This window comes from Antechinus flavipes, chromosome 1, assembly GCF_016432865.1.
Source record: "Antechinus flavipes isolate AdamAnt ecotype Samford, QLD, Australia chromosome 1, AdamAnt_v2, whole genome shotgun sequence".
NCBI lineage: Eukaryota > Metazoa > Chordata > Mammalia > Dasyuromorphia > Dasyuridae > Antechinus > Antechinus flavipes.
In genome coordinates this window covers 137,669,672-137,730,619 of record NC_067398.1, presented here as the reverse complement: position 1 = coordinate 137,730,619, position 60,948 = coordinate 137,669,672, and the positions used below count along the sequence as shown (strand labels likewise).

General features: G+C 37.5%; 2 protein-coding genes across 2 annotated transcripts; one reads left to right on the top strand and one right to left on the bottom strand.

The window, feature by feature from the left end:
* The first annotated feature begins 339 nt into the window (after positions 1-339).
* Positions 340-28,333, top strand: LOC127544500 (cell division cycle protein 20 homolog B-like). The gene is made up of 9 exons (XM_051971166.1): positions 340-683; positions 15,640-15,864; positions 17,971-17,999; positions 18,251-18,649; positions 19,286-19,380; positions 21,171-21,396; positions 23,753-23,878; positions 24,377-24,494; positions 27,919-28,333. The coding sequence occupies exons 1-9, from the start codon at positions 425-427 to the stop codon at positions 28,017-28,019; spliced, it is 1,578 nt and encodes a 525-aa protein (XP_051827126.1). The 5' UTR covers positions 340-424; the 3' UTR covers positions 28,020-28,333.
* Positions 28,334-35,048: 6,715 nt separating this feature from the next.
* LOC127557393 (granzyme A-like) lies at positions 35,049-44,567 on the bottom strand. Its single transcript, XM_051990728.1, has 5 exons — positions 44,476-44,567; positions 41,836-41,977; positions 40,010-40,151; positions 37,964-38,239; positions 35,049-36,563 (listed from the first exon to the last, which is right to left on the bottom strand). The coding sequence occupies exons 1-5, from the start codon at positions 44,543-44,545 to the stop codon at positions 36,402-36,404; spliced, it is 792 nt and encodes a 263-aa protein (XP_051846688.1). The 5' UTR covers positions 44,546-44,567; the 3' UTR covers positions 35,049-36,401.
* Positions 44,568-60,948: the final 16,381 nt, after the last annotated feature.

The following is a 60,948-nucleotide window of genomic DNA, read 5'->3' as shown; positions in this document are numbered from 1 at the left end:
TTCCAGAAGTTCATGGCAATGCAGTAATTTCTACATTTCCACATTTTTATTATCATTTGTTACTACTGTTATGTAAAGAACATGTATTTTCAGTACAACAGGTATTCTCAATAAATATAAAATAATAACCCAACACATGTTGGGTTTAATGACCATGAAAAGTTGCTCCTTGAATACTTTGTGTCCCTTGCAAGGGAACAGAATCCTTTCAGGATGTATGGTAAAAGAGTTTGGGAGAATTGTGGCTAAAGAAAAACTTGTTGAGCTTCATACAATTTAAACTTAGGTCTATGAGGTGTTTTTGAATTCTGGTCATTTAGGACCAATTAATTTATTTTGTTTCAGACATACTGAGCCTTCTTTTAGAAAACATTCTATTTTTTTACTTATTTTTGGCAATCATAGGTCACAACTCCTTGTGGTTATGTTGTTTAATAAACAGGCGCTGAATCCAATTGATACTCCATATTCTAACTTTAAAAATAACATCATGAAGAGACAGACCACTGAAATGCCTGTTGCCAGTAGCCCAATTACCACGAGAGGGCAGCAAGTCTCCACTGGAAATTGTGCTGCTCACCTTTTTGGGGAGGACCATTCTCTTGATGAGACGGATGCTTCTGGATCAGAGCTGGAGAGAACACAGGAGGAAGAAACGATGATTCTTAGTAAGAATAAAGTATTAGGGATGATTTAAACATTATTTAAAAGAAGGGGTATCTTGTTACTTTCGACCTTGTGTGACCTTGGATAAGGCTCTTGATTTAGATGGGTCCAAATTTCCTTATCTGTAAAATGGGAAATAGTGAACCAGAGGACCTATATAGACCTCCTAATTTTATTAAGCCATGTCTTGTGGCTCTAAATTTAATGATGTTTTGTTTTTTTTTAATTAAATTTACTTTTTTGTTACATTTTAAGTCTCTCTCCCTCCACATTTATGCTATTTCTGTTCTACCCAGATGTGTTTATTTTGTCTTTACCTATCTGGATTTCTCTTTTTCTTCCAAAATAAAAATAATAAAAAACAATTACTTATATATAATTATATATTATCACATATACTATAAATATAAATTCAATTACATATAATTATATAACAAAATATGTAGTTAATTTCAAATAAGTAAATAAACAATAAAAATAATAAATAAAAACTTCAGCCTAGTATGCAAGTAGAATATAATTTGTTTTGAAAACTTCTCTTAGACTTAGTTTGATATCTAATTTCTTATAATTTACTATTTTATAAATTATTTTAAAAGAGATGCTTTCAATTTGTTTTGAAATTAGTTTTATTTTATTGTATTATAAACCTCTAATAAGAGGTTAATTTGCTGGTCCTAGGTGGCTGAAGAAAATTACTGATGTTGGAATAATAAAGTATCTGTAATTTCTAGTTTATTTATAATTTCTTGGGATAGGGAAAGGGAAGAAAGTAACTGGAAGGTTCTATACACCATGACTGAGTTAGAATTCAAGTTGTTCCTGTCTATCATGAGCCCCACAGGAGGGAAGATAGTTCAGGAGCAGGAAGTACTTAGCTAGGGGACCCTGGGCCACCATCCTATCCTCAAAAAGATTAGAACCAGTCAAGAGAGTGGGAAGGAACAAATTTTTTTTGGAGATGTACATTGCAATCTAGGGAAGAAGATAAAAAGGAGAAGGAGAGAAAGAGAGAGTGAGAGGAAGGAAAAGGGCAGGAAGAGATAGAGACAGAGAGAAGAGAGGCAGAATAAGAGAAAGAGAGAGAGAAAAAGAAAGAGACAGAGAAAAGACGCAGAGACAGAGACACACAGATACACAGAGATACACACAGAGACAACTCTGCTGTTAGGAATCTAGATCATCCTCACACTTCCAGCAGATACTAGTCTCTGGCATCCCACATGGCAAGGGCCTGGCAGCATGACATGGACAATTTGTTCTGATAATTACAGTAATGATGGCATGGCTGTAGAAGAAGATGGGTGCCGGGAGAGGGGTATGACCACAGTGGTATTCTTGGGATGTTAGCCCAGGCAAGGAAGAGAAGGAGAGGCTGCAGGAGTGGAAGACCAATGTTTTCAGAAAATATACCTTTACTGAAAGTAGGCTTCCTGGGTCAAAGCCAAGGTTGCCCAGAGTTTGTTATGGATCTCAGCTTAAAAGACAAAAATTAAAAGTTTTAAAAATTAATAAAATTACATATCATAATGATTTTTATTTCATTTTTATATTTTTAAATAATAGCTTTTTATTTTCAAAACATATGCAAAGGTAGTTTTCAGCATTTACCCTTGCAAAACGTTTTATTCCAAATTAGGATGTCCATATTTTCCATTACAATATTTGTCTTAGGATAAAGTTCCCAGAAGGCTGCCTTAAAGAAGGATACAGACATAAAGGATTGAGCAATAGTTTTACTATATACCTAGCCACTGTATTGTAGCTTCCAGGAATATGTAGGGGAACAATATTCTATCCTCATCAAACTTCATCTTAAGTACTATATTCAGTTTTGAGAACCATGACTTAACAAAGATAATGATAAATAGGAAAGTATCCAGAGGAGGACAACCAGAATGACTGCATGATAAATGAAGATGGGCTAAAGCAAGTAGCTATTAAGTTTAACACAGGATAAGGGAGAGTAGAGTAGGAGTGGGAAGACAATGAGGCATCTTTAGGTTTGATGTCAGAAAAACTTCCCAACAATCTGAGCTATCCAATTGCAGAATGAACTGCTTTGAGGGGTTGCAGGTTTTTTTCTCCCTGGAGCTCCTCAATCCTTAAGAGTAAGACTATCAGATGGTCTCTTAGTAGAGGATATAATATGAAATGGGAACTTGGGTTATGATTTGCATAAGTAATTACTGCCAAACAGCTATTATGAATTTGGAAAAAATGTCAAGTGACCCCAGAGATTCCAGAATCCCAGTGATAATATAATATAAACAAATCCCATGTAATAATGGAGGTTAAGGCCCAATGATAAGCTTATTCATACTTCTTGTGTTTATAGGCATTTAAGGAACATTTTTATTAGATTTGATAACAAGTCAGGATTTAGAGTTGTATAATTCTTTGAGTGTAATGAAATATTTAGGAAGAGAAATAATATTTTACCAATTTTGAAAGAAAAAAGAAAATAAACAATAACTGCATTTAAAACACTTGATTTATATACTACTCTAACTTGGAAAGCATTATTTCATATATATTATTCTAGATTTGAATGATTACTGACCTCCTCAGGATGGACATATTCTCCATCTAGGTAGATTATAGCTCATCCATATTCTGAATTATCCCTAATCTATCTTTCCATAAATCCCCCAATAGGAAAGCTAGTCAATGTATTAGAGTTAAGAATTCTTTACTCTTTTTTTAATGTCCTAGATACCTTTCACAATATGGTAAAGCCATGTTCCCCCTCTTAATTACACTGAAATGCAGCTAACAAAATATTTTTAAAAAACAGGCCCATGTTCCCCTGGTTTAGAACTTCTCTCTTTACTTTTTTCATTGTTAGATGGCTGCCCTGGGTAGGTTTTTGGAGCTCTTGCCCCCCTCACTTTTCTGGTTTGCCAATAAAAATCAAATCTTGTTTTCAGGATCCCCCAGTGATCAATCTTGGAAGACCTGTGGGGTAGCACACTTGGGAAGAAAGGCTGCTGCTTCAAGGTTCTGGGAAGTGCCAACCATCGAGCAAAGAAACTGGCAGAAGAATGTTGACTTGAAAAGACAGGTAGCCCTGTGGATATTGAGGCTCATTGGATTAAGGCCCTGGGAGGAGGGAAGAAGAAATAGATGCTGCTATTTGATCTTGGGGAATTAATGGAGATGTGTCTAAGTTCTGTGATGTGCACACTACAGAGGATTGGCTCCAATTTCTGAGAATTGTGATTGCTACTTTCAAAGCATTTTACAAATGTGAGGTATAAATAATGAAAATAAGACGTGCTGTGGGCAGGATATAGTCTCATTCAGTTCTTGCCACCAGACTTGACACTTTGGGGACCTCTTACAGGGAGCTGTTAATACATTGCATCGAAGCATCAAAACTTGATCATAATCTTAATGTGAATAAAATGACCACCCTTGATGTTTCATTTTCAAAACAGAGACTAAGTAGGGTAAATGATAATTTTAAAGTTAGACAAAAGCCTGAAATTAGAAATTTAGAGGTACGTTCCATTCTTACTTTAGGATAAGCATTCTTGTAAATCATCTGAATGAATGAATGAAATCATCTGAAAATAGATGTGAATAGTTTGAAATCACTCAAGAAAATATCAGTATCCTAAATCAATTCCTATGTTGCAAGTTTCATCCATCTCAGGTTTTGGGTTTTTTTTTTATTTTTATTTTTTTGGTGATCAAAATAACATAGGATGTTTAGTAATGGAAGGAACCTCAAAAGATAATTTAGTGCAATGTCCTTACTTTGGAGATGAAGAAACTGAGGTGGAAGCTCACATAAATTTGTGAGTGATGGAGCTATGACTAAGCAGGTACTTAGGAGGTACTCCTTCATGTCTCTTTTTGCCTTTCAAATTTCTCTTTCCCCAAGGCTCACCATTTGTGGTTCCCCTGTCTGAAAGCATTCTTCCTTTTCAAAATTCTTAATAGTTTGTTATTTAGATTTTTACCATCTCTGGTTTTGTATTATAATTATCTGTGTAAAAGTTGTATCCCCACCTCTATAACCCAGTGGAAGATTTAAAAAGAAATCTTTGCTTCCCCAATGCCTGGGACATGGGTGCTTAATGAATATTTATTTGCCAGCTTTTCTAACACTCAGTTCAATGCTTGCATTACACCATGCTGCCTAAGGGGGCACTGCTGGCTTATCTTAATATTCTTAGTCATATTTTCTGCAAAAGAATAGACCATTGACAGCTCCACTGCTCTGGGCTTCCTCATTAACTCCACTATAAGAGAACAAAGATAATGGTAACAACAAAGGAAATAATGGTTGGGCTCCAACATTGGTGGGGTGTGGGTGCTTCTTGGTACCATAGCACTAACAGCCCTTACTCATCCCCCTCTGCTCTTCTTCCAACACCATTGATGGAGCCTCTGCGGGCTAGCTCCATTCAAAAGGCATTAAATGCCTACTATGAGCAAAGCATGGGATGCAAGTTAAAAACAATCTCGTCCCAGGAAACTTCCGTTCTACTGGATAAAAGGACGTGAAGTTGCTGATGGAGTTTGTGCTAAACTGTATGGTGTGTGTGTGTGTGTGTGTGTGTGTGTGTGTGTGTGTGTGTGTGAACTGAACTTGGACATGTGGAGCAGGAAGGAATGATAAAGATCCAGAAAAATGTCTCTTCTAGATTTTTGTGAACACGTGTGTGGTCTTTCTCTGGTCCTAAAAGGTTGTTTCCTGGTGTCTCCTACTAGATTTTCCACATAAGAGTCTGTACTTACTTTGGAGTCTGAAAATTCTAGCAATCTGATTAGCTCTCTGCCAAATTGCTCTCTTAAATGGATTCATTTAAGCCATGAATAAAATGTCTAGGAGGGATGTAGAAGGAAGAAATGCATTTTATTCCGCAGTAGTTTAGACACTTTTGTGGTTCTCACGGGAGTCAGAAGAAACAGGATTGTGAAATAAATAGCTGGTTAGAGCAACCCTGAACAGCTGGCCAAGAGTTATCTTCATGAACCTTAGGGATTTATAGATACATTGGGAAAACTTTGAATGCCCAAGAAAAAGCATACATGAATGTTTGCCACGACACAGCCCAGTAAATAACATAGAGATTCAGCATGATGGACATCACAAAGCATCTTTCTGCCCCAGGTCTTCTCTGATGTAAGCAACTAAAAAGAAGTGGTTTCAGGGTCAGAAAAGACACTAGCAGACCAGAAGTGAAAAGTACAAAAATGTCTGTATATCCCACTATTACCAGGGAGACAAAAATTTGTTTTTCAGTCCATTCAATCATATCTGATTTTCTGTGACCTGATAGCCCATACTACCCAAGGGTTTTCTTGCTGGAATGGTTTGCTAGTTCCTTCTACAGTGGATTAAAGCAAACTGAGATTAAGTGACTTCTCTAATGTCAGTAGTAAATGTATGAGACAGTATTTGAACTCAGGCCTTCTTCACTTCAAGCTCAACCACCTAGTTGTCCCAAAATATCTAGCTACATTAAAAATTAAGTTTGGTTCAGGTCTCTTACCCCTGAAAATAATTTTACAAGCCTCATTCCCCATTCATAGACTCTCAGAAATAAAAAGGATTTCTTTGGCAATTAAGAACCTTCCATCTACTATTCCAGTCTTTTCTTCATATGTAATATGTAATAGGGGTCCTAACAGCTAGTTCCATGCAATGGTATGCTTTTAAATGTTTAACAACAAGCTTCCCTTCCCATCCCCCCAAAAGCACGCAGGACACACTTTTCAACTGAATCTGCATTATTAATATTTTCTTCATCACTTTTTTAAACTGAAACAATCAACAGAACAACAAAGCAAGCCTTCATTTGTAGCCTTTGCTGATTTCTGAGGTGTAAATACTCACATTAAAAATTTAACAAACTGCTCAAGTGAGCTGGTTTGAGCTGGATCCAGTACATTTCTAGTTCTATGATGTGTGTGCTGGAGAGGTAAAGGAAAAGAGAGAGAGGTGAAGGAAAAGAGGGAGAGGTGAAGGAAAAGAGGAGGTGAGGGAAAAGAGGAAGAAGTGAAGGAAAAAAGGGAGAGGTGAGGGAAAAGAGGGGGAGGTGAAGGAAAAGAGAAAGAGGTAAAAGAAAAGAGGGGAAGGTGAAAGAAAAGAGAGAGAGGTGAAGGAAAAGAGGGAGATGTAAAGAAAAGAGGGGGAGGTAAAGTTAAAGTAAAAGAGGGAGAAATGAAGAAAAAAATTGAAGTTTCTTCACCAGGACCTAAGAACTTTCAATCAACCCAAAGCCTGGTCACCTCAGCATTGAGGCCCATAAGTGGCCCGTGGTCCTTGGATGGCTTTGCTCTGCTCCATCTCTATTCTAGTCCCACTGGCCTGCTGGACCTTTCTTGGCTCCTGGCATCATGTCTTATGATAGCTTGGATTGGCTGGATCCAGCGCAAACCAGCTCACTTGAGCAGTTTGTTAAGACCTGATACAAGGAGCCAAGAAAGGTCTAGCAGGCCAGTGAGGCTAGAATAGAGATGGAGCAGACAAAGCCATCCAACTCCATGGTCTCACACATGTCTAGAATACCCCTCCCATTCTCCCTTCTGCCTCCTGGAATGCTTGCCTCCGGGCACTTTTCAGGTACCATCACGGGCGATTCATTACACAGATATAAACTTTCTTTAAATTACTTTAACTGTACTTGTTTGATTACATGTTGAGCTCTGAGAGCAGAACATGTTTCCTTATACCCTTTGTATTTCTAATCCTGGTCCTTGTGCAGAAAATGAGCTTCCCCAGTGCTACAGGAGTTGAAATATGATATTCACCACTTTGGAGCAGGTCTCTCATCACTTTGTGCTTGGACTGTTAGAGCCTGAGTTCGCATCAGCCTCAGAGGCATACTGGCTGTGAGACTCTGAACAAATCCCTTAACTCTGTTTGCCTCAGTTTCCTCATCTGTAAAATGATCTGGAGAAGGAAATGGCTACTCAAATGGGAATACAGAGACTTGGATGTGACTGAAGTGACTGAAGAGCAACAACAAAACGCTAGAGACTGCTGGTTGGTCTCCCTGCTTCCAGCCTTTCCCTGCCTCAGTCCATTTTCCACTGGGCTTTCAAAATCATCTTTCAAAAGTACAAATTCAATAAACTCCAATGACTCTTTATTACTTCTAGGATCAAATTAAAAACAAAACCTTTTGTTTGGCTTTTACACCCCCTTAGTAACCTACCCCTTCCTATCTATCCAATCTTATATCTAAGTCTCTGTCTTCCTCACTGCTTCCTCTGAAATCCAGTGATTTCTCTTTGCTATTCCGGGTCTCCTGGCTCCTCCAGCCTCTGCATTCTTACTCTAAGAATGTTCTCTCTCCTCAATGTTCTCCAGGCTCCAGGCTCCTTAACATCTCAGTAAAAGCCCCACCTCCTGAAAGAAGCCTTTTCATGCTAGTTAGTACCTTCCCTCCCTGGATAACCTCTCATTTATCCCGTCCAAAACTTGTTCTGCCCGCAGTTTATTGTCAATCTGCTACTCCGTTAGATTGCAACCTCCTTGAGGTCAGGCATTATCTTTTGCCCTTCTTTGTATCCTTGGAGTTTTGCCCAGTGCCTGGCATTTCATAAATGCTTCATAAATGCTTATTGATTGATTTTCAACATGATATTTGCCTATGAAGCTGTGTCGGCTTCTAAATCAAAGGCAGTTTTTCCTATCTGAATTTGAATTTTTTTTAGAGAGATAACCATAGTAGCCCTTACTTTTTATTCAGTTTGAAACTTGTCTAGCCTTCCTTTGCTTCTGTTTACTTTTAGAAGTGTTCCACCCTGTTGCTTTCCTGCCCAAAGGGGCTCTGGAACATCAGTGGGGAGATGCAGACCTGTGAGAGACCCAACTGCTTTTGGAAAGGTATGTATTGGAAAGAGATGTAAAAATGCAAAAAACAAAAGAAAAATGCGGGGAAGACCTAAAGAAGCTTCTTTCTGTCAAATTGTGGGAATTCTTTTCTTTTGAGGAAAAAATGGAAAGTCAGAGGACCTAAATGCAATATCTCAGTTTCCTCATAATGGACTGGATAATTTCAAGTTCCTTCTAGATCCAGATCTGTAATCTTAGTCCTTTTTCCTTCGTTTTTCTTTTTCTTTTGTCTTTTTTACTTAACATTATCCTCACTCCTGACTAGTACGTCTAGAGGAGAGGAATCTATTGAAGTGAAGGTACCATGAACACAGAAAATTGCATTCTCTTTTTTTTTTTTGAGAAAAAAGTTTTATTTTCATATTCATAGCAATTAACTTAGTACAGAATAGATGTTTAGTGAATTTTTGTTACATGAATGAATAATGTACTATATGTTATCATCATATACATAAACATACAAATACATAGCCAGGAACTTTCTTAATATCTGGATCACTGATCCACCTATCAACTACTTTGTTCTGAAATTTCTTATTCTCTACTGATAACTATCTTCCAGAATTTCTGAGGTCTAAAATATCTTTCTTAAGTGTACAAGAGAATAAGGTTTTGCGAGTGCAGATGCATGGAGCAGGGGGGCTCTCCCTAAACATGCTTGATATGGCATAAGGATGACAAAGGGGCTGAGTCATAATTAGAAACTTTAAGCCTTATGCAAAATTTCAGTGGAAGTCAGTCTCTCTCTTTAGCTGTAAAATAAAGAAGTCTAAGACTTTTTTCAGATCTAGGGCTAGTTGTTAGTAGTTAAAACTATAGGAAAAGAAAAAAGCACTTTTTTTCACAAGACCCAGAGGTCATTCTAGTAATTCTATTGCATTCTAGTAATGATCTCTCAACTGACAGAGTAGCTAAGTCTCAGCAACTTCTCAGAGTTCTGCCCTAGAGATTACTCACAGAAAGGCAGCATTGCTGCTTCCCAGGGGCTGAGCCTTGAGACCTCTGGAGCATCCTTGTGACTTTTAGTTTGTCTTTTGAGCCCAGAGCTTACTTGCAGTTGGGAAATCTGGAAGCTATAGCCATGTCAGATTGGTCCTTCACACCACATGAGGTTCCACCAGAGATTTCATAGAAGGGACTCATGTCTGGGAGAGATGGTCAGTGAGCAACCTTGTCTTTGGATGGAAACACATTGGGAGAACTAGCTATTCCTTTCCTGAATGTCTAGGAAAGATGCCAGATAGATTTCCTTCTGGAATAAGTGTCTAGGTTGTTTTGGAAGGGTCACCATTAAATATGCTCAGAATTGATTGAAGTCAAAAGCTCTGAATTCTAAATTGTAATTCTACTCTGTGGCCTTCTTCTAGAGACTTTTATGCAATCATTCATTCTCCCTTCCTCAGTTTTTCCAGATACCAGATGGGAACAAGAAGGATAACCATCTATACATGAGAATGGAGACATAAGCTTCAGACATTCTATATATTCTTTTGGATGGATGTATAAATGTAAAGTCAGGAAAATGGGGAAAGCCAGGGCTGGACTTTTGAGATCTCTGCTTTTAGCATGACTCTATGGTTAAGAACAAACATACTGGACTTTGGGGAAATGAGTGGGTGAAAAGAAGAGAGAAAATGTCTCCTCTACCTTCTCTTTTGATGTGACCAGCAACAAGTTTGTGTTTTAGTAAGATTTTAAATACTTGATTTTGGTCCAAAAATTATGTAGCAGGTTGAGGCAAGGAGGGCCCTATCCTGTGTCTGCATTTTGATATTTTAGGGGATTTTTGGCACAAAGATACATCTGGCCTGAGGATATCTAAGTCTGCAGCTGCGGCCCACATTTGATTACCTCATAAAGATCCTATTAACCCTACCCTGGTCCCTTGGCTTCAGAGTCTGCAATCTACACAGCAAAAAGCCAACATTTTTGGGAAAAAAAAAGATGGTTTCTTTGCTTCCAAATAAGTAAAAAAAAATCTTGCTGGAATTCTCTTCCATGGTTTTAATACAGGAGTTCTTAACCTGGGGATTACACCCCTAAGTTTCTTGGGGTTCTTGCACTTGGATGGGAAAAATCACAGCTTTATTTTCACTGACCTCTAACCTAATCTAAGTTACCATAACTTCAATTATTTAGAAATATTATTTTGAAGAGTCCTTAGGTTTCACCAGTCTGTCAAAAGGATTTATGACACATATATACACAGAGAGAGTTAAGAACCCTGATTCTAATCACTCAGTCCCACTCTTTAGAAACCTGGACTAAGTTTGAGTGTTCCAGTTTAACAAAAGGAATTTGCATGATTTGTAGTGGATTTGACTGAGAGCAGAGAAGGCTTCTAGGAATGCTGATAATTAATTTCCTTTGGTCTTCTCGGTAATGGTCCATGAACAGAACAGTAGGTTTCTGGCTGTCCCACGGTATTCGGTACATGACTACACATTTCTCAGGCTGACAGAGATGGCTTCTTACATGTGGTAAGGTAGTTTCTTGCTACACCTTTCAGGGTCTCATTTGTGGTATCATCTTAGCTGTGTCTTTAGCCACTCTACCACAGGACCCCTGTGTTTATTACGTTGCTCATCCTGTGCAGAAGGTAGAGAATCGGAAGCCACTGTCCTGTGGGTTTTGCCTTTGGGAGGGAAGGGCCTTTTGATCAGAACTTGATGCTGACAACATTTTAAAGACTATATCTTGGAGACAGAAAGAAGTATACTTTCTTTTCAGCAGTTCATGGAACCTATACAAAAACTGACCATATATTAGGACATAAAAACCTCAAACTCAAATGCAGTAAGGCAGAAATAGTAAATGTATCCTTTTCAGACCACGATGCAATGAAAATTACATTCAACAAAAAGCCAGGGGAAAGTAGACCAAAAAATAATTGGAAACCAAATAATCTCATACTAAAGAAAGATTGGGTGAAACAGCAAATCATATACATAATTAATAACTTCACCCAAGAAAACGATAATAATGAGACATCATACCAAAATGTGTGGGATGCAGCCAAAGCGGTAATAAGGGGAAATTTCATATCTCTAGAGGCCTATTTGCATAAAATAGAGAAAGAGAAGGTCAATGAATTGGGCTTGCAACTAAAAATGCTAGAAAAGAAACAAATTAAAAACAGTCAAACACTAAACTTGAAATTCTAAAAATAAAAGGAGAAATCAATAAAATTGAAAGTAAAAAAACTATTGAATTAATTAATAAAACTAAGAGTTGGTTCTATGAAAAAACCAACAAAATAGACAAACCCTTAGTAAATCTGATTAAAAAAAGGAAAGAGGAAAATCAAATTGTTAGTCTTAAAAATGAAAAGAGAGAACTTGCCACTAACGAAGAGGAAATTAGAGCAATAATTAGGAGTTACTTTGCCCAACTTTATGCCAATAAATTCGACAATTTAAATGAAATAGAAGAATACTTCCAAAAATATAGCTTGCCCAAACTAACAGAGGAAGAAGTAAATATCTTAAACAGTCCCATTTCAGAAAAAGAAATAGAACAAACTATCAACCAACTCCCTAAGAAAAAATCCCCACTACCAGATGGATTTACATGTGAATTCTACCAAACATTTAAAGAACAATTAACTCCAATGCTAAATAAACTATTTGAAAAAATAGGGGTTGAAGGAGTCCTACCAAACTCCTTTTATGACACAGACATGGTACTGATACCTAAACCAGGTAGGTTGAAAATAGAGAAAAAAAATTATAGACCAATCTCCCTAATGAATATTGATGCTAAAATCTTAAATAAAATATTAGCAAAAAGATTACAGAAAATCATCCCCAGGATAATACACTATGACAAGTAGGATTTATACCAGGAATGCAGGGCTGGTTCAATATTAGGAAAACTATTAGCATAATTGACTATATCAATAACTAAACAAACAAAAACCATATGATCATCTCAATAGATGCAGAAAAAGCATTTGATAAAATCCAACATCCATTCCTAATAAAAACACTTGAGAGCATAGGAATAAATGGACTTTTCCTTAAAATAGTCAGGAGCATATATTTAAAACCTTCAGTAAGTATCATATGCAATGGGGAAAAACTGGAACCTTTCCCAGTAAGATCTGGAGTGAAGCAAGGTTGCTCACTATCACCATTATTATTCAATATTGTATTAGAAACACTAGCCTCTGTAATAAGAGTCGAGAAAGAGATTAAAGGAATTAGAGTAGGCAATGAGGAAACCAAACTATCACTCTTTGCAGATGATATGATGGTATACCTAGAGAACCCCAGAGATTCTACTAAAAACCTATTAGAAATAATTCATAATTTTAGCAAAGTAGCAGGATACAAAATAAATCCCCATAAATCCTCAGCATTTTTATACATCACCAACAAAATCCAACAGCAAGAGATACAAAGAGAAATTCCATTCAGAATAACTGTTGATATAAAATATTTGGGAATCTATCTACCAAAGGAAAGTCAGGAATTATATGTGCAAAATTATAAAAAAGTTTCCACACAAATAAAGTCAGGCTTAAATTATTGGAAAAATATTTAGTGCTCTTGGATAGGCCAAGCGAATATAATAAAGATGACAATACTCCCTAAACTAATCTATTTATTTAGTGCTATGCCAATCAGACTTCCAAGAAAATATTTTAATGATCTAGAAAAAATAACAACAAAATTCATATGGAACAATAAAAAGTCGAGAATCTCAAGGGAATTAATGAAAAAAAAATCAAATGAAGGTGGCCTAGCTGTACCTGATCTAAAATTATATTATAAAGCAGCAGTCACCAAAACCATTTGGTATTGGCTAAGAAATAGATTAGTTGATCAATGGAAAAGGTTAGGTTCACAAGACAGAATAGTCAACTATAGCGATCTAGTGTTTGACAAACCCAAAGATCCTAACTTTTGGGATAAGAATTCATTATTTGATAAAAACTGCTGGGATAACTGGAAATTAATATGGCAGAAATTAGGCATGGACCCACACTTAACACCATATACCAAGATAAGATCAAAATGGGTCCATGACCTAGGCATAAAGAACGAGATTATAAATAAATTAGAGGAACATAGGATAGTTTATCTCTCAGACTTGTGGAGGAGAAAGAAATTTGTGACCAAAGATGAACTACAGACCATTACTGAACACAAAATAGAAAATTTTGATTACATCAAATTAAAAAGCCTTTGTACAAACAAAACTAATGCAAACAAGATTAGAAGGGAAGCAACAAACTGGGGAAACATCTTCACAGTTAAAGGTTCTGATAAAGGCCTCATTTCCAAAATATATAGAGAACTGACTCTAATTTATAAGAAATCAAGCCATTCTCCAATTGATAAATGGTCAAAGGATATGAACAGACAATTTTCAGATGATGAAATTGAAACCATTACCACTCATATGAAAGAGTGTTCCAAATCATTATTGATCAGAGAAATGCAAATTAAGACAACTCTGAGATACCACTACACACCTGTCAGATTGGCTAAGATGACAGAAAAAAATAATGATGAATGTTGGAGGGGATGCGGGAAAACTGGGACATTGATGCATTGTTGGTGGAGTTGTGAACGAATCCAACCATTCTGGAGAGCAATCTGGAATTATGCCCAAAAAGTTATCAAACTGTGCATACCCTTTGATCCAGCAGTGTTTCTACTGGGCTTACACCCCAAAGAAATACTAAAAAAGGGAAAGGGACCTGTATGTGCCAAAATGTTTGTGGCAGCCCTGTTTGTAGTGGCTAGAAGCTGGAAAATGAATGGATGCCCATCAATTGGAGAATAGTTGGGTAAATTGTGGCATATGAATGTTATGGAATATTATTGTTCTTTATGAACTGACCAGCAGGATGAATACAGAGAGGCTTGGAGAGACTTACATGAACTGATGCTAAGTGAAATGAGCAGAACCAGGAGATCATTATACACTTCAACAATGATATTGTATGAGGATGTATTCTGATGGAAGTGGATATCTTTGACAAAGAGACCTGAGTTTCAATTGATAAATGATGGATAGAAGTAGCTACATCCAAAGAAAGAACACTGGGAAATGAATATAAACTGCTTGCATTTTTGTTTTTTTTCCCGGATTATTTCTACCTTCTGAATCCAATTCTTCCTGTGCAACAAGAGAACTGTTTGGTTCTGCACACATATATTGTATCTAGGATATACTGCAACATATTTAACATATATAGGACTGCTTGCCATCTAGGGGAGGGAGTGGAGGGAGAGAGGGGAAAAATCGGAACAGAAGCGAGTGCAAGGGATAATGTTGTAAAAAAAATTACCCTGGCATGGATTCTGTCAATAAAAAGTTATTATAAAAAAAAAGACTATATCCTGAAAGTAGAAAGAATTAGTATTCTATGTGTTGACTCTCATAGGCAAAATGAACTGGTCTCCAGATGCTTTGATACAGAGATAATGAAGCATAGAACTGTATCAATCAATCAATCAGTCAACAAATATTTATTAAATCCTTTGTGAAAAGTTTTCACCAGGTAGGGTTTCACTTTCCCAGGTGAATTTCAGCATGCTGCTGATATTAATATGCAACGATCATTGTGGATTTATAGATTCAAATAAAACAGTAAACAGTCAAAGCAGGTTCTTTTCCAGTGATATTGCTTATATTTTACATCTCTGGACACACAGTATGTACGTTTTTGTTTATTTTGAGGCTGTATGAATAAAGTTTTGGAATCAAATCAATCAATCAAAAATCTAGAATAAAAAAGATCTGAGTTCAAATCTTGCCTCTCACACTATCTCTGTGGACAGCACAATTTCCATTTCTGTTCCTCAGGCAACTCCCTAAACCTTTTTATCCTAAGTTATAATCTGCATGTGTCAGTCAGGCAAACTGGGACTCAATTAAGTATTTATTATAGAATTCTTACCACGTGCTGGGCCCTAAATCTAGGGATGTAAAGAAAGGCAAAAGACAGTTTCTGTCCTTAAGGAGCTCACCGCCTAGCAATGAGCACTGCCCCACAGGTATATCCTTTAAATCAGAAAATGTCTTTTTATTGCTAAAAATAATAACGCCTCTGATTTCAGTTGCTCTTGCTCTCTACCCTTTCCCCCTCTCTCTTCCCTGAGACTCACGCTCCCTGCGTCTGCAGCCCTTTTTTTATCCCCATGAGGAAAGTTCGCAGGACCAGAGTGGGGTGCAGGATGTGCTCCTGGCTGACTCCTTCTTTGCAGGCTGCGGGGATGGAAGTCCGGGAGAGGCTTCGGCGCCTCCTCAGCGGCCCGGGGACAGGAAGCGCCTCGCGCCGCAGCCGGAGCGGAAGATGCATCTCACGGGCCTGCGGGATGACTACTGTGAGCTTTGGTCCCTGTCTCCTTCCAGCAGGTTAACTGAAAGCTAGAAGCGGGCAGCGGCACTCTGGGGGCGGACACGGCGACTCTTTGGCTGAGGAGGGTGGAGTCCTTTTTTTCTCTCCCGGCCTCTGGCCCCTTGAAGCCCGGAAAAGTAACTTAGTCTTTGGCCCACCAGTTTCCAAAATGGCACCAAGTTAAAAAATGATTCATATAGAGTTCCCCTGTTTCTAAATGCTGATCTGGGGGAACGGGACTAGTACTTTTCCCCTGTCTCTTTCTGCATATGTCTCTTTGTTTCTGTTTCTCTCCTTGCCTAGTTGTCTCCATGTGCCTCTCTGTCTCTTTCTCTCTTTTTTTTCTCTCTTTCTTGGGTGAGGTAGTTGGGGTAAGTGACTTGCCCAGGGTCACACAGCTGGGAATGTGTGAAAGGTCCTCCTGACTCCAGGGCCCATGCTCTATCCATTTTGCCCTCTCGCTGCCCCTTCTATCTCTTGCTTCTCAAATTATCAATCAACCAACATTTATTGAATGCTTTATGAAAAGCATTCACAAAGTAGGGCTTTGTTCCCCCAGGAGAGTTTTAGTGTAATGGTTACGTTTATATTTACCAATATAGATTTAGGGATTTAAAGAAAATAATAATTTGTCAAAACATGTCTCCCCTTCTCCCTCAGTCTTTCCATTTCTTTCTGTCTCTCTGTCTCATTCTCTCTGTCTCTCTCTACTTTTGTCTGTCCTCTGTCTCTTTGTCTCTGCCTCTGTCTCTCTCTGTCTCTGTCTCTCTCTCTCTCTCTCTCTCTCTCTCTCTCTCTCTCTCTCTCTCTCTCTCTCTCTCTCTCTCTCTCCCTTTCTTTCTCCCCCTCCCCTCTCTTCTCGCCTTTGAAAACATTTAATTCACCTTTTGAATTGGCCAGAGCTGACAAAATAGTGAACGATCAAGTAGTGGGCTAGCAACTGGCCTGCTAGGGATCCAGAGTATAGGATAATGCTGTGATTGTGGGGACTTTGGGAAGTTGGGACATAGGCAATGAATCTGGGTTGTCTAGACTCTACATAGAGTCAAGGTAAAGCTATCTAAAGAGAAAACTAATGGTGCAGAATTATTTAGGTGGGGGTGGGGGAGAGAAACATGTGTGTTGAAATATCTGTTAATGAAGACACTGTTTTTTTTTTTTTTTTTTTACTATTTATGGCAGATTTTTAACAATTTAAATTTTTTGTTTTAATGAGGAAGAAAATATTTGTCTACTTTTTTTTCCCCCTGAGGCAATTGGGGTTAAGTGACTTGCCCAGGGTAGGAAGTGTTAAGTGTCTGAGATCATATTTGAACTCAGGTCCTCCTGACTTTAAGGCTGGCACTCTATCCACTGCACTATTCAGCTGCTCTCATTTACCTTTTAAAGGGATTTTTTAGATACTGTCATTTTAGAAAATTTCCTGTTGTTATGGCTATAGGCTGTTAAATGGTCTCAGTCTCCTAATCTGTAAAATGGACATAATAATCTCCAAGAATGCTATAAGATATTTTGCAAAACTTAAATCACTATAAAAGTGCTAACCATAATAATAAATCAAATAAACCACATATATACACGTTTTTGTTTTGTTCTTCATTCTCAAGGACTATGATATCAAGGAGGGGATGTGATGAGATGCAAGTGAAATAGAAAGGGCTAGGCAAGGTCACCTGCCTCACTTTCCCCTCCAGAGCCTTCTGGGTCCGGTGGCCAAATATAGATCAAGAAGACTGGAACCTCAGTCAAAGTAAAACCTGTTGAAGACCTAGATTTTAAAAGGCCAAGATCTCCCATTTCACCCAGTGCCATCTCTACTCATTTTGATCTGTGTTTTGCTTTAAAGGTCATTCAAACTCAAAATGAAAGATCATTAACAGCAAAGCGCAAAGGACATTGGGTTAAAAAAAGTAAAGAAACGAAAAATGAAAAACAATGGCAGTTATTAACAAATTTGAGACAAAATAATTTAATGAAATTTTTAATGCTTTTTAATGAGATTTTTGATAAACATTGTTTTTCTTCATAGAAGCATTTGCAGATTAAAAAAAATTTATATTGGTCTTTTTATTTTTCTCTTAGGTTCCTATAGGGAAAAAGAATGAACAAAACCGCCTTTGGGTATCAAGTCACTCTGAAGACCTTTGCTTGCTTTTAAAATATATATATGCAATATTTATCTGACAACAATTATTATAGAATGAGAATTCTTGGGCAGACAGTGGTTAAGTGAATAATTTTCTAAAATGGTCCAATGCTCTAACCACTATGCTAACAAACTTCTTCCTTAAATTGCTATGTCTTGACATGATTTTGAATCTGAACAGCATAGATTCATTGTCCAGGTCCCAGCCTTTCAAAGACTGAGGTAGCTGTTTAGTTCAACTTTTTGTAGGGTTAAGAGGAAGTACCTTCCTCCCTCCGTCCCTTCTTCTCTTCCTTCCTTCTTTCTTTCCTTCCTACTTTCCTTCCTTCCTTCCTTCCTTCCCTCCTTCCTTCCCCTTCCTCTCTCCTTTTTTCCCTCCTTCTCATCTAACTTTCTTTGTTCCGTAATTCCTCCTTCTTTCCTTCCAGATCTAAACATCCTAGACTGGAATTCTGAAGGTCTTCTTGCTCTTGCCCTTGGGTCTGCTGTACACATCTGGAATGGTGAAAGCCATGATGGAATGGGAAGCATAGACTTGAGCCCCTATTGCAACTACATCTCCTCAATTTCCTGGACAAAGGAGGGAGGTTACCTGGCCATTGGCACCAGTGAGGGAGAAGTACAAGTATTGGATGTTTTATTCTTATATACTCTTTAGGTCAGGTTGGACCAATAATTTTTACATCTTTCAAAGCTCTTTTTCATTGGTTAATGTGAAATGTAAACTCTTGAATAGGAGAAAGACTAGGCTACTGTGTATTAAGGAGAGATGACACTAAAATTCTTTCCTGAAGGATTTTTTAAAATCCCTTTTGTTCTTATCTCCCCTCACTTTCTTTTTCTTCTTTCCTCCCCTAGATATGGGTTAAGTTTTCTTCATATGCCCTATATTTTATGCAAGGAAGAATTGCACAACATTAAAAGTTTCACTTGTTATGTGAAACAACATTCCTGGCTGGGAGACCTTAGCTATAAAAGAAACAAGTATTTGACTTTCTATGGAGAACATGGAAGAGACCAATTGACTTTTACATTCTGCTTGTAGACAAACTGCAGCTGGAGCTACAAGTTTACTAATTCCCTTAATAATAGTCACAGAGCCTTGTGGTTAAGGATTAATGATGTCATTGACCATCAGCCAAAAACACACCAGCCTCTTCAAAATTAACTGACCCATTAATAGTCAGCCCTGCAGAGACTGAATTAGGATTGTAGAACACTGATGTAATTATAATCCTATTTATTTCTTTTCTAACCCCAGTTATGGGATGTCATGACTAAAAAAAGGCTGAGAAATATGGTTGGTCATATTTCAGTAGTTGGGGCTTTGAGCTGGAATCACTGTGTCCTCAGCAGGTGAGAAATCCATTGTTGGAGTCAATGATGTTTAGATGTCATGCAAGCGTGTGTGTGTGTGTGTGTGTGTGTGTGTGTGTGTGTGTGTGTGTGTGTGTTGAGTTGTAATTGAATAGTGGGGCAGGACAACTGATCAATTTAAAAAAAAGATTGACGGGCCAAAAATCATTGTATTTTTATATCTTCAGGTATTCCGTTATAGAAAATGTCATGTGCTTTCTGTAAATGTTACTCTTTAAACCTGTGAGCTCAATATTCAGGATTATGTTGTTTAAATGTAGAACTCTTTCCAAATAAAAATTTTCTGTAGTGGGCTTTTCTTCTATATACACTAGTTGGTATTTCTACTGGATATCATGTGATTATTAGTAGGTGGTTTATGGAACCACCATGGTGGTCCATGGTGATTTATAGAACATTGTTTTATTTTTCAACCTAGAATTTTTAGTTCTGTCACATAAATCAGTTTATCTCTGAAAAGGAAATTTCAGGCAGAAGTTTCACTCCTAATTATTCAAAGGATTTCCAAATGGATCAGAAGTGACCAAGCGCATCTATTATTTTAAAAAATATAATGTTTCATTAATGCCTATTATGTTTATGTGACATTCATTTCCAACCATCTTCCCGACTGAATCATTCCTTTTTACAAGGGCTATCTGTTATAGATTCTATATTTGACAATAGTTGCAAAATTTTATCCTAGTACTTCCTTATCTCTCTGCTAAGAGGGAGAATATATACTTTATTAGTTTTCTTTGGGATCTTCATTTTTTCTTCCGTTAGTCATAGTTCAATTTAGAGTTTGTTTTAAGTGATTTAAAAATTTATATCATTTTACTCACTGTGTATATTGTTCTTTAGCTTCTTTTTATTTTTCTCTCTACTAATGTATATATAAATCTCTTAATTCCTCATAATCATCACTTTTTGCTGCACAATAATATTTAATTATATTCTTTATTACACTATGAATTTATTTTAATTCTTTACATATGTCCATCTAACAATAAGGCTAACATAATGACAGGATGCCCTAGTTTACTCCTATTACCCCTAGATAAATCTAAACTAAAAAAAATGAATTAGAAGGAAGAATTTTGGAAAAAATTAGATATGATTAACCTTTAGCAATTTTTTGAATGGAAATAGGAGTAAACATACATACATATAGCAGCTGTTCATGGTATCTTGTCTCACACATATGCAGGGCACAAATGCAGAAAAGCATAAATCTTATATACATCCTTTACTAAATATAATGCAACAAAATCATATTAAAGAAGTTGTTTAAAAGTATTAAAAATCAATGAGATACTAAATAGCAATCCCAAAAAATAATTGGATCAATGAAGAAATTACAGAAGCAATAGAAAATTTCATTTAAGATAATGACATAAATGAGAAAATGTTCTAAAGTTTGGCAATATAATCAAAGTAGTTCTTAGGGGGAACTTTTATTAACAAAAAAGAGAAAGAATAAATCAATAATTTATGAATACAACTAAAAATACAAAAATATCAATGAATTAAAAACCACTGAATATATTCAAATAATAAAGTTTTCTAACCATTTCCTGTTTTTTTTTTTTTTTTTGGCTACTACAAGGAGTCAGTAGCATCTATTCTTGCTAAAGACCATTCTAGGGATCTTTGGATAATTTTATTAATGATTTACAGGAATTCCCTTCTCAGTATTTTCCTGATGGTTTCAGAATTCTTGTATAGGGTATATAGTTGAATATAACTTGAGAAACAATGGTCCACCATGCTTCTTTTCTCCTACATAGTGGTTCAAGATTGGGCCGTATTCATCATTATGATGTTCGAGTAGCTCAGCATCACATTGGAACACTTGGCCATAAGCGAGCTATATGTGCCCTGAAGTGGTCACCAAGTGGTAAGCTGCTTTCCAGTGGTTGTACTGATGGACTATTGAATATATGGTCCTATGATCCTGGTGTGGGCAAATCCTGTCAACCACTAAAAGTCTTCCATCATTCTACGTCAGTTAAGGTAAGGAAATCAAAAGTTATTTTGGTTAAAGTGTGTTCAGTTCAGTAATTTGGAGGCAACCAGATGGTACGGTGAATAGAGTGCCAGTCCTGGAGTCAGGAAGATTCACCTGTACGAGTATAAATCTGGCTCAGGCACTTATTAGTTGTGTGGCCCTGGGCAAGTCACTCTACTCTGTTTCTCTCAATTTCCTCACCTATAAAATGAGCTGGAGGATGGTAAACTCTCTAATGATTTTGCCAAGAAAGCCCCTAAAGGAGTTATGAAGAGTCAGACATAGCTAAATTATGACTAAACAACAATTTCAATAAACTCAATTCGGTTAATGTTTATTAAGCATTTATAATGTATCAGATGCTTAGAGTACAAAAATGATGACAGCCTCAAAGGAGCTTGTTCGCACTATCTTCTCTTCCCTGCTTGCTTACAAGTAATAGCTGATATTTACATAGCAATTCAAGACTTACAAAGTGCTTTACATACATTGACACATTTGCTTCTCCCAATAGCCCTGTGAGGTCAGTGTGACAGACATTATTAGGGAGAGTTTTCATCTCTAAGAGGGACTTGGGGTGATCTCAGAGCCAAACGAGTCTTATCACAGCCACCTCTGTCAGCAGCCTACATATGGCCTCTCTGGGCCAGCTGCATTGTTCATTGAAGTGGCAGGTACAATCGTCACAGCAACAGTTCAGTTTTTGTATGAAATATCAAAGAAGTAAAATCAGAATACCAGTTAGGTAGTGCTTTTCTGGGAAAAAATCTGCACGGTACCAAGATGGAAGAGAAACTCTCAAATTCGGATTTACCTTGCTTCTCTCCTGGCACCTTTCCCCAGAAATCTCTGTGAAAGGCATAGAAGCCTCAGTCTTAAATTTCAGTGATGGGGGCTTCTGGGGAAGCACTTTTCACTTCTCATCTCCATACTGAGGTGGATGAAGGGTTACTTTAGGAAGATTGTTTTTGGTAGCTGTGGGAAGAAGGATAGATTGATGACTGGAGAGACTGGGGGCTGCTCTAGGACCACGGACAAGTCCCATAATCTGGCTGAGTTTTTCTCAGCTGTAAAGTTAGGAGGTGGGCTGAGGCGTTGTTTAGGGTCTGTATTAGCTGTAAACTGGGATCTTGCTGGCTCCAAGGCTGGCTTTCTGTGCACTGTACCATGGACAGAGTAGAAACATGGAGTTAGAGAGAATGGAGTGGTAGGGCTGAAGAATGAATGAAAGGTGAGAAAGCAGAAGCAAGAATTATAGATGACTCTTTCTGGGCTATTAGCAGTGAAATCAGGGGTCGCCTTTGAGGTTTTTTGTTTGTTTTAGGATTAACTGTTGTTTGTTGCCATGCCTTGACATGCAAGTGAACTGGATTGAAGTGAGGAAGGGCTGGCTGGTCAAGGTTACCTGCCAAACTTGGGCTTGTTTATAGAAAGTAGAGAAGGATCCAGGAGAGAGGGAGAGGGTGAAGACAAGAAATAATTGACGGAGTAAGAGTCCCAGAGAAGATAAAAGAGTTTGAGACCAAAAGCATCATATTAAGGAGCACTTTGTTTGTTTGTCCGTCCTGGGTCCCCAAGAGGACCAATGACCTCAGGAAGGTGAGGACTTGACTTGCAAGTGAATTGGATTTAAGTGAGGGAGAACTGTGCAAAGTCACCAGCCATCAGGGTCCAGGGGCATTAGCTTTGGCAAGGAGGCAGACCGCCTTATTGGTTGAGGGCAAGGAAAAGGAAGGGTGAAAATACAGATTTGGAGGATAAGAAGAAGGGAAGGGATGAGGAAACTCATGACAGATGGTTTTGTTCTTTTCTGGAAAGCAGCAGACAAGATTGTGGTGGGAAAGGATGATGGGGATGGGCCCTGGGGCTGAGGAGAGGGAGAAAATTGGAATAACAGCTATGGGAATTTGTCAGCTGTGCAGTTGGAATGTGTATATGTGTGTGGGGGTCAGTGTGTGATGTCCTCTTCACTTTTGGCTCCTTATTTCTGAGATTACCCCATCATTCATACTGTGTACATACACTTCCTGGGGGCAAGGACTGTATTTTTGCTTTTCTTTATATACCCAGTGCATAGCCTAATGTTTGGTACATAGTAATTGCGCAAAAAATTCTTGTTGATTGATTGATTAATAATTGTTGTTGGTGAATAATTTGATAGTTTGATAATTGCTGTTGATTGATAATTAGCTTGAATAGAGATTGATCTTTAGATATTGGTCTAACTAACATTGACCTACTGACTTAATTGATGCATCTATTATTTCATAGGGTTCTTAGTTCTTGTAGAGAGGAAGGATTTCTTTAATACTTGCGAACAGTTCTTGAACTTACAAAATAAAAATTTCTCTGCACTTTAAGGCCATGAACTGGTGTCCTTGGCAGTCTGAAATCCTTGCTGTTGGGGGAGGAATGAAAGATGGACACTTACATGTCTGGGATATAAACAGAGAGAACAGTATCCAAAGTCCATGTACAAAATCACAGGTAAACTCATGAAATAGAGTTGAACTTCTTCTGAATTCACTTCATTTTAGTTCTTCCAGTATTTTAATTAATATTTTGTGATGAAATGCAGGGTCCAAATCGTACCTTTCTTTACTCATTGATTAATAATTTCCCAAAATTCCTTTTCTGTATAGCGCTTTCATCTAGTAATGCTATTTTTCATTTATTTAACTTGTCTTTTTTCATTCATCTCCTCCTCACTTTTCACCATTGCTTTGCCAGGGGAAATTAGATAAAAGACCAACTCCTGGCCATTTCCAGCTCAGTGCCTCTGGCACCCTATTCATGGGTATAAGGGGCATCCTTGTTCTACAGTGGTTTGAAGTGAGTAGGACTAGAACAATCTTTTTTCTCTATAGAAAAGCTACCCTTCTTTTTTAGATTGTATTTTAGGCTTATTTAGACTATATTTCAGACAGTGTTTATGATTGAAACAAAAATGGCTACAATATTATAATTTATTTGCATTTTCATCAGATTTGTTCTCTGATCTGGTTACCTAAGACAAAAGAGATTGCCACTGGCCATGGTACTCCTAGAAATGAAGTGACTTTATGGAGCTGCCCTGTTCTGACTCAGTCTGATAGATTTTTTGGTAAGTGGGTGAATCAAATGAGTTATTTTATATAGTCAATAAATATTTATAAAGCACCTAGTAAGTGCCAGATGTGGCCTACTATGTGTTAAGCACCGGAGATACAAATACAAATAAAAAAGATAGTTCCTGCTCTCAAAGAACTTACAGTTTACTGAGGGAAGACAACATTCAAAAGGAAGCTGAAAAGCAGTGTGTGTGTGTGTGTGGGGGGGATTCGAGGAAATAAATTACTCTTCCTTAATTGACATAAAAACTAGGGTGGACAGGAAATAACTTTACTGCAGTTTGATTGAGGTTGGTTGGTTCTAATTTTAAATGCCTCCTCTTGATTATGGATGACATAGTGACAATATTAGGCAAATGAACTCCAGTTCTGAGCCCCCCTTAGTGCCTTGTGTCATAACCCACCTCGCCTCACGTCAAGTACAAAAACTGCTGCCTGGAAGGTGGGAGTCGCGGCACCCACCATGAAAGGGACAGATTTCCAGGGATGAAACTTTGGTCCCTTCAAGCTAGATGTGATGGGCACCCCAAGCCTGCTCCCTGTTTGCTCAGGACCTGCTCTTAGAAGGAAGACCACAGTTGCAATCAGAGGAGCTTTTTAGCCTTGCCGGAGAGGGCCTGGGAGCTGGGGAGGATGAATGATTGCCCCAGGGAACAGAGCGGGCCGGGGTGGCAGCCTGGAATCAGCTGGAACCTGTCTTCCTGACCTCCACCTTCTTTTTCTGTGGCAGGAGGGAATATGGGGCTAGGTGATCCTCAAGGTCCCTCTCAGCTCAGAATCTGTGATCTACGGATCAGACACTGTCCACATTAAATGTGCATACGAGCATGGAGTAGGTGATTCATAATTGCTCACCAAAAATAAACAATTGTAAAAGATCCATGGATATTTTTTAAATAGCGAGGCTTGATTAACCATTTTGTTTATTGCTTAGATTTAAGGAAGCAATGGAAAAAAATGTTAATAATGCAGTTCAAACTTAAAAGAATGTCCTTGACACCTCACCCCCATCCCCAAAGCCAGTTCTTAAACATTTACCAGAACACGAAGCAGATGGCAGTCCCTCCACGTCTGCCTGCTTTTTTGTCTTCAAGTAAGTCAGCCCGCCCTTAGGGGCCTTCGCCCACTTGGTAGGGGATGTCCCAGAAGGTCTCCTGATGTGAGGAAACCAGTGGGACAGGCTGTCCATAAGTTGTCCCTCTCATCTTGCCTGTCAACCTTCGTTATCATTTATCTATTCTCATGCTGAATGTAATCTTTAGCATACATTGTTCTTATACCCTCAGAGGTCCTTGTTTTTAATGAACACAGGTTGTTCATCCCCCTGTCCCCATCCCCAGTGCCTCTCCATGGCCTCCTGGGTGACATACAGTTTGAATTCTCTGAGACCGCTGTGTTCCACGCACAGTTAGTTTCCACGAGTTTTCATTGTAGCACCAAAAAGGGCATCTGGGCACCTCTGCAGCGTTCTGGGACAGCACTCACCCTCTCCACACCCAGCCAGCTACAGTTTAAGCTCCGAGCAGTGGATCTTTCCTCAGCTCCTGTTAGTACTACTATTTTTTTTTTAATTTCAAGGGAACACAATGTTCATATTTGTAACCACAAGATTGGGGAGCTTCCACCTCACAGCTAAAATCAGCCACAAACCAGATACTGAAAACAAATTTTTTTTTAATTAAAAGTTTTTGTTTTCAAAACATGCATGGATAATTTTTCAACAAAACTTTGTATTCCAAATTTCTCTTCTTCCCCCACCCCCACCCTTAAATGGCAAGTAATCCAATATATGTTAAACATGCTAAAATATATATGTTAAATCCAATATATTATATATATATTTATATAATTATCTTGCTGCACCAGAAAAATCGGGTCAAGAAGGAAAAAAAATGAAGAAAACAAAAAGCAACAAAAAGAGTGAGAATATTATGTTGTGGTCCACACTCAGTTGCCACAGACCTCTCTCTGGGTATAGATGGCTCTCTTCATCACAAGATCATTGGAAGTGGCCTCAATCATCTCACTGTTGAAGAGAGCTCCATCCATCAAAATTGATCTTTATATAATCTTGCTGTTGCCATGTACAATGATCTCTTGGTTCTGCTCATTTCACTCAGCATCAGTTCATATAAGCCTCTTCAGGCCTCTTTGAAATCATCCTGCCGATCACGAAAACTAATTCTTAAAGGTTGCTTATTCCTGAGCTCTAACGGAGCTATAAGGAACCTTCTTGTGGTCAGATCTCACCCTTGCTTCCCTCTCATGAGACTGTGTTCCTTTAAAATAAGATGGTGGGAATGAGGGGAGGGAAGGAAACAAGTATTATTAAGCACCTACTATATGCCAGGAACTGTGCTTGGTGCTTTACAGGCTGTTTTATTTGCTCTTCATGATAAGCCTGAGCAGTAATGGGCCATTATTATTCTCATTTTACAGTTGAGGAATTGAGGTAGAGAGATTAAGTGACTTGCAAAGGGTCACACAGCTAATAAGTGTCTTGAATTGGGCCATTTTGGTCCTGGGTAGGTTTATGATTGGGATGAAATGAGACACTCATAGATGGATACATGTATCCAACAAGTATTGAAAAGAAACTCACTCGGCCTTGCACTTGACTACCAGGAAACTTTGTTATTGGTTCAACCTGAATCAATTAAGGTTTTTTTTTTCATTTTATTTTATTTTACAGTAACTTTTTATTGACAGAACCCATGCCAGGATAATTTTTTTTTACAACATTATCCCTTGCACTCGCTTCTGAACCAATTAAGTTTTGAGAGATTTTAGGAAAAGCTAGCCTCACCAACATGGCTGGGACCCTGGTAGATAACAAAGCCTCAGTTTATTTATCTGGCCTCCCTTTTCCCAGCAGCCTGCCCTAGGGCCACCTTTCCTTTCTACCTGGTTTTGGAATTCCCACTTATTAGCCACTAATGAGATAGATGAAAAAGAAGAGGGGTGTTACTTAAGAAGAACCAGTTAAAATGCACTTATTTTCTTTAAAATTCTTTCATCTTTTCTATTAATTAATTATTTGTATTGGATCCTGATGAAATAGAAATATAGAAAAAATGAATTTTTATGGGAATGGGAAAACATGCTGAAATGATAATTTCAGGGTCTCAAGAAGGGTATGAGGTCTAAAGACAATGGAGTATCTGGAGTAGGCCCAAACTGAGCCTGACTCACTGAGTCACTGAGGGACACAAACTTCCATTCCCTCTTAATTTTGCTCATTACTAGCCCTAGTTCCATGCATTTTAACAGTTTGGATGACACTCAGTTGAAGGTTGAGGTCTTGGTTAGGGATGAGGGTTGTAACTGGATCATTGGCCCATATATTGACTTTTATTTTTTATGTCTTATTTTTATCCCCTGAAAATTTACAACATGAATTTGTCTTTTTTTCTACAGACCACAGAGGCAGAGTATTGCACCTGGCCCTGAGTCCAGATCAGAGCAAGATTTTTTCAGTAGCAGCTGATGGAACAGCCTGTATGTGGAAATGCTGTTAATCTGGTCAAAGGAGACAGGGATTGATGGAGTCTCTACCTTTGGGGTTCTGTTATAGCTGCCTATAGCAGACACTCCCCAGTTCTGTCAGATTCAGGGGAACAGCAACAACCCAGCCTGGGAGCATAGTTTATGTCACAGATGAGTTGCTTTTATCAGTGCCCCTGTTTTCTCACACACCTCTAGAAAGAAAAGACGTGATGAGAAACCCACTCTCCACTTCCTTAGATACCCAACCATTTGTGCAGAATGCCTCTCTCTTGTTTTTGAAACCACCTGAAACTGTATCTCTGTTCCTATAAAATGATGTAATCAATTCAATTGGCCTTCTGAGCCCCCTGTTATGTGGCGTGTATAACCTGAAGGGCAGGTCCTGGACTGCGTGGAAGGCTCCTAATGATGACTGAGCACTAGCTGGGTCCTAGTTGCTGAGAAGCTTTCGGGAGACCTCTGCTAAGAGCACTTAAAAAAATCCAAATGATTAACTTTGGATGCTGTCCTATTTATAGCCTACCAGTGCTCTTGTCTATTAAAACAATTCTCTCTTTCTTTGCTTCTCCTCATCCCCTGAATGCTCATGATCCATAATGTTCAGTCATTAGCCTTGGTTTTTCCTCTTGATGCTTCTTCAGCGATAGTACAGCAGCTGACCTTTTGCCATCTACCCTGCTGCAGCCCCAGTTCTCCCCATCTAGATTAGAAATGATGTCTCTGGTACCTGGGCAGTCATCCATTTGGCTTTAGAACTTCCGACCTGGAATTGAGCTGTTTTGATGGGTGTGTGAATAAAAACTGTCCGTAGCCCACATATTGAACGGATCTTCGACTACATCATTTTTCACATGTCCAACCAGACTTTCACTTTCTACTTCCTTGTCTGCACAGTAATCAAATCAATACCACCGTTGCTTCTGGGTAGGTGTGTCAACTGTCCTGTGGGTACCCTCACCATTCCTGAGACTAGATTTCCTTCTTGAAATTCTGCTCTCCTTGTATGCCCCTTGTATGACAAATGTCTTATTTATCATACAAGAGTACGGACTGCTTACTTTTATATTTGTGTTTCCAACAGTTAGTGTAGACATGGACACGTAGAGCTCAGTAAAACCTTCTTAATTGGTCTATTCATTTTGTGAAAAATAGTGACTTATTTAATATTCATGTTGAGATAGTCTATCAATTTATTTATTTATTTTGAGTTACAACAACTTATGAGCAATGCCTGTTAAGATGGAAAATATTGTGATCAACATGGATGGAGGAAATCATGGACTTTGGAAAGAAATTCGGTACTCTTTCAATATTCATATTGCCTTATTTAATCTAACAGTCTTGTGAGGTGAATACTACAAGCATTATTCCCATTTTACAGGCCTTAAGGAATCAGTAAGACTTTATCTGTCCCTCTAGCTCCCCCATGCTACTGTATCTCACATGGTTCCACACTGAGCTTTGGGGGAGGGAGTGGTGGGCTGTGCAGGGGTTTCCATTCTCAGGATTCAGTGATCCCCTCTGTTTGTTGCAAGGTCTTGTTTCTCACCCAAGCTCCAGTCGGCTTTTCTTTTTATGTATAGAATATTTTCTTGTTCAGTGCCTGGTCTCCTGTAGTCACCTCCAAAGTATAAAACTGATGTCATGATCTTTTCCACCCTAAAATCACCCCCAGATTCCAGCCTTCTCATTTCTGTCCAGGCTATTATTGTTGAAATCTTGGTGTCATTTTTGAATCTTCTATCTCTGTCATTTCCCACAGCCAATGTCCCCTTGTTGTCCTTCAGTTGTGTCTGACTCTTTGTAACCCCATTTAGGAGTATCTTGGCAAAGATACTGGAGTGATTTGCCATGTCCTTTTCCAGCCCATTTTACAGATGAGGAAACTGAGGCAAACAAGGTTAAATGACTTGCCCAGGGTCACACAGTTAGGAATTATCTGAGGCTGGATTTGAACTCAGAAAGACGAGTCTTCCTGACTCCACTTCTTGTGTTCTAACCATTGCAACACCCAGCTGGCCCAAATCAATCACCAAGACCTCTCACTTTTTTCTCATTATCTCTTGCTTTCTACTTCCAACATCTCCATTCCAGTTCACACCCTTCTCGCTTCATGCTTAGGCACTGTCTTCTCCTTTAGTCTCTTTCATTTTTTTTTTTTTTTTGTTTTGTTTTGTTTTGTTTTGTTTTTGGAGGCAATTGCCTAAAGGACCAAGTCCAAGGTCTAAGGTAATTGGAGTAAGTCATCATAGTTTATGGTTCTTCTGCTTTCCCACTCTTCTGTCCCACTGCTCTACATAAACTTTCTGTACCATGCAAATTGATTCTCACTTAGGGCTCTCCAAATGTTCTCTTGGTTTCCAGACTCGGCCATGGTGGGTTTCTTGCCTACAATGCCCTCTGTCCATCTAAATACCTTCTTAAGAGGTCCACAGACCAAGGCTGGTGCTGTGAAGCATGCCTGGATAAACAGCCTCTGGTTTGCCATTTTTTTCTCCAGTTTATTTTATAGATGAGGAAATTAGTGCCTGAAACCGGATTTGAACTCGCCTTCCTGACTGCAGGACTTTCTCTTTTTTCCACTGTACCATGGTAGCACTTTCATAATTGAGAATTCTGAAATTCCTTTTTTCTGACCACAACTTCCTATTTTTTCATGTTTACCTTTACCTTATTCCTCCAAAACTTATTCTTTGTATTCCATTGGATGGATCACCAATCCATCTACCCTTAAGTACTTTCCCATGCTATTCCTTGTGCTCTGACCTTGTTTTCTCTTCTCAATTTCACCTTCTTAGTGACAATTTAACTCTATACTATATTACTCTTTAAATCTCTTGTTCCCTTTTCTGTCATGACTCATGCTTTGCTAACCCTCTACCCTGAATTATCCCTACCACCCACTCCCTATCATATTTATGAAATATTACAAACACCTTTATTGAGCATTTAAAGCTGTTCAAAAACTGGGACTTTTTTATATCTCCAGAATTACACACTTTTTAATCCAGCCCTAATGGCCCACTTGCTATTCCTTACACAATGTCTCACCTATTCCTGTGCCCTAATACTAGTTATTAACCATCCCTGGAATACATTTTCTCTCATCTATATTTCCTTCTACCTTCTAGTCATCCCATATATCCAATCAATTGCCCAATAGTGTCACTTCTCTTTTCTTCCATTTACATAGTTCTTTTATTCCCTAGAACAGTAGTCTACAAAATTTTTTGATCGCACACCCATCAGTAAAAAAATTAACCTCAAAGACAAAACCAAAAAACCAAACCTTTTGAACATGTGCCCTTTTTGTTTTACTCATGTATTTAATTAATTGTATTCATATATCAACTATTATAATATGAAACTGCCCTAAGAGTTTTGGGACACCTTATATTTGCATGGGCAAAAAATGAGATGAAAATAACATTAAAAACAATGTTAAAGTGTATATAGTTAGTATAATACTACTTTTTTTGCCTCTTTTCCAAGATGTAGCTTAAGCCCCATCTTCTTTAAGGAACCTTTTCTGACCTCACCAGTTGCCAGTATCCTTCCTCTTAAACTACTTTGTATTTAATGACTATTCATTTTACTTATATATGTGTGCATTGTCTTCCCTATTACTTGCAAGATCCTTGAGAATAAGGATTGTTCTATTCATTGTCTTTGAGTCGCCAGATCCTAGAACTACTGGAACTTAGTACGTGCTTAAAAAGTGGTAGTTGGTTGATTGTCTCTCAGATGGATGATATGAGATATGAATGAATATTGAACTGGTAACATAGAAAGGAATATGAATCTATCAACCCTAAAACCACTTTCTCATGACTTTACATAGTTTACAAGCTTTTAAGAAATCACATGACATAGTGTAGTTATACTAAGAGCATTTTTTCTACTTTTCTCAGAAGATACATCTTATAATAAGTTATAATAACTGCAAGAGTCACCTGCTGATGTGTATGTATGTGTGTGTGTGAAACCTGGGGCTAAGAAAAAAAAACTACATCAATGACTCCAAAATATGTAAATCGAACCCATATAATCTCCCTGAAGCTGCCATGACTAAATTGTTAACTACTTGCTGGATATTTCCTCCTGTGTATCTTGTAACACTGCCCTAAATGGAACTCATTTCCTTCTCTCAATAAGGGTATTTCTCTATTTCTGCTGAGTGCACTACCATTCTCCCTCTTGCCCACATTTATGATTGCTGAGTTTTCAATGGCTTTCACATCTCTTCCATCCCATACATCCAATCAGTTGCCCAATATTGTCACTTCTCTTTTCTTTCATTTACATAGCCATCCTTTTATCTCCTAGAAAAGTGGAAAGTTTTTTGATCACACATCCATCAATAAAAAAAAAAATTAACAACCTCAAGGACAAAACCAAAAAACCAGACTTTTTGAGCATATGTCCTCTTTGTTTTACTTGCATATTTAATTAATTATATGCATATAATGTCAACTATTAGAATATGAAATTGCCTTAAGAGTTTTGGGACAACCTATATAAAAAAATGAGATGAAAATAACATTAAAAATAATGTTAAAGTGTACAAATAGTATAAAATTATTTTTACTCTAATAAGCTAATTTTGGATGAATTATTATTAAAATATGTCTAATGGGAAATGATTGAATATGCTTCCATGTTTTTGAAAGTCTTGGCTTAATACTTTGTTAAACCAAATGATTTGAAAGTTTGTTTCTAAGTTCATTTTTTAAGTAAGGAGTCTATTGGTTTTGATGATTGTAATAACTGCAAAAAAGGTATTTTGGAAAAAGAATAAATGGATCTAATGAAAGAAGTACATCAGTAGATATATGTCCTATCTCTTGATGTTTATCTCTCAATGGTAGTTCACCAATTAGGCAAAAGTTTTTGTTGAAAAATTTCTAAGCACATTTCTATTTTTTAAAATCCTAATCAGTGGTTCTTGCAAACCAATCATGTAGTGTTACTTTTTTATGTTTAAAAAATGAATTCAAAATCCAGTGAAAGTCTTCATTTGATTTTTGATGCAGATTAGAAAATTATGTTTCTAAATTCAGGTATATAGTTATGCAAGTTTTCATAAGTGTTACAACTTTTTTTTTAAATAACAGCTTTTTATTTTCAAAATATATGTAAAGATAGTTTTAAACATTCACCCTTGCAAAACCTTATGTTTCAGATTTTTTCTCCCTTCCTTTCCCCTATCCCCTCTCCTCGATAACAAGTAATCCAATATATGTTGAACATGTGCAATTCTTCTATACATATTTCCACAATTATCATGCTGCACAAGAAAAATCAAATCAAAAAGGGAAAAAAGAAAGACAACAAAAAGCAAGCAAATAAACAACAACAAAGGTGAAAAAACTATATTGTAGTCCACATTCAGTCCCCACAGTTCTCCCTCTGGATGCTGATGGCTCTCTCCTTCACAAGTTTATTGAAATTGGCCTGAATCACCTCATTGTTGAAAAGAGCCACATCCATCAGACTTTTTTGACAACAGAAGCTTGATTTTTAAAATTCTTCCTAATTGAAATAGCTTCACACTATCATTGGCTAGTATTTTAGGGCAAAATGTAGTTAAGGATCATCATTAATGATAGCAAATGTCAATATATTTAAAGTGATATTAATAATTTTGAAATTTTTGTCAACTTTTTGGCAGATCTGATTAGACATTTTTTAATAACCACAAAAAATGACTGATAGAAAATTCCTACTAGGATAGAAGTATCTGTCATTTTATTGTTGAATTGTGCTTGCATTATTGGTTTCATCTTTACTCTGGGGTTTCTTTACAGGAATTTTCCAAAACCACTTGTTCATTTAGTGAGAATTAGTTGAAGCTAGAAAACATAGTTCCTGAATCTACTTAATCTGGTATGTGTAGACTGCAATACATTGCAATGTGTTAATAGCAAAAAACAAGTGAGGGCACCACTGTCAACCTCAACTGGAACTCCTGCTCTTCCCTTAGGAAGCAGGAGACATATATGACTGTCTGAGATGCACTAAGTATATATATTAATCTAGCTAATAAATGTTCACATGGCTTAATTCTAATTTTATATGTAAGTAGTATTTATATATGTAATATTTTATTTTATATGTAACATTTTAAATATATAACTCTTTCTCTCTCTCTGTCTGTCTGTCTGTCTGTCTCTCTGTTCTAATTTCTTTCTTTACAATCCAATGTATCTTTTCCTGAACCCTAGGGGTTTATGCACTACTATGCTAGACTTCTACAACACTTTCTAAAATACAATACCCTCTACAATATTTTTACAATTAAGTTTTAGTGCTTTTGAGCTCTCTCATTCTTGTCCAGCTTCCAGAAGTTGTAACCTACTCCCAATGTCCAAATCTTTTTTAAACAAAGATATGATACTTTTACTTTCTTCCTTAAAAATTTTAGTGGCTCTCTTTGGCCTCCAAAATAAACTATTATCTCTTCAATTCAGTATTTCAAGATTCTCTATGGTCTGGTTCCCACCTTAACTTTCACAATCTTACTTCATTCTATATCCCTTGATATAGTATGTTTAAGCCAAATTGGATTGCTAGTGGCTCCCCAGGTTTAGGACTCCATCTCTCACATTATATTGCCTTCATTTCTGCCTCCTCATAATTTTTACCCTTTTTCTTTCCAAGATTCAGATGTAGTGCAATCTCTGTGAAACATTTTCTAATTCCTCAATTAGTATTGCTCTCCCTTTCATCAGTTTTATTTGTTTGTGTTGTATTTTATCTACCTAGTAGAATGTGAAATTATTGAGAATAATTATCATTGTTTTTAGCATCTTGTTTAATATACAAGTCTATATTTTGTTAATTTGAATCAAAATTTAGGTGACTTATAAAAAATGAAATTTTTGTTATAGTTAAATGTTTACCTAATTTGAGAAATAACAGAAATAAATATGGCTCATAAATGAGTTGTAAATTATGATGGTTTATAAAACAAAATGTAATAGACCAGGTTAGTATCTCATGCTCAAAACTGGAATGAAATGAGACACTTGGATTCCATCTGACAGCAAAAGGATGTTTATTTAGTGAAGCATACATAGCAAAGGAAGGGTATTCAGAAGAGGGGAGGTTTATTCATAAAGAACAAAGCCACTGGTGCTGGAGCCAGCTCACACCCAAAGGGGCCATGAGCATTTACATTTTGGGAAATCTACAAAGTGCAAATTAGGGCTTGATTTATTGTTTGTTGATTATCTAGTTTTAAGAAAGTGGTGAATAAAATGTTAGTAATGTAGATTAAATATAAAAGTGTGTCTTACATACAACCTTCTGCCCCAGAGAGCCAGTTGTTAACAGCACCCTCCTGGCAGAGCCTTGAGTCAGCTTTTGTGCTGGACTTACTTTTGGTTTGCATCCAGATTTGGGACACTAGGGGCAGGTATCCTGGTTGTTTCAGGAAGCTAAATATGATACTCTTTCTATTACACCGCGATTACTCTTGCCATGACCATGTTTTCTACATTCCAGTCTGGTCTTGAGACTAACCAGGCTAATAATGAAGGTTAGCACTAGAAACAGGTGAATTAGACTGAGGAAATACAATATATAGAAAGCTTAGTTTAATTGACAATAGTTTAATGCCACAGAAATACCATCACTGGCGCTTCTAAATCACAATTCCATAGTTACAAGGCTGGGATGGAGCTAGGTGGTATGGTGGATAAAGTACCGGGTCTAGAATCAGGAATATCTGAATTCAAATCTGGCCTTTCCTGCTCCCTCTGTGATACTGGGTAAATCTTAATCGCTGTTTCCTTCACTGTAAAATGTTGATCATAACATCCATCTTTTCAATGTTGTTTTGAGGATCATTCGAGATGATATTTATTCATTGTTTAGCAAAGGCATAGAATAGGTGCTTTAAAAATGTGCATTCCCTTTTTCTAACTTCTGTTTTAAAAAGCTATGGTGCATTAGAATAGTGAATCTGAAATTGGGGATGGCTAAAATATATATAAATAGCTTGATGATCAGACTTCATGTGAACAACCAGCCTTTTAGTTGAACGATATCCCAAATTGTTCTGTTAGCAATTGTGATAGGTTTGTGAAGAAAATGCTTTGTGAGCTATACCTATAGGAATTGTCTCACATCTGTTGTATTTCTCATATAGTGGGGGGCAGATCACTATTGGTCAGTTTATTAAAACAGTTATCTGAATAAATCAGGCAAAATTCTCCACTTTTAACTTAATACCTACTTTAAAAAATTTTGAGTTATCTAAATTACTCAGTTCTTAGCTTCACTTTGCTGGTAGAAACTTGTCTTAAATTTACTTATTCTTCAGTTTGACTGTTTATCTTAGGTCCCAATTATTGAGTGCAGCGTGGAAGAATCACTAAATCAAAAGTGGGTTAAACCACTCCCTTGATGGTTTGCTTTATCCAGTTGAGGTACTTTGTTGTAAGAAAAGTGTAGATTCCAGGTCCTTGGGGAACACCACACTTTCCAGGAAGACCAAAGGAAGTGATTCCTATAAAAGTGCCTTGGCATATCAAAGGGCCACCGGAATCCCCCTGGAAAATAATCAGAAATTTGGATGGGAAGGAGTTCAGCATTAACTGTTGGGTGAAATAGAAAGATTAAAATCTAAGAGATTTTTAAAAAATGATAATGCTTAATAAATACCATTGCATTGGGTAATATTTGAAAAATTCTAAATTTTATTTTTCAGTTTCTTTCTGAATCAGTGAAATCAGGAGCTAAAAACTAGCTAACAGCAGCAGTTAAATATTTTTAATGTTTTTTTTAATCTGAAATTCATCAGAATTTTTTCTCTTAAGAGGAGCAGTCCTCTCCTCTTAAGTTTCATTTGGATTAGAAAATCCTTAGCTAGAGTCTGATGGCCTCTATCCAAATCACATATTACCTACATGGCCATGCCCGAGTCACCCAACCTTTGCCTGCCTCAGTTTTCTCAACTATAAAATGGGCATGATAACACCTACCTGCTAGGGCTGCTGTGAAGATCAGATGGGATATCCATAAAGCATTTAGCACAGTATGTGGCACGTGGGAAAACTATGCAAATGCATACACACATGTATACATATATACATATACACCCTTATAAAATATGCATATATATTTATTATTATACTACCTGGCACATAGCAGGCTCTGTAATATTATATTACATTACATTATGTTATAATATACTAGAATATGTTACATATTATATACATGCACTCCAAATTGAAGCCAAAAATCTGCCTGGCTGCAGAGGAATCTGCGGGTTGATGGATCCCCGAAGGCCTGTAACAATGAGTTACCATTTGGGGACCCAGTTAGGCAGGGCTAGCGAACCATTGGGGAAGGTGCAGGAGGGAAGTTGCCCATCTGAGAGGCGGGGTCCTCTGCGGCCTTGTCCTGGGGCTGAGAATTCCCAGCCATAACTTGTATTCACTAAGATGGAAGGGGGCAGGGTGGCGCAGTGGGAAGAGTGGAGTTAGGACCCTGCCCCTGGTGTTAGCTCCTGTAACTCCCTGGTCTTCAGCTTCCTTAGCAGCAGAGTCATAGGGCTGGGCTGTTTTGTGCAGATCTGGTTCCAACATTCACTGGCTCAATCATTGGGACAAAGAATAGACCTTGGCAGAGAGAGCTGGACAGGTGCAGGGGAAGAGGAGGTGAGAGAGGTCCTGCCCCCTCAGAGGGTCACCTGTGACTTGCACACCTGGGAATAGAATGCTAAAGGATGGGGCTGGATGGGGCTGCCCATCTCCATCTGCTCCCTCTGGGCCCCAGCTATCTCTAGTGGCCCCCCCCCTCTGATCTCCAGGCTTCTGTTTCCCCTCCCCAGACTCTTCCTTCTAGGTCCCCCACAAGAATCTCCTTCATTTAGAGAGGCAAACCATTCACTCTGTCCAGGATTGTTCACCTAACAGCAACCACTGACTCCAGCTGTTCTTTTACTTACATAACAGGTGTCTTTCCCACCATATAGATTTCCAGCACAGATCATGTTCGGTCCAATGTAAGGGTTAAGATTGTAGTGATTTTTGTCATTGCAGATCTTCCTGTCGATAACAGTGACATTGACTTCTCTCAGAGTGTCTGTGTACTTAGGGGGGTTGTTGTTGGTTATCCGTCCCCATCCTGCAGTGTGGCAGAGGGTACCATGTTTGACCGGTTTTTCGTTTGGGGGGAGTTTCAGGGCTTTTACAGCCTCTGTAAGCTTCGCTTTCCCATTCAGCTGTTGGATAACAAATGTAAACAGTTATTATCAGACAGGATAGTAAGATAAGGCCCATCTTTACTGACAATAAAATATATATGAACCAGAAAGATGCAGAGAGAACTGAGCAGAGACCAGAAACCCAAGGATGCACCTGTTTTGTGTGTGTATGTGAAACCTTCCTTTTCACATCCTTCTCAACATGGTGTCCCTCCCCCCTACTCAAAGTATCACCTTCCATCCCAGATATAGCAGCCATGGGAGCCAATGACAAGCCTGGGGCATCAGAGATGGCAGCGAAAGAGAGCACCCATCTGGCCAATGTTGGGGGTAGGGGAGAGTTCTGGAATAATATCAAGAATTCCACAACCCAAAAAATCAAGTGCATGAGGCCTGGGCTGGAAGAATGGGAGAGGCCTGAGTCCTGAAGTCGGGGGAACAAAACTTGGCTTTTGCCTTACATGGTCCTAGCCTCTGTAGGTCAAGGGTTCTGATAATATATTCACCAAGTCCACACCGTAGGGAATATACAAGATTGGAGGTTGGTATAGGTCCCAGGGGTGGAAAGTGGGAAGAACAATTGAATTGTGATGGACTACTGGAAATTCTTTGTATTGTCTGAATTCTTAGAGGGGCTAAATGAAAGTTGTCCTATAAAAATACATGAAAACCATAAGGCAGCTTATGGAGTGATAGATCTGTTGGATTTAATGAAAATCCATGAAATTAGTAAAAGGACAGTGTGAGAGCGCATGGCATAAAAGATAGGGCTCTCGGTTTGAAGTCAGGAAGACTGGATTCCAATCTCATCTCTGACACTCTTGAGTGACCATCTCCTCATCTGTAAAAGAAGGGAGTTGGACTTTCAAGGTCCTTCCCAACTGTAAATCCATGAATCTCTGAGGTTTCTTAAATTGGTGACTCTCAATTATCTAGGGAGCCAAGGAAATCTTTTCCCCCACTACAAGGAAGTTAGCACTTTTACAGATTAAAACCCTTTTGCAAATATTATTTCATTGAATCCTCAAAACAATCCTGGGAAGTAGAGTCATATATGGCCTCAGTCAGGTCTTCCCGACTTCAGGCCCAGTAGTCTATCCAATGGCCACCTAGCTACTACCTCTGTGAGCATGTTTGCTTATGACATGTTCTTTTGTCCCAAAATAACCATCCTTAATGTTCTTGAGGAGGAACTTTTCTTCTTCCCCACTTTCCTCACCCCCCCCCTATAAATGCTGCATTAATAAGATGTCACAAAGAGAAAAAGGAAAAGGACTCAAGTTCTTCATGAGAGCTCCTTTTTACAGACTGGTGACATCTCTCCTCCTTCTACAACTCTAGCAGCCAATCAGTTCATCTTGGGGGCAGCTCCAGTCAATAGGACATAATTAGGAGAGGTCTTTTATTCTCTCAACATAGCATCAACAGGGACTTTATATCAGGAGTTCTTAGTCTTTTTGTGTCATGGATCCTTTCGACAGTCTGGCAAAACTTATGCATCCCTTTTCTGTTTCATGTTCTTAAATTTACAAAATAAAATACATAGGATTGCAAAGAAAACCAATTATGTGGAAATAAAAATGAAATCTTATCTAATAATCCTTTGGAGGCTCCTTGAATCAGGAGATATTTCAAAAATCTTCTCCAAAGTTGCTTTACCTTGTGAATTCATCATGCTGATTAGGAAACACCCCTGATCAACTCCATATAGTTATAAGTTCAGCATCAGTTATATTGTATAATTTATAACAGTTCTATATTTAAAAGAAGAAATTATAAATTGCATACCTGAAGAAGTTTAAGATCACCTTCACGTGTGATTCGGTCATAGCATGGATAGGGAAACTCTTTCTTAATAGTCATAATCTGTTTTTCTGGCTCTCTTTTGCTTTTTGAGTGAGCTCCAAGAATGACCTTGGTACTTCCTTTTCTGAAGCAGATATGATGCCATTAGTATCAGGTAATTCCAATTAGTTGCTGCCCATGCCATTTTTACTGATCTAGCCATGTTGGATGTAAAGCTGTGTATTGTTTTTGTACTACATCTGCTGTAGATCACAGGGATGTGAAAATACTTGGGAAAACTTCCAGAATGTTTTACATATCTAAGGTATTATAATTATTCATCTCGTTTTCATCTTTTTTTTTTTTTTGGATAGGAATAGAGTTCAGGTAGAAATGGTTCCAAGACAAGCAATATTTAATGTTCTCTGAACTAGTAATTAAAATAACTTTTTTCTTATAAGTGAATAAGTTAATCTTCTTAGTAGTACTAATAGTAGTATATTTCTGGCTAGTACTAATATAATATTTTAGGGGCAGCCAGATGGCAAAGTGGATAGAGTGCCCAGCCTGGAGTCAGGAAGTCAAATCCAGCCTCAGACAATTACAAGTTGAGTGACACTGGGCAAGTCACATAACCCTACTCCACTTAGCTGCCCTAATGGAAAGGATTTTCCCCTGCTATTGACTTTGTAGCATTCTCTGCACCTTACTAATGGTCATGTAATGGCTCATCACACTTGCTGAGGCAGATGCCTTTGCTGACCTACATTTTGCAGAGACTGTGTAATCTTAGCTTCAAAGCCCACGTGAATAAGATGCCTGTTTGATGGAGATTAATTACTTCAATGTTCCATGCTTTCTTGGAGGATAGGAAGGAGAGTTGATAAGAGCTGAGGAGAAGAAGAATCCTGATTTTTCTGATTTCTAGTTTCAGACTTTCTTTAATACACTGAAAGGAAAGAAAGACTGAGAAGAAGCTGACATGTAGGCTTGAAGATTATCTGGAACATATGTCTTCTGAAACTGGAACACACAGTACTAGGATTCTCAAGCTCTTGCTAATTTCACTCATCACCTGGATGTGGAACATTGGAGTTATTAATCTCCATCATTGAGATCTTCACCAAATGGGCTTTGAGGAGGGGGATATATTCCCACTTGGACCCTGGACCTGCTCCTTCTTGTCTGGTGTAAGGCAGGCTTATTCATTCATAGATTGTCAAGGTTTTTTGACAGCAAAGGAAATGGGTGTAATTGGGGAATTCAAGGCCCCAGTTTTGGACATCCCCAGAAAAACCAAATAGATACAATAGATAAGAATATGGAAAATGTTGGGAAATGGGGAAAACCAGTCTGGGTACTCTTGTACATGGAAGTTTAACAATGAGGTTGTAAACCTTAAAAACATCCCCCAAAAAGAAATTTTATATTAAAGGTATTTTTTTAAAAAACTGGGATTCTTTTATTTTCTTTGGAGGATCAGTCTTCATCTCCTATGCCTCCTTTCAACCTCTGCCCCCAAACAAAAAAATAAAACAAATGACTTAATTATTCAAGTTTACAAATTGCAACATCTTAAAGACACACATCTATTTTACATAATACTATCATCTCAAAAGTCCCATTTCAAATTCTGAACCCTTAACAGGAACTGTAATAGCAACTTATTCAACACTGGGTTCACTTAAGTTTTTCCTTTTATGAGTCAAAACATGTCCCTTTTCTCTTTCTATCTATTGCTTTATTTCCCTATTAATCTGCATGGAGAATCAGGGCAGTTCAACAAAATTAATTTTAAAAAATTATTTTGAAGGAGGCAAAGTGCTTACATTGCACAGTGAGCTGCAGTTATCACCCAGTCTTCTTGGATCAGAGCTCCTCCACAGAAGTTTTTGCCCTGAGAGATTAAGGCCATGTAGGGTCTTGAATGAGGATATACTTCATTGCCTCCAATTATATCCACACAGGAATCTGTGAGAGAAATAATTCAAATAATAAAACAGTGTCTCCATAACCAATCTTTTCTGGAGGGATTGCATGGAAAAGAACTGTTTTTTCACTCCTTTGGGATATACTATATTGAAGTTTTCCATCTGGAAAGGATAGTCCACCTCCATTTTGCCCACAAAGACCATGCTGATTTTCAGGGTCTTTGCGGAAGGGAATGGTATAGGGGAGTAGGGTTTAGGTTAGAGTTGTGACAATCATTAGTCTAGTAATATCTGGAGAGCCAGGGGGCAATGGATGACTGGGCTAAAACAAATCTATAGTTGTTTTAGGAGTGTGAATAGTATTTGTATGGAACAGGGGTGCTCAGAGAACCCCGAGTATGAGCCTGGGGCTTGGACTAGTTTTGAGGAGCAGAGCTCCTTCTTGCCCACAGATCCTAGCAAACTCCCTTAATGTAATGGACACAAGCAGCCTTTTGGTCACAAATTCCCTTCCAAGTCTTTGGTCTGTAGAGTGATTTCCTTTGACTACAGGGTTTTGCTTCTTGTAATTTCTCGTTTTTGTTGTCATTGTTCAGTTATTTTATTCTGTCCAACTCTTTGTGATCCCATTTAGGGTTTTCTTGGCAAAAGTACTAGAATGCTCTGCTGTTTCCTCCTCCACTAGATCTATTTTATGGGGCAAAGTGATTTGCCCAAGTTTATATAACTAGTATGGCAGAGTTGGGATCTACACCCTGAGTTTCCTGATTCTAAGTCCTGTATTATCCCCACTGTGCTAATCACGCAACAAACATTTGTGTGCCAGGAACTGTGTTAGGCACCAGGGTTATAAATACATAGAAGCCTACAATATAGCTTTTATACATGTACATATATACACAGTACAGAGAAATCCTTGTTGATTAGTCATTTCAGTCATGTCTTTGTGATCCCATTTTCTTGGCAAAGATGCTGAAGTATTTTGCCATTTTTCCTCTCCAGCTCAATTTACAGATAAGGAAACTGAGGTAAACAAGATTAAGTGACGTGATCAGAATCACACAGCTAATAAGTATCTGAGACCAGGTTTAAGCTCTGAAAAATGAGTCTTCCTGACGCCAGGCTTGGCACTCTATCTCTCTGTACCACCTAGCTGTCCTAGAGAAATCATTGCTTAAATCCTTTATCTCAAACCCCCAAAGAGATCATTGAGCAGCACAGCAATGACTCAAGAATTCCCTAAGGCTGTATAAAACAGAGTTGAAAATCATCTGCAATTGCAGAGGTATTATAATATCCCAACTTATAATAAAAACCACCCCAAAGGTTTTCCTATTTTCATCAACTTTCTAATGGAAGTGAAAGAAGCCTGTGAACTATTCAGCAGCTTCTATCTTTCTCTCTTCCCATCATAATGTACTTTCTGATCTTGTCTTTCCAGTTGTGGTCACACTAGAAAAGATATAGGGTTAGGTTTGTATTTTTCAATTCTAGTCTAGAGTGGGAAAGCCTTGATTCAGCCATATCATGGGACTACAGCTTTCACCTCCTAGGGGAGGGGATGGAATTCTACACAAACAGTCTTTTGTTTTTATAAAATACCATGGGGGGCAATAGTTGGGAATTATGTGAAGATATTTGCCTATGAGAATGGAGAAGATGATACATATGACAAGGATTTACTAGAGTTAGATTGAACTAACTGATAAGGCAACTCGTTAAATGTTCAGTGAGAAAATTTCTACTTTGGAAATCTGCAAAGTCTACTAATCAAGGGTTGGCTTTTTTTCCCTTCTGATTGTTTATACTTAAAGGAAAGAATGTTAAAAATCTAGACTTAACTTATAAATGTGCTGTGGTTCCATTTTGTTATTATTATTATTATTATTATTGGAAAGCTTGTTATCAAACATTTGCCAGCATACCTCTATGTACAGAGCTGTCATAACAGGTATGTGTAATTAGCCCTGTAACTTTGGTTGTGCAGTTTCAGAGATTATTAAAGCCTACTGCCAATTCTCCAAAATATTTCTTCATGCCTATTGGATAATCCTTATGAGAGTTTTGTGGTTAATAAATTATACCCTCATTATCCCCAAATAAAATGCAATGTTGATTTTATTGGTCATATGATGTGGCCCAAATAACAGAGCCAGGAAACTTTACTGATGAATAAATGGATATAGGGATCTCCCTTTACCACTCCCTTGTCATCTTCTCTACAACTTAATACTCTCAGAACATTGCCTAGAACTAGTTTTCAACACTGTACTTATTGGAAAAATGAAATCTTAAAGCTGGCCTTGATACCCTTTTGTAGTTTTCTATCTGAGTAGATAATGCCAGTGACTGCAATGCCTTTTTTTTTTCAGATTTTCCTTCTAAAATAGAAACATGTATTTAGTTGTCAAGAAAGAATGCTAAAAATGTAAAGGTTCTGCAAGCTATGATAACTTCTCTCTTTTTGGCAGAAACAATATCAAGGTTTCCTCCTGCACATTTAATTACTGGGACAGAAATAGGCAGAAACAGTCTTACCTCCAGGAATTAGCAGTAGGAATGTGACGCCAGAGAGCAAAGACCCAAAGGAAATCAAAGGCACGTCCATTTTTGCTGGCACTCACCTACTCCCAGGACTCTTTGAGCACTGATGCTCTCTAATATATACCAAAAAAATAAAAGGAGGATGTGGTTTTCTTTCACACCTCTTCTCCCACATACTTTTTTTCCCCTTTCGAAGATTGGTGTTAGGAAACAAAGCATGGGTGACCACCAAGTGACAACCACATAGGACCAGTCTTAGCAGCTATGAAATGTTTCTTCAGCCTTGAATAAATTTACTAGTAATGGGAACTAATACAGAGACTTGGAATAGGGGGAACGAAGTCAGAGTACTTCTGAAATTGTTTATTAGCATTGCAGATGTGACTTTTTTAAAGGTAAAAAGATACTGAGTGTTTTGGATGATATTTCAAGGAATGTGATTTTAATTGGGAAAAGAAGATATTTTGAGATCCAATAAATGTAGTATAGAAAAATTATATGAATAATCCTCAATCAGATTTTTTATAAGCCATCTCTAAGAAATGTAAACATGGATCAATTTGTTAACTCTAAGTGGAAGAATATTCTTACCCATCTGCAGGCTCATAGTTCTGGTCTCTTGATTGCTTTCTCATTTCTGGAAAATGAGTTAGTTGTAATCTTGTCTGGAAGTGTTGGGGAAAAATAAATGGATTAGATCTGGGATTCTTAACCTGTTTTTTTATTATTATTGATTTCTTTGGTATTCTGGTGAAGCACTTAGTGTAATCCAGTCTTCAAGTTTGAGGTGTTTTGCATCTTATACATGATTCTACTTGGTGGAAAGAAGGATGACTCAGTGTTGCCAGACTGGGAAAGCTTTGGAAAGGAGAGGTGCTCATCCTGTCAGGCTTCAAGAAGGGATATGCATGAATCCAGACTTTGTTTGGGACCAATTATGGAGGGCAGGAGAAAAAAAGACTTTGGGGATAAACAGAGGCCATATTTCAACATGTCCCTGATTTTTAGTTTACCTCCAGAGAGATTTTGGGAAATTTCCCCTTGGGCAAGGTGGGGACCCATTGCTTGGCTGAATTATCAAATTCATTCAGTTTATTTCCTGGTATATTCTAATCTATAGTACACCTTTGATTTCTGTTTTCTATCAGGTTGGATAAGTGAGTTTACTAGTTTTTCACTGTTGGTGATAGTCTCTCATGTAACTCATAGTTAGGGGAAAGGAATTAAGCCAGTGGATTAGTGTAAGTTATTAGTAATTAGTAATTAGTGTAAGTAATCTCTGTAATGGATAACGACCAGAAATGTGCCTTGAATGTTTAAAAAAATTATGCCTTTAGACCAGCAATATCTGGAGGAAGAGGAAATAGATGTTATTTTATTCTAGTATTTTCCCTCTCAGGGAAGACCAGAATGCCCTTCCTTTTCTTGATGCTCTCTAGATAGGAATTAATGTGTCATTTGGAAAGGAGTAGACAAGATCTTATATGTAATGATCTATATTTACATCTATATCATTTATATCTAAATACAAAACTTTCTGCAATCTGTTTTTAGACAACCTATGAACATAAACACATTAAACATATACCCTACATTAGAATAATGTTTTTTAAGTGGTGATGAGGTTAGTGGCAATAAGAGAGTTATTAAAAATCCTCTTTTAATCAGCTTCAGGTTTAAAATGAAAGAATTCACTTACTCCTGAATTATTAATTGCAAAATGAAAGTTGATTGTAGGATAGAAACCAGTTTGCTAAGAGACTGACTTCTATAGTGGCAGAGTCCTATTAGGGAAATGGAATCTTACGCAGAGAATGCTCAGTGGGCAGGGTCCTAGCAAGTTGCTTGGCCCTCTGCAAGGAACTGAGCTAAAGGAAGCTTGTTATATGGGTATCTTGGTGAGGGTCCAGACCAGGATTTCTCAATTGAATGAGAATTTAGAATTTCAAAAAGATCAATTGGACCTGATTTGCTCTTGAATAGTGTTACTTCTCTCATCCTGGAAAGATGGGTCCTCTCTCTAGACTCCTTGGAACCTGGAAGATCCTGATCTCTGAGATCATAAAGGGGACACAATATAAAGGGAACACAGCTTCAGAGTGACAATCTTAAAGGGAACACAGCTTCAATAAAGTTAACAGTTTCCCTCTTCCTTCAATACGATTGTTGAGAAACAAATTTTACTGATGTATATTCATCAAAATATCAAAAAACAAGTTCATAACGTTTTAAAACAATACAGATTCTTAAAGACCTTTGAATTTGTATTTTTTAAAAATAATATTTCTGAGGCTGCAAAAATTTCTCAGACTGTTGCAAAAATTAAATATCTTGCAATTTTTTCTCTCAAGGAAGGAATGTTTAACTGGAAAGAAGCCAGATTTTGCCATTTCTATTCAAATTGGGGGAAAAGCTTTTCTAAAAATTACTGGCTTCAGCTTTTGAGGAAACATTAGTTTCTAGTCTTTTAGAAACAAATTTATTTTTTATACCTGACAGGGAGATAAATATTAAACAGGCACTTCTATGACTCATTCGGTGATGAGTTTACAAGGCTCACCATTAACAGGCTGCTAACCTCAAACTTTTAGCTATTTCTTGTAAATCATGACCGAAACCTTCAAATGCAACTGGTCTAACATCATTCTTTCTGCTTTTCCCACAACTTAAAGACATGTCATTGGTTTCAGAAATGGAGACCTTTGTTGCTAGTTTTGGTGGGGAGCCTGGTGAGTAATTGATAATGTAAATTGAAACAACAAAAATAAGACTGGTTAACACATGACTGAAAAACCCTCAAAGGAAGTGTTAATTCTTTTGCTTCTTTTACCATTACTGTGGTTGCCATGGTTGATTTTATGACAATTAAAAAATATTATTCTGCTGCTGGACCCACAAGCACTGAGTTACTATATTCATTCCCTGTCCTGTACCGAGGCATATGGTTTACACAGGGTAAAGTCTTAGGGAATCTTTCCTTTAATGAGAAAGGGGTAGACTCTATTACATAGGGCACTCACTCATTTGAAAGGCACCGAATTAAAATACAATTCAATAATTGTAACAACTGTTACAACTGATGAGAAGATGATACTTAAACCTTATTAAAATATAAAGTGGATTTTAGAACGTCTCATTAGGCATTTACATTTCACCTTAGTGAAGGGACCAAACTGGCACATGACTGCAGGTAAAATGGCTAAGACTGACAAAATGAATAAAAACCATTTTTTTAAGTACTTACTATTTGATGAGCATTCTGCAAAGCCCTGGAGATACAAGTATAAGTAAACAAGATTTTCTCTGCCCTTTATAATTTAATCAGCTAAAACAATATATAGAGGGATCTATGGCATGTTTTAGAGAAAGAAGTCAGAGATAATGGCGAATTGGATTGGCAACTGGAAGGGCACTTGATTGAGATATCCTAAACAGGAATGGTAGTATTAATTTTTATTATTGTTCTAGTTAGAATTGTTAGGGAGGGGTGGGGAATGAAAGCAGCAATATGGCACAGAGATGTCATGGTAGCTTGAAACTGAGTAGTGCTTTAGGGATGTAATTTTTAGTTCCAGGAAGGAGGCTGGAGAGCAGCTTTTATGAGGAACAGTCCTCTCAATGTAGAAGCTTCCCCTTTTACTAGCTAGCTCAAACTCATTTGGACCCAGGACACTGAAACCTTTCAAGTCACAAGATCACTTTGGAGCCTACAAATTTTGTTTTTGTTGTTTAGTCATTTTCAGTCCAACTTTTATGACCAACTTGGGGTTTTCTTGGCAAAGATACTGGAATGGTTCAACATTTCCTTCTCCAAATCATTTTATAGACAAGGAAACTGAGGCAAATTGGGTGAAGTGACTTGACCAGAGTCACACAGTTTCTGAGGCCAGATTTGAACTGAAGTTTTTCTTCTTCCAAATCTGGTATTCTTTCCATTGTGTTGCCCCTAAGCCTACACAGATCTATCCCCTAAATAATATTTGATAGGGAAAGAAAACATTAAAAAAAAGACAGCCAAGAAAGCCCAGGTGAAAGTTTACCTAGTTGAGTCAATTTTTTACTGGAGAAAAGGTGGGAATGGCAGCAGAGTGAGAAGAAAGAGTATTACCTCTTCTTCTATCTTCTTTCAGAGGGAGTCTAGGCATACTGTCTGCCACACGGGAGCAAGAGGCTGAACTGGAAGACAGCTCTTATAACTGATACAGAAGCATATTCCAAGATTACTGCTAAGGTAGCAGGAGAAGGATCAAGGAACTTGGTCTTGCAACATCACATCAAAATGCCAACGGCTCCTTACTAGATCATGTAACTTTAAATAGCCAATATTTCTTTGTGATCCATCCTTTCTCTTATTTTGACAGATCCCATATCTGAAAATGAGGCAGTTTCTTTTTTCAATAATAACTCTTTATTTTCAAAATACATGCAAAGATAGTTTTTAACATTCACCTTGGAAAAATCTTGTGTTCCAAATTTTTTCCTTTCTTTTCCCCTCCTTCCTTCCCCTAGACAGCAAGTAATCCAATATATGTCAAACATGTGCAATTTCTTCTATGCATATTTCCACATTTATCATGCTGCACAAGAAAAATCAGATCAAAAAAGGAAAAATGAGAAAGAAAAAAGGAAACAAACAATAACAAAGGTGAAAATACTTTTTGTGATCCATATTCTGTTCCAACGGTCTTCTCTCTGGGTAGCTTTCTCCATCACAAGTTTACTGGAACTGGCCTGAATCATCTCATTGTTGAAAAGTTTCCATTATAGTTGATCATCATATAATATTCCTGTTGCTATGTATAATGATCTCCTGGTTCTACTCACTTCATTTAGCATCAGTTCATGCAAATTTCTCCAGGACTTTCTGTAATCATCCTGCTGATCATTTTTTATAGAACAATAATATTCTATAACATTCATATACTATAACTTTTTCAGCCATTCCTATCTGGAGCATTCATTCAGTTTCCAGTTTCTTGCCACTACAAAGAAGGCTGCCACAAACATTTTTGCACATGTGGGACCCTTTCCTTCCTTTAAGATCTCTTTGGGATACAAGCCCAGTAGCAACACTGCTGGGTCAAAGAGTATGCGCAGTTTGATAATCCTTTGGACATAGTTCCAAATTTCTCTCCAGAATGGTTGTATCCATTTACAATTCCATCAACAATGTATTAGTGTCCCAGTTTTCCCACATCCCCTCCAACATCATTATTTTTTCCTGTCATCTTAGCCAATCTGAGAGGTGTGCAGTGATACTGATGAGACAATTTCTGAAAGATTTAATTAAGGTGATTGTTTCTAGCTCCCAAGGCGTCTGCTTACCAGCCAGTAAAGTCCTCCGCAGAAGAGCTCCCCACTGGATGGGGCTGTGTCCAGTTGTCCTACCCTATGTCTGCCCTTGGATCCAGAGAGGAGAGAGTGATGCTGGTGACTTTGCATAGCCCTCCCTCACTCCAATACAATTCACTTGCAATTTGTGGCTTCATCTTCTTGATGTCATGGTCTTTTTCCAGCACTAAGGGATGACTCCAAGGTATGACTCTATAGCCTGATTTTTCCTAATTACCTAACAATGAAGTAATAGGTAAGAGCTGAGAACTCTTAGTCCATCTCTTCATTAAAATATCCATCTATCAGGGTTGCATTATCTTTCCAAGAGATGTCCAAATGACATACTTTTAGAACAATTGGGGGAAAAAATGCTACACATAGGATTAAAAGGTGTTCTTGGCCATCACTTTGAGTGGTGCAGTGTATAGAAGGCAGGATCTGGAATCAAGAAGACTTACCTTCCTGAATGCAAATCTGGCCTCAGACTCTTATTAGCTGTATAATCCTAAGGAGATCATATAAGTCTGCTTGCCTCAGTTTCCTCACCTATAAAATGAGTTGGAGAAGGAAATAGCAAACTGTAGCTTTGCCAAGAAAATCACAAATGGGGTCACAAAGAATTGGGCACAACAGAAACAATATATGTTTGTGTTTGTGTATGTGTGTATATGTGTGTGTATTTGTACGTATATATGTAAATTTAAAATCTAAAACACTTAGGATCCCCCATTCCCATGAGCTGAAATGAATACACAAGTGCATGTTTGATATCTCTTGAAATTAGCAGTAGAAAATTGTGATAAAAAGAAGGAAAGGGAAATTTCTATTGTTTTTAATTATTTACTTATTGTAGATATGGTAGATACTTAAGTACTGAGCTTATTAACACACAAACACACACACAGAGGATGTGGTTTTCTTTTCTTTGTTCTACTTATAAAGGTTTTGACTGATTACTGGACACTGTCCTCCCCCGATTTCAGTTAGACTAGTGATTTTTAAAATCTCTTAACAGATGTTTGTCATGTCTGCCTAAATTAGAATTTCCTAATGGCCAAATGCCACATGCAGATGCTGGGAGTATAAAAAATTAATAAGAAGATGAAAAAAACATGAAAGCAATGATGCATAATAGTTTTCTATTTTCTTTCTATATATGTTCAATACTTCTTAAAATTTAAAATGTATTTCATGGTTTTTGCTTTTTGTTCTTTCATTTCCAAAATATCACTTTACTAATATTTTTCTAGAGAATCATCTCTTGTAACAAAGAATAAAAGAGAAAAAGACTATAGAAAACAGTCCAGCAAAACTAACCAGCATGCAAACTAAGTCTAACAATACATGCTGTGTTTCCCCTTAATGTCTCCCTCTGCAAAGGGTGGGAAATACCTTTTCTTCTTTGAAACAAATCTTAATCATTATAATTACATTATTCATTTATTTATTTTTGGTTCTTCCCATTTACCTTGTTGTAGTCCTTGTGTATATTATTTTCCTGGTTCTGCTCACTTCATTCCCTATTAGTTCAGTAGGGTACCGATATTTCTCTTATTTCTCTGTATTTATTGTTTCTTGTGGGGGCAATGATATTCCCTTACATTCTTGTACCACAATTTATTTGACCATCTTCCAAATGATAAGTCTCCAACTTGTTCTCATTTTTTTTTTGCTACTAGAAAAAATAGAACTATGAAATTATTATTGCTTCTACCTTCATTACACCTCTGGTATATGGCTTCCTTTTTATACCCACATGTCAACTGCCTTAACACAAATCTACCCTCATATTCTCATACCTAAGATACTGCAATGGTCTACCTTAATTCTCATTCCCTCTCACTCCCAACTCCATTCTCTCCTCAGCTGCTGAAATGATATTCCTAAAGCACAGGTGCCAGTAGGACTGTTTTGAAGAGTACAGAGGAATATGTAAGAATACTGGAAAGGTGAGAGGAAGCTAAATTTTGGAGAGCTTTGAATGCTAAACAGAATGCTTGATATTTGCTCCTAGAGGAAAAGGAAGCCATTAAAATGTATTGAGTAGGACTGTGATAAAATCCTAATGTCTTCAAAGAATATTAACAAGGTGAACTCAGGAAGAGGAGTCTTTCTGTCTTCATGTGGTACCACTTAATGCTAATTTGTGGTTTTTAAAGTCGATATGCTCCCTCAACACTCATTTTTATTTGAGTTTGACATTAGACTAGATGACCACTAAGATCCTTTTATAGATCTGTGACCCTATTTAGTATTTGGGAAGGTATTATTGGTATTCAATTGTAATAGGTTCTTTTTATTCTGATGATTTTGTTACATAGAAGAATCTGCTTGTATTGTGGATTGATATGTGAAATACCCATTAAATGATCAAAACTACTGTATATTTGTCTTTGCTTCCATGAGTGGAGGCTAATACTACACACAACAGGTTATATGCAAGTTCAGTAAAGGCCTGTCCCCATTACTCTGATTTCCCTACTGCTAGAATGTATGCCATTGAACATAAAGGGGTGGTAACTGTACATGATGGTGTATACATACAATTCTTGTTACTAGAATAAGGTTATTGGATCTTTTGAGCGCAAAACCTTGGAAATATAATGGTCTAAGCTGATAAAATGTCTACATTAAATCCAGTACCAATATGATGAGTTGTTTAGAGTTGGGGGCCATCAGACTTCTAGAGAAAAATTTGGAAGAGATCATGAACTCATGCTGCTTGGGTTTACTACAAATTTGTGTTAAACAATTATAACTGGGCCCTCACTACTGCAAGGTAATCCTCTTACACTTCCTTAATGACTCATTTCCACTCACCACAGTGACTTTTACAAATATGTTCACTCCTCTTCAAAACTCTCTTGGTCCCTTTCCTTTCTCAATTAAGAATCAATCTTCATATTTCATTGAGGAAAATAGACACCATTTGCTGAGAGCTCCCTCCTCATCTCACATACTAAAATATCTTCTATAACTTTCTTCTCTTTTACCTTTGTGGTAAAAGACAAATTTCTTTCTTTCTTGCCAAGACAAATATTCTACATTTGTAAATGATTCCTTTCTACTCCATCTCTTCCATCAGATGGCCCACTCTACAATCTCTACTCTCTCACTTATTTTCAACTTTTCCCTGTGTGCTGGCTATTCTGCTGTTGTTTGTAGACATTCCCATGTCTTCCCTATGCTCAAAAGATTCTTACTCGATCTTTCTATCTTTGTTATTATCCCAAGGGGAAAGTGAGACAGGTGACCTTGCACAACCCTCAATCACTTAAATCCAATTAATTCACTTGCATGCCATGGCATCCCCTCCCTGATGTCATGGTTATCTTCAAGAATGAAGGACAAACAACAACCTTAACCACGGGAGTTCCCAAGGTTTTGTCCCAAGTCCTCTTTTTTTCTCTCTCTAAACCAGGGCTTCTTAAACTTTTCCCACTTGTGATCTCTTTACACCTGAGCAAATTTTACTCAACCTCAGGTGTATAGGTGTATAAAATAGATATACAAATCAAACACTTTCTGATAGTAAATTATAATTTCATGACCCCCTGTTTAATTACACACAATTTAAGAAGCTTTGCTCTATACTATTTCACTTGGTGATCTCATTGGCTTTCATGGACTAAACTATCATTTCTGTGCAGATAATTCTCAGATTTGTCCATCCCTAACCTGTCTCCTGATCACCTGTCTTGCAATTCTAACTGTCTACCAGATATTTTGAACTGAATATCTTGTAGACATCTTAACTCAACATGTCCCAAGCTGAACTTATGGTTTCCCAAAGCTTTCTTCTCTTCCTAATTTACCTATTACTGTGGAGGGTACCATCATTCTCTCAGTCAACAGGCTCATAATGTAGGTTTCTTGACTCCTCACTTGCTCTCCTCTGTCCCTCCCTGTTGTATCCTGCTTTCTAGAGCACTCAAGTTGGGGTGACAAAACATACTGTTGCTTTTTAGAGCCCCCACGCCAGGGTGATTAAATATACTTTCCTAGTGGAGAAGTGATGAGGCGGGACTCCTGAAGATGACGGAAAAATGGAGTCCCCTTATTTCAAGGGCTTTCTCTTTTTTATACTGTAACAAAAACAACACTGAGCACATAAACCACATAAACAACTTGCTATTGTATGTAGTTGCCACCTGGTATCACTTCTACCCAGTATCACTCTGCCTCAATCTCCATACAGTTTGTCACCACCCCCTGACTTCTCAGGAAGGCTGAGATCAGCCGGTTCCCTCTGGGCTGAAGGATCTTGTATCTCACCTAGAGTTTCCCCACTGACTGTGACCCTCTAACCCCTCCCCATCTTCTTTCCTATGTCCAATTAGTTGTTAATTCTGTTTTTATTATTTTAGTAATCTCTCCTCTGGCAGTCACTTTTGTGCAAACTCTCATCACCTTACATCTAAACCATTGCAATAAGCTGCTGATAGGTCTGCCTGCCATCTATCCCCACTATAGTCTATCCTCTACTCAGTTGCCAAAATGATCTTTCTAGAGTGCAGGTCTAATCATGTCACTCCTCCTCCAGCCAATGACTCCCTTCTTCTCCCCTCAGTAGCTCTCTTTTGTTTTCAGGATTAAATGTAAAAAGCCTCTTTTTGGCTCTTAAAACAGTTCTTCCATAATCTGGCCTTTTTCTACCTTTCTAGTCACGTTACAAAGTAGCCTACCTCTACTGCTAAAGCACTTTGTTACTCTTCCCAACTCTGGGCATTTTCATTGGCTGCTCCAAACCTGGGTCACTATTCTTCCTCATCTATGCTTCCTGGCTTCCCTGGTTCTTCCAAGACTCAGTCTCATTCTCTGAAAGAATTATTCCCTGGGGGCAGCTAAGTGGCATAGCAGATAGAGAACTGGCCCTGGAGTTAGGAGAATCTGAGTTCAAATGCACTTAGATACTTATTAGCTATGTGACCCTAGATTAGACACTGAATTTTGATTGCCTTCAAAAACCCCACCACAAAACTAAAAGAAGCCATTCCATATTTCCCTTAATGTCAGTGCCTTCTTTCTATTGATTATATCTGATTTATCTCATATACTTTGTTTGTACATAGTTACTTTATGTATTATCTCCCCCATTAGACTGAGTTCTTTGAGAGCAGGGACTTTTTTTTTCCTATCTCAGTATCCCCAGCCCATAGCAGAGTACTAAGCAATTAAAAGGCATTTATTAAAAAATATTGACTAAATGTAATTCTCATGATTCCTGACACTACAATTATGTACAGTAGCATTGTTGTGGTTGTTTGTTACTGTTCATCCTTTGTTTTAGGAGAGGGCCAATGACATCAGAAGGCTGATGTTTTGACTGGCATGAATTGGCTTTAGGTGAGACAGAGTTGCAAAAAGTTGTCAGTCTTACTTTCTCTCCCAGGACAAAAGCTAAGACATCTGGCAATGGCCTAGGACATGGTGGATGGCTTTGACATTGGAACAGATTGTTCTCAACCACCCTCTCTACCAGGGAAAGTTTTCATGCTTAGGGTAAACATCCCCCTAACTCACTGGTCTATCAATTACCTTCCATTTGATTTAGCTTGCCTGCTGAGATGCTACAGCTTCTTGGAGCTACCGGTGAGAGCTGGAGGATACCAAAGGGGAGCAGCCTTGAAAAGGTTTCAACACAAGTTCTCACCCCAGAGATGCTAGTCCTCCCTGATTACCCCATACCCACAGCCATTTAATAAAGATTGTTAAATGAGTGAATCCATATCACTAGTAGAGTAAAGCTTTTCCCTAAGAATGAAGCATCTAATCTAATGAAGCCTTGTTTTTCCACGCAGAGTAAAAAAAATTTTTTGACAGAATCCATTTTAGATTAAAATATTCTGGAAATAATGAAAATTGGTCCTATGAAATTGACAAATCAACATGAACTGTCCCTGTGGCAGAGGCCCCATAAAGAAAATGGTTATATTTGCCTCACTTCCATAGCAAACCAAGCTAAACACATAACCACCCAGTTGAGATGATGCTTCAGTCTTGTATGTTACAACTCAACTAGAAACAGAGAGGTTTTTTTGCATCATTGATTCAGAATAGGAAGAAACCTCAGAAGTCATCTACTTCAAACTCCTCATTTTATAGATTAAGAAACGAAGGTTTAAAGAGAAGTAACCAACCCAGCCAGAGATTTGAACATGAATTTGGGGGCTTTAAATTGAGGGAGGGACACACTGCATGGCTTTGCATCAAATAGAAAAATATAGAAACTTTAGAGACTGCTCTGAAAATTAAATTTTAATTTTAATTAAAGTTTATAATAGAATAATATGCTATAATAACATATATACATAAATAAAAAGAAATTAAAAGAACCCCCCCCCAAACCAGTTCACTTTTTAAAAAGAGAAAAAGCATATAAACAGCTGTGCACAAAGAAGATATTTAGAGGACAAAGTATAGATGACCAGAGAGAACTGGAATTAAGTTTGGGGTGGGAGGAGGATAGTCTTAAGATATAAGGGAATTGGAAAAGATTTCCTATAGAAGATGAGATTTTTTTAAAAATTGGAACTTGAAGAAAATCAGTGGAGCCAGAGACAGAGTTGAGGAGAGAGAGTGCTACAAACATGTGTGACAGCCAGTATAAGTGGGGAAATGTTGGGAAAAGGAATATTTTGTTCAAGGGATAGCAAGGAGATCATCTCAGTGGATTAAAGAATACATGATGGATGGAATGGGAAGAAATTAAAAGTATAAGAAGACTGAAAAGATATGGGAGACACAGGATATGAAGATCTTTGAATATCAAACAGGACTTTATATTCACTCTTGGAAGTGATAGAGAGCCATTGAAGTTTACTGAATAGATAGGTGATATGATGAGATCTATGCTTTAGGAAGATCATTTTCCCCACTGTAATAGGGAAGAGAATTGTAGCAGTAAGACCAATCAATGAGCACGAGGTAGTTGCTGTAGCACAAGAGATATTGTTAAGATAGAAACAACAAGATGGAAACTTATTGGATATGAGAGAGTGAGAAAGGGTGAGATTCAAGGATGACACCTAGATTAATAAGGCATGGTCCTTAAACTTAGAGCTTATTACAAATGAAGATAGATGAGGGAGTCAATGAGAGTTCTGGACAGCAAAAAATAAGTGTGTGTGTATATATACATTTTGTTTTTATACTTAGCACCTGGCACAATGCCTGGCATATAGTTGTGTTTAATAGTGACAGTTGTTGATTGATAGATTGCTCTGATAGCCTTTACTTTTTCAAGTTAGGATAGTCTCAGTGAATGGAGTGCTGGTTTTGGAGTCAGGAAGAACTGAGTTCAAATTTTGTCTCAGATACTTAGCTGTATGATAAGTCACTTATCCACTCTCAGTCTCAATTTTCTCATCTATAAAATTGGGGAAACAATTGCTTTTATCTCACAGAATTACCGTGAGAATCCAATGAAATAACATAGGAAAACATTTTGCAAACCTTAAAGTGTTTTATGAATGCTGGAGGATAATATAGTGTTATTTATATAACTTTGATGTCACTTGAGAGATAAGTAGTAACCCATCTAGTAAGTGATAGAGTTTGACCTGATCTTGGGTCTTCTGATTTCAAGGTTAGCTGTTTTCCTCGTTATACCAAGTTACTGGCTTTATGCTTGTCCGGTTATACACCAAACTCTGGAGTAAGAGAACATGACATTTTCTTCTTGGGGTTGGGGATGTAGTTTGGGGCTAAAGGTGTCTATGATTTGATTTCTCATCAGTGAGAGTTCATATAAGCTTGGTGTGGAAACTGTTTTCCTAACTATCCTACAAGGTATCATGTCTTTTAAAATTCAATATCTCTGAACAAATGTATACATATCTCAATGTTTGAGAGCTCAAGACAACTCAAATAGCTCCATTTCTTTACTAGCTATCATTTCTTTATTGTGGTTTTCAATTCCTCTCTTCAATGAATACTCATTTCTGACTTTATTTTTTTGCTCTATATTCCTGCCTGATGCCTTGACTTTTTAAAGCTAAAGTCTTTAACAGATCTTAGTCGGATTGAAGCAACCATCATTCAGTAACTATTGTTCTTGTTAGAAATGAGGTAAAGAGTGGCCTATTTAATCTAGTCAAAAAAAAGGTGAGGAAAAAAGTCAATCTGAAAGGAAAAATCTCTCAAAGGTTTTTGGCCAAAACAGAAACAATTGTTACTTACATTCCCTCTGAGACAATCAGTGCTCAAACAAAGACCGAGTGGGATTGGCTTGGCTCCTTTTGTTGGTCAATCTAAAACAGCCAGAGTGATTTGGGCTTCAAGCCTGGCTCTCAAGAAAGAGATCTAGCCAAGGAACCCAAGATATCTTCTGAGGTATCAGCAATCAAAATTTACATTTTTGGGGGGACAGTACCTGCAGAAAGGATAGGAAAAAAAGAAAAGGAAAAAAGAAAGAAAGAAAAAAGAAAAAAAGAAAGAAAGAAAAAAGAAAGAAAAAAAGAAAGAAAAAAAGAAAGAAAAAAAGAAAAGGAAAAAAGAAAGAAAGAAACAAAGAAAGAAAGAAAAAAGAAAAAAGAAAGCAAGAGAGGGAGGGAGAAAGGAGAGAAAGAAAAAAAGAAAGAAAAAGGAATCAAAAAGCAACAAAAAAAAGAGATCTGTGTTGGCTGGCTCTCAGTGGGGCAGCTCTTACTCATAGAGATTGTTGTTTGTCTTTCATTCTCAAAGCTGACTAAAACATTAGGAAGATAATATCATGACACAGAAGAGAGGACAAGATCTTGACACAGGCCCAACCCAAGGCCGTCTTTAAACCTGAACGCCTTTTGAAAAGAATTCTTTCACCTTCTATTCCCAAAAGATTTTCTCCAGATTGCAGATCTCTTGTCTTCTCTCAGAATATTCCCCAGCCCCTATAATAGTTATTTTTTTTATTCAAAAGCTTCCCCTCTTACCTACAAACATGTGCTCTTCTTCCTTAAAAAACAACAAACAAACAACCTTCATTTGACCCTGCCATCCCTTCAAGATTCTTATATCTTTTGTTTCTTTCACAGGCAAACACTTGGAAAATTCCATTTACCTCATTTCCTTTACTTCCTTTCCATTCGTTTTTTAAAAAATGTTTTATTTATCATGAGCTTAATAATCAACAAACACAAACATTTCAGGATATGAAGAATAAGAAACTGTGAATTTTTTCTAGGTACAGTTACATATATACATATACATATCATATATGTATATATATATATAATATACATATACATTATATATATGTATGTATGTTATGTATGTATTTAAAATAGGGGATTGACATGTTATTTTGTTAATATAGGGAATTCCAGAATCCATGTGGAAATGCCTTCAAAGCATTTATGTTTGATGATTTAATAGTGTGAGATGATAGAACTTAACTTTCTTTTAAGTTGTTTCTTTTTTTTTTTCTTACTAATGATTTGGAACATTTAAAAATGTAGTTGTTTATTTCTTTGAGAACTGAAAGATTTAGCAATAATCACAACTTTCTCTGATAGAGAGTTTCTTCTACTTCTAGGTTTCCTATATAATAGGACTAAGGTACATGACAGAAAGGAAACAACCCTGGCTTTGGATCCAAAACACCTGGGATTTGAATCTTTGATCCATTGCCACTGACTGTGGTGTGTCCTTGGATAAATAATTTAACCTTAGTAAGCATTAATTTTCTCAGATATAAAACCAGACAATTTTAATAGATGACCTCTGATTTCTCTTACAGCTATACTCTCTTCTTATGCTTCTAATGTAAACTCATTATCCTTTTTAGGCTAAGTAGATTTCAGAAAAACCTGGAGAGACTTAATATGAACTGATGCAAAGTGAAATGAGAAGAAGCAATAAAACATTGTACACAGTAACAGGAATATTGTGAGATGATCAACTGTGAATGACTTAGTTCTTCTCAGCAATACAATGATACAATTTTAAAGGATCTGATAAGGTTTAGATTTAGGGAACCCAAAATGAAATTAGGGTTTCTAGTGGTCAGGGAGTTGAATGAGGTTTAGTGGCAGGTTCAGGTTCAGATAGGTTTGGTTCCCCTGCATCCCCTTGGGATTTGGCACAAGGGTAGGGAGTTCTGGGGACTCCCTTCTGGCGGTGCAGTGGTTTTCTGTAAAGGAATTTACAGACCCGAAAACCTAGACTGATAAAAGAGGTTTATTATGGGGATTGGAAGTCAGGTTAAAGTGTGGTTAGGGAAATACATGAGAGTAAAGAAAAGATGGCACTGGAAAGAGTATTCCAGTGGACAGATCTATGGAAAATGTAGTTTTGCACTGAGAATGCAGTTTTCAGTAGGCAGAGGATCCTGGCAATAAAGGGAATTGCCAAGATCCACCTACAAAGACCTTAATTGATGGAAACTCATTATATTGCTTGTCTTGGTGGGGGTTGGGAAACCCAAGCAGATCATCAGAATGGGGGCTGGGAGAACCCAAGTTGGTTCAGATCCAATTGGGGTTGGGATAAGCCTGGATCTTCTTTTGGAATTCAAAGGGATGCTTTTGACCAGGATTTTGTGAATCAAAGGCCCTGGCTTCCTGAACTGATAATGTGTCAGCCAGGAGAGGCTGGGAATCTGAAATGAATCACAAATCAATAGGAAATGCATTTTCTTAAAGGAACCACAACCCACTTCAGATCCACAATGGGAAATGCTATCTGTATCCAGAGAAAAAACTGATGGGTCTTTGAATGCAGATGTAAGCAAACTATTTTCATTTTTTTGCACATGTGTGATTTCCCCCCTTTTGGTCTGCTTCTTTTTTCACAATATGACTAAGGTGGAAATATGTTTTATGTGACTGCACATACATAACATATCAAATTGCTCATAATTTAGGAAATGGAGAGGAAGGAAGGAGGGAGAAAATTTTGAAATTCAAAATTTTTAAAATGAATTTTGAAAATTGTCTTAACATGTAATTGAAAAAAAGAAATACTATTAAAGAGGTTTTTGCTTCTATTAGTTAAAAGAATAGATAAGGATTAATAAAGTATCAAAGCAATAAGGAAAAGTCATAGAGTTAAAAAAATTGTTCAAAAGCCTGTTCTTCACTGGAATATAAATGAAGTAGATTCAATCTTTCTTGTTTTCTGTTCTCTTTCATTGACATCATCTTTGTTCTTATT

Excerpts from the sequence above, each read along its gene's own strand:
- LOC127544500 (XM_051971166.1), top strand. The coding sequence starts at position 425 with ATGTTGTTTAATAAACAGGCGCTGAATCCAATTGATACTCCATATTCT. Across the intron at positions 684-15,639 it reads TCTTAGTAAGAATAAAGTAT|ACTCACGCTCCCTGCGTCTG; the intron begins TAGGGATGATTT and ends CTCTTCCCTGAG. Across the intron at positions 19,381-21,170 it reads AATCACTGTGTCCTCAGCAG|TGGTTCAAGATTGGGCCGTA; the intron begins GTGAGAAATCCA and ends TCTCCTACATAG.
- LOC127557393 (XM_051990728.1), bottom strand. The coding sequence starts at position 44,545 with ATGGACGTGCCTTTGATTTCCTTTGGGTCTTTGCTCTCTGGCGTCACA. Across the intron at positions 40,152-41,835 it reads ACTGCAGCTCACTGTGCAAT|AAAAGGAAGTACCAAGGTCA; the intron begins GTAAGCACTTTG and ends TATCTGCTTCAG. Across the intron at positions 36,564-37,963 it reads GTGGGAAAGACACCTGTTAT|GGGGATTCCGGTGGCCCTTT; the intron begins GTAAGTAAAAGA and ends ATTATTTTCCAG.